Below are 72,089 nucleotides of genomic sequence, written 5' to 3'. Positions count from 1 at the left end.
TTTTGTCAGAAAATCCTCTTTATACCATTTTTTTTATAACACAAAAGGTTTTATCAGAGAAACGCAACTCAATACTTAATACCCAGATTCTGCAGTTTTGAGAAATATCCCACATGTGGCCCTAGTGCGGTAATGGACTGAAGCACCGGTCTCCGAAGCAAAGGAGCACCTAGTGGATTTTGAGGAATCTTTTTTATTAGGCACCATGTCCGGTTTGAAGAGGTCTTGTGGTGCCAAAACAGTGGAAACCCCCGAAAAGTGACCCCATTTTGGAAACTAGACCCCTTGAGGAATTCATTGTAGTTTTCTTGGGCTTTTTGATCAGTTTTTATTCTATTTTTAGGTGGCGTGGTGACTAAAAAACAGCAATTCTACTATTGTTCTTTTATTCAATTTTTTTTACAGCGTTCACCGTGAGCTATAAATGACATATTCACTTTATTCTGCGGGGCGATACGATTACGGCGATACCAGATGTTTATAGTTTTTTTTATGTCTTATAGCGTTTGCACAATAAAATACGTTTTGTAAAAAATCATTCACTTTTTGTGTTACCTTATTTTAAGAGCCAGAACTTTTTTATTTTTCCATCAATAAAGCCGTACGAGGACTTATTTTTTGCGTAACGAACTGTAGTTTCGATAAGTTACATTTTTAGGTACATGCGACTTTTTTCTCTCTTTTTATTCCATTATTTGGGAGGTGAAGTGACCAAACAATTGTGTTTCTGGTATGGTTTATTATTATTTTCTTTTACGGCGTTCACCGTGCGGCATAAATAATGAAATAATTTTGTAGTTCAGGCCGTTACGGACACGGCGATACCAATTATGTATAGTTTATTTATATATTTTTATTAATAATAAAGGACTGATAAGGTAAAAAGAGGGATTTTTACTTACTTTTATTTTCTTATTTTTACACATCTTTTTTTTACTTTTTTTTTTACTTTATTACTTTGTCCCACTAGGGGACTTGAGGGCAGGAGGCCCTGATCGCAATTCTAATACACTGCACTACATGCGTAGTGCAGTGTATTAGAGCTGTCAGCTACTCACTGATAGCAAGAAAAGTGGATCCTGACTTTGTCAGGACCCACTAGGCTTCCGTCGATGGCATAACCGGACTCCATTGTTTGGTGTCCGGTTGAAATAGTCACCATCGCCGGCCGCTATCGTGTAGCAGGCCGGCGATGGCAGCTTAACCCCTAAAAAGCCGCGATCTCTATTGAATGCGACTTTTAAGGAGTTAATCAGCGGGGACACAGCGATCGGTCCCCGCTGTAGGAGCTGTGACAGCTGCTGTACGAGACATCAGCTGTCACAGCTCCTGTGTCGGGTGGACGGCCGAAACGGCCGTTACTCCCGAGACGTACTATTAGGTCATGGAGCGCGAACGATACAGCTACCATGACCTAATAATACGTCCAGTAGCGGGAAGGGGTTAATGAAGCTGCCAGTTGAGGACCTGTGAGGCGTCTATTTCTCAAACTAGAGACTCTAATGTACTTGTCTTGTTGCTCAGTTGAGCAGCGGGGCCTCCCACTTCTCTTTCTACTCTGGTTAGAGCCTGTTTGTGCTGTCCTCTGAAGGGAGTAGTACACATCGTTGTAGGACATCTTCAGTTTCTTGGCAATTTCTCGCATGGAATAGCCTTAATTTCTAAGAACAAGAATAGACTGTCGAGTTTCGCATGAAAGCTCTCTTTTTCTAGCCATTTGCAGAGTTTAATCGAACCCACAAATGTAATGCTCCAGATTCTCAACTAGCTCAAAGGAAGGTCAGTTTTATAGCTCCTCTAAACAGCAAAACTGTTTACAGCGGTGCTAACATAATTGCACAAGGGTTTTCAAGTGTTTTCTAATCATCCATTAGCCTTCTAACACAGTTAGCAAACACAATGTACCATTAGAACACTGGAGTGATGGTTGCTGGAAATGGGCCTCTATACACCTATGTAGATATTGCATTAAAAACCAGACGTTTGCCGCTAGAATAGTCATTTACCACATTAACAATGTATAGAGTGTATTTCTGATTAATTTAATGTTATCTTCATTGAAAAAATCTGTGCTTTTCTTTCAAAAATAAGGAAATTTCTAAGTGACCCTAAACTTTTGAACGGTAGCGTATATGTGTGTATGTGTATATATATATACACATGTGTGTGTTATATATATATATATATATATATATATATATATATATATATATATAATGTGTGTGTGTATGTATATATATGTTTGTATATGTGTGTGTGCGTGTGCGTGTGTGTGTGTGTGATGTAGTGGAAAAAGGGAGGATCCCGTAAGGCGCTGCTGCGTGGCTGTTGAAGGAACTCAGCGATGGTAGACAAAATAATATAAATAAATATATGTTTATTGAAAACATTAATAATAATGGCTACGCGTTTCAACGCTGTACTAGCGTCTTCCTCAGGCCGTTAAAATTACATACAAAAGAGGTTGCTTATATATCAACGGAAATCTAAGCACACATAAAGGAAAAAAAAAAGGGGTCAAAAGGGGAAAGGTCAAAGAATGATTGTGACGTCATAAACAATTCTAAACAATTTTCCGATTTAGATGTTATTTATGACGTCACAATCATTCTTTGACCTTTCCCCTTTTGACCCCTTTTTTTTCCTTCCTGTGTGCTTAGATTTCCGTTGATATATAAGCAACCTCTTTTGTATGTAATTTTAACGGCCTGAGGAAGACGCTAGTACAGCGTTGAAACGCGTAGCCATTATTATTAATGTTTTTCAATAAACATATATTTATTTATATCATTTTGTCTACCATCGCTGAGTTCCTTCAACAGCCATGCAGCAGCGCCTCACGGGATCCTCCCTTTTTCCACTACCTCTTTACGTTCTAACTAGCGGTGACCACCTGGTTTACCGGTTTGGATCCTGGCAGCAGCACCTGTGGACTTTTTCATTGCCTTTTCCAAGCACTATCGTGGTGAGCATAATAGACCACGTTCAATATTCTATTTAAACCCCATTGACCTGCACTATGTGGCGCCGTGCTTTTTGCTTTTCTGGTCATTCATTAGATGAAGCGATAAAAGACAGGAGAAGGTAACCTATTTTCAGACGTAAACAAGGCGTATAATGCCTCATTTTACGTCTGAAAATAGGGCTACAATACGTCGGCAAACATCTGCCCATTCATTTGAATGGGTTTGCCGACGTGCTGTGCCGACGACCTGTCATTTACGCGTCGTCGTTTGACAGCTGTCAAACGACGACGCGTAAAATGACTGCCTCGTCAAAGAAGTGCAGGACACTTATTTGCAACGTAATTTGAGCCGTTCTTAATTGAAGTCAATGAAGAGCAGCTCAAGATTTACGAGCGTCACAGACGCCTCGCATAATGCGAGGAACTTTTACGTCTGAAACGACGCAGCTGTTTTCTCCTGAAAACAGTCTGTCTTTTCAGACGTAAAACGTAGCTAGCGTGTGCACATACCCTAAAGGTCTGAAATGCTGTAATTGCTGCAAATGGAGCATTCTTTGATGAAAGCAAAGTTTGAAGGAGAAAATTATTATTTCAAATAAAAATCATTATTTCTAACCTTGTCAATGTCTTGACTATATTTTCTAGTCATTTTGCAACTCATTTGATAAATATAAGCGTGAGTTTTCATGGAAAACACAAAATTGTCTGGGTGACCCCAAACTTTTGAACGGTCGTGTACGTACATTAGCGATGCTGAGTTTGTCAGCTGAGCAGAGCTGTAATGGCTACCATCACTAGTTGTCATCTGGAATCTATTTCCTGTGTTAGAGACCAAGATAATATAGGAATGGCAATAATTGTATAAATTAGTGATCATTTTTTTTATGAGTCTAATATAATGTCTAATTTATGTAGTATTTGTCTCAAAAGCAAACAGACTTCTTTAGGCGATACTTAAACAATGAAAGAAATAGTGCTTTACAGAGATCTTAGTAATTTGAAGCTTCTACTGTCCAAAAGGAAAAAATCTATTCCTGCTTGAGTTTATTTTGTAGTATATTATAATGTCACCAATGATAATATAATGCATTAAATTAGAAGAATATTTTTTTTGTTATACATGAACACCATGCAAATTCAGAAAGTTTAGTATGATAAATAACATGTACTACATACTAATAGCTACATTATGTAAATGCAGTACAAACTGAAACACAATTCATGCAAGCCTTCAGTTATAATAGTAGGCCCATAAATATATTTACATTAAATCAGAATCAGTCAAACACTTGAGGTTGACTTGGTAACAAAGTAGACCACATACAGTGACCATATTTTAACCAGGCAAGCATGCGGGTGGTACGATAGAACCTTTTCCTTTTAATTTTTTCAAAATGACATTAATGACATGTTATTATTTACTTAAATCACATAACTATTGTAGAGTGCCTGTGATTATTATTATGTTTATTTAATTTTTACTTAATAGAGAAAAGAGAAGAAATGAATAGAAATAGTGCAGATTTGTAATTTTATGTCTTCCATTAAAGGGGTTGCCTCTTGATAACAATCTCCTTCTGTATATCCTATTAGCGTGAATAGAGTCGGCCTTAGGATAGATGATGTCCCATGCGAAATTATCTTTCGGCGGTCCACCCCATCATAAATGCCCCATAAATAAGTATAATGCCACCACACAGTGTAATGCCCTATATAGTGCCCCCACATAGTATAATGCCCCTTTAGTGCCCCACACACAGTAGAATGCTCCTTTAGTGCCCCCATACAGTATAATAATATTTAATATATATTATTCAAGAACACAGTATTTTGTCCCCTAATGCTGCCCACACAGTATTATGCCCCCTAAGTGTCACACAGTATATTGCTCCCTGTAGTGCCCCTACACTGTATAATATGTCCGCCTAGTGGCCTCCATACAGTATAATGCCCACCTCCCCTGGCTGCCACACAGAGCCACCCCCCCTTGTAGATAGTGTCCCCCTGTAGATAGTGCCCCCGTACCTGTCCCTGTAGACAGTGCCATAATCCCCCACCTTCACCTTGTAGGCAGTGCCACACAGCCCCCTGTAGGTAGTGCCACACAGCCCCTGTAGGTAGTGCCACACAGCCCCCTTGTAGGTAGTGCCACACAGCCCCCTTGTAGGTAGTGCCCCACAGCCCCCTTGTAGGTAGTGCCCCACAGCCCCCTTGTAGGTAGTGCCACACAGCCCCCTTGTAGGTAGTGCCACACAGCCCCCTTGTAGGTAGCACCCCCCTTCTGTAGATAGCGGCACTATAGCTCCCTGAAGGAGCGGAATCCCCCTGTGGCTGAGGTTTCCGTTCCTGGATGGAGAGCTTGATGTCTCTGTCCAGTGACATCAGGGGCAACTCCTGAAGCGGAATCCCCATCCACAGCGTTGACGACACTGTGACCGGGGATTCCACTCCATGAGAAGCTCCTGACGTCTCTGTCCTTTTATTGACAGTGACGTCAGGGGCTTCGCCTGGAGCCAAATCACTGCGCCAGCAACCCTGTAGGCGGGGATTCCACTTCACGAGTTGCCCCTGATGTCACTGTCCATATAATCCCCGGCCACAGGGGGATTCCGCTCCTTCAGGGAGCTACAGTGGAGCTATGTACAGGAACGGGGGGGGGGGTGCTATATACAGGAAGGTGGGGTGGGGGGTGCCATCTACAGAGGCTGCAAAAAATCCCCTTCTCCTCCCATGCACTGCACGCTGTGAGGAGGAGGAGAGAAAGCATGGCCGTGGTTCAGAGGAATGTTGCGGTACCCTTGAAGTGTTCTCGCGGCACCCTGGTTGGGAACCACTGGCCTAGTAGATAGAAGAGCAGGGAGATAACATGGGGGTGCCGTCCAGGCGGGAGGCACCTGCACCCTCATGCCCGGTGTTGCCGCTAGTAGCCGCTTTGGCTGCTACAACGATAGTGACGCCACTGACCGAAGAAGCGACCGGACGGAAATGCAGCTGCTGATTCGCCAGGCCCGGGTGCTTCTGAAACACAAGCAGGGGAATGGAGACCTGTGCAATGGCACAGGTAGCACACCCATAAGGTCGGCCCTGAGCATGAATAGACCTAGAGGGGTTTCCTAGTTCCTGGTAACCCCCCTCTGAGAAGCTCATGAGAAAATAGAGCATAGAGACCTGACCTATATAAGTAATATAAGTATATTAAAAACCGCAGTTAAAAAAAAACTTGGTGTGAAAGAGGCCTAAAGGGCTTTTACACTCACATGCAGATCACTGGGAGAATATAGACATGTAGCCTTATCTTTTTTTGTATACACTACCGTTCAAAAGTTTGGGGTAACTCGCGCTTATATTTATCAAATGAGTTGCAAAATGACTAGAAAATATAGTCAAGACATTGAGAAAGGTTAGAAATAATGATTTTTATTTGAAATAATAATTTTCTCCTTCAAACTTTGCTTTTGCCAAAGAATGCTCCATTTGCAGCAATTACAGCATTGCAGACCTTTGGCATTCTAGCTGTTAATTTGCTGACGTAATTGGGAGAAATTTCACCCCATGCTTCTAGAAGTCCCTCCCACAAGTTGGATTGGCTTGATGGGCACTTCTTGCGTACCATACGGTCAAGCTGCTCCCACAACAGCTCTATGGGGTTGAGATCTGGTGACTGCGCTGGCCACTCCATTACAGATAGAATACCAGCTGCCTGCTTCTTCCCTAAATAGTTCTTGCATAATTTGGAGGTGTGCTTTGGGTCATTGTCCTGTTGTAGGATGAAATTGGCTCCAATCATGCGCTGTCCACAGGGTATGGCATGGCGTTGCAAAATGGAGTGATAGCCTTCCTTATTCAAAATCCCTTTTACCTTGTACAAATCTCCCACTTTACCAGCACCAAAGCAACCCCAGACAATCACATTACCTCCACCATGCTTGACAGATGGCATCAGGCACTCTTCCAGCATCTTTTCAGTTGTTCTGCGTGTCACAAATGTTCTTCTGTGTGATCCAAACACCTCAAACTTCGATTCGTCTGTCCATAACACTTTTTTCCAATCTTCCTTTGTCCAATGTCTGTGTGCTTTTGCCCATATTATTCTTTTCCTTTTATTAGCCAGTCTCAGATATGGCTTTTTCTTTGCCATTCTGCCCTGCAGGCCAGCATCCCGGAGTTGCCTCTTCACTGTAGACGTTGACACTGGCGTTTGTTTTGCGGGTACTATTTAATGAAGCTGCCAGTTGAGGACCTGTGAGGTGTCTATTTCTCAAACTAGAGACTCTAATGTACTTGTCTTGTTGCTCAGTTGTGCAGCGTGGCCTCCCACTTCTCTTTCTACTCTGGTTAGAGCCTGTGTGTGCTGTCCTCTGAAGGGAGTAGTACACACCGTTGTAGGAAATCTTCAGTTTCTTGGCAATTTCTCGCATGGAATAGCCTTCATTTCTAAGAACAAGAATAGACTGTCGAGTTTCACATGAAAGTTCTCTTTTTTTTACCATTTTGAGAGTTTAATCGAACCCACAAATGTAATGCTTCAGATTCTCAACTAGCACAAAGGAAGATCAGTTTTATATCTCCTCTAAACAGCAAAATTGTTTACAGCGGTACTAACATAATTGCACAAGGGTTTTCAAGTGTTTTCTAATCATCCATTAGCCTTCTAACACAGTTAGCAAACACAATGTACCATTAGAACACTGGAGTGATGGTTGCTGGAAATGGGTCTCTATACACCTATGTAGATATTGCATTAAAAACCAGACGTTTGCAGGTAGAATAGTCATTTACCACATTAACAATGTATAGAGTGTATTTCTGATTAATTTAATGTTATCTTCATTGAAAAAAACTGTGCTTTTCTTTCAAAAATAAGGAAATTTCTAAGTGACCCTAAACTTTCGAACGGTAGTGTATTTGTGTATATATATATATGTATGTGTGTATATATATATATACTTATATATGTATACTTATATATGTATATGTGTGTGTGTATATACTGTATATGTGTGTGTGTGTATGTAATATATATATATATATATATATATATATATACATATATATATAATGTGTGTGTATATATGTATATATATGTGTGTTTGTATATATATATATATATATGTGTGTACGTATAATGTGTGTGTGTGTATGTGTATGTGTATACACACACACACACAAACACTGCATATTACATTACACACACGGAGGCCTCGTTTCATTTGTCTTATCCATCATTCATCTCTCCTTGACTTATTCTCCGCTCACCCTCCGTCTGCGCCCAAGGTCAGTACAGTCCTGTCATTCATTAGATGAAGCGATAAAACACAGGGGAAGGTCACGGTCACAGGATCTTGGGCTGTGAATAGAAACTCCATCATTTAAAGGGCCCCATCCACCCTATAGATAAACCGCACAGCACCTGGGCAATGTAGTGCGCAGGACCTGTAGGCGATGTGATATAATTTGTAGATTGCTGTAGAGAGGAGTTCAGAGCCCCCAAATCTTGCCGCCAATGTAATTTGGACTTGCAGTGATCCCAGGCTGAGGAGTCCACTGTACTGGGCATGTGCAGCGGTTGTGAAACTACGACTCCCAGCATGCCAGGGCCTTGCCACCTGGTGAGGTTATTAAAGGGGAACTCCACTCAATTTATGGCTGTGCATAAAATGTGTCTTCTCCACACTGAGTGCTCACCCTGTGTCCGCTTCCTCCTCTCCTATCAATCTCCATGCCTCCCTCTGTATATTTCCTGTCCTCAAGGTTACGCCTGTCTCTACATATACACCCAGCATCTCCTAAGGCCCCATCTACACGAACGTGCTTTTGCGGCCGCAATTCTGCCGAAAATCCACGGGAGAATTGCGGCCCCATTCATTTTTCTGGGGCAATGCACACGACCGTAGTTTTTACGGTCTGTGCATGGCCCGGGAGCCCGCACCGCAGAAAGAACGGACCTGTCTTATTACGGCTGTCTTCTGCGATCCGGGCTCATTGAAAATAATGGCCGCGGCCATGTGCATGTCCCGCGATTTGCGGGCGGCTCGTGGCTGACAGTCCGCAGCCGGCCGACCCGAAATTCACGGCCGTGCATATGGCTACGGTCGTGTGCATGAGGCCTAAGTCTTCAGCTTCACTATGGTCCCTCTGCTGCTGCCGGCCCTCGTCGTCCTCTTCTTTCTATACTTAAGATGTTCCCACTCCAAATGTCGCCTGTCAGGACTCGACCAGAACCAGCGCCCTCCGCGTCCCGCACCACTGCCATTTATCGGGAATCTGATGGATCTGGGGCGCAGTGATCTTCCTCGACATTTCATGCGCCTGGCCCAGAAATACGGCCCCATCTATCGTCTCAGCTTCTGGGGTCAAGGTATGTGAGGGTCCGGGGTTTTTTTGTGGTATTTTATTACTAAAACTGCTTTACTTCAAAAACTAGAAATAATAAAAATGACACTGGCACTAAAAAAGTGACGACCAGTGCGCCAAGCATTAGATGTGGTCACTTCTTTAAGGCGACTTGCACCGAGACCAGCACCCATTCTGCTGGAACAATGTAAATTGACGATTCACATGGTCATTACGAAGGACTCCTATGGTCAGCCATACAGCAGGCAATAGGTGGCTCATGAGCCACTGGTTGGGAACCCCCGCTGTAGCCTGTGACTTACGGGTAAAATGGTTTACAGCGGGTCTAGAAAATCTTTATTGGCACAACAAGGCAATGTGTTATGCGGCCCGAAAAAATACCCAAAATAGGCCGTGTGAACATACCCTTATAGCTCTTTAATATGTAGCTGCCTCTTTTTCAAAGGACCAAAAGGTAATTGGACAATTATCTCAATAGGCTATTTAATGGGCTGCATGGGCTATTCCCTCGTTATTCCATCACCAATTAAGCAGGTAAAGGGTCTGGAGTTGATTCCAGGTGTGGGATTTGCATTTGGAAGCTGTTGCTGTGAACCCACAACATGAGGTGAAAGGAGCTCTCAATGCAAGTGAAACCGACCATCGCTAGGCTGAAAAAAAATGAAGAAATCCATCAGAGAGAAGCACAAATGTCAGGAGTGGCCAAATCAACAGTTTGGTATATTCTTAAAAAAAAAAAGAAAAAAAAAGAGCGCACTGGTGATCTCAGGAACTCCAAAAGGCCTGGACGTCCACGTAAAACAAGAGTGGTGGATGATCGCAGAATCCTTTCCATGGTGAAGAAAACCCCTTCACAACATCTACCCAAGTGACGAACACTCTCCTGGAAGTAGGTGGATCAGTATCTAAGTCCACCATAAAGAGAAGACTTCATGAGAGCAAATACAGAGGGTTCACAAGGTGAAAACCATTAATGAGCCTCAGAAAGGCCAGATTAGACTTTACTAAACAACAAGTAAAGAAGCCGCCCAGTTCTGGAACAGCATGAAACTAAGATCAACCTGCACCAGAATGATGGGAGGAAGAAAGTATGGAGAAGGCTCGGAACGGCTCATGATCCAAAGCACACCACATCCTGTGTAATACATGTATAGCATGTGTAGCAATGTGGTGGCATGGCGGGGGCAGTGTGGTGGCATGGGCATGCATGGCTGCCTGGCACTGGGTCACTAGTGTTTGTTGATGATGTGACTGAAGACAGAAGCGGCCGGATGAATTCTGAAGTGTTCAGGGATTTACTTTCTGCTCAGATTCAACCACATGCAGCAGGTGATTGGACGTTGCTTCACAGGACAGATGGACAATGACCCAAAACATTCTGCGAAAGCAACCCAGGAGTATATAAGGCAAAAAAGTGGAATATTCTGCAATGACTGAGTCACCAGATCTCAACGCGATCGAGCTGCATTTCTTTAGCTTAAAGGGAATGTGTCGCTAGAAAAATGTTTTTGTTTTTTTTTTAGTTAAACTGTTAGTATATAAATGATTAAACATTGTTCTAATTTTTTAACATTTTTTCACAAGTCAGGAAATATTATAAATTAGATTCTAATTTATAACATTTCCATGTGCTGGTCACTAGAGGGAGCGATTCCCAAAATTGCAGCATTGGCATGTGGTAAAGCAACCTCATTGCTTTATGCTGCAAAATTGGAGAAGACACACTCGCTTTAGCGTACTCAAACAATCCCCCCTCCTTTATCCTGGCTAGTGCCAGGAGAAAGGAGGGGGTTGAATGTTCAAACCTCCTACACTGTGTGTCGCCATTTTTTGAGCAAATGTACAGTGTAGGAGGATTAGATACAGTGGTAAATACACAGTATAACACGAACATACACAAACATAACTTACCTGCTCCTGCCGCCGCCGCTCCGTCCGCTCCTAGTCCTTGCTTCTGAACATATGGACGGAAGCCGCGACCGGAAGTAGTCATCTTACTGTCCGGCCGTGACTTCCGGTCCACATGAAAATGGCGCCGGATGTCGCTCGGCCGAAGACCTTCCTTTTGGACTGTGTGGGAGCGGCGCATGTGCCATTCCCACACAGACGGCGTACGCTATAGTGAATGGAACGGCTCCCGTTCGCATTCTCTATGGGGATGTATGTGCCGTATTCCATCTCTGTATGTGTCGTTAATCGACACATACAGAGATGAAAATAAAATGGCAGCCCACATAGTGAAGTGAAGTAAAAGTAATAGTAATAAAAAAGTACAACACAAAAACACAAATACATAAAATTTATTTTAATAACATACTAAAAGCAATAACATATAAAAAAAAAAAAATCTGCGCGACACCTTCCCTTTAACCCCTTAATGACCGGGCATGTTTGTACCTTAATGACCAAGCCAGATTTGTCAAATCTGGTATGTCTGACTTTATCAGAGAATAACTCTGTGAAAGTTTTGAATATCCAAGTAATTCTGACATTGTTTTTTCGTCACATGTTGTACTTTATTTTAGTGGTAAAAGTAGACTGATACGATTTGCGGAAATTAATTAAAAAATAGAAAAATGGAAGAAATTTTGTAAAAATTACCATTTTCCCCTATTTTTAACTGCAATATGTCACATATGTACATACATACTGTACAATTTTTTTAATTAAATATATATTTCTATCTCTTTACTCTATTTTGGCAGCACTTTTGAAAAAATAAAATAAATTTTCAGCAATTTAGAGGACTTACAAATTGAATAATAATTTTATACATTTTGAAGTACATTTTGTTTTCCTGCACCAAGCCAGGTTTTCAGAGGCTCATAGGTCTCAGAGTGATGGAAACCCCACAAATGACCCCATTTAGAAAACTAGACCCATTAAGGTATTTACCTAAGGGTATAGTAAGTATTTTGACCCCACAGTTTTTTGCTAAATTTAATACATAGCAGGTGAAAAAAAAAATAATTTCACTTTTTTTCATAAAAGTATCAGTTTGAAGACCAATTTCTTTGTAAAGCGACCATGAGAATGAAGAAACACACCACAAAATCTATCACCCTCTTTCTCCTGTTTTCAAAAATACCCACATTGTGGCCCTAATGCGCTGCCTGGACACACGGCAGGACCCAAAAGGAAGGGAACACCCGGAGGCTTTCAGGACTCATATTTTGCTTGAAAATGTTTTAGACCCCACTGTACATTTGGAGAGGCTTTGAGCTGCCAGAACGATAGAAACTCCCCATAAATGACCCCATTTAGAAAACTAGACCACATAAGGTATTTATTTAGGGGTATAGTAATTACTTTGACCCCACAGTTCTTTGCTAAATTTAATGCATATCAGGTGAAAAAAATAATAATTTCACTTTTTTCATAAAAGTATCAGTTTGAAGACCGATTTCTTTGTAAAGCGACCATGAAAATGAAGAAACACACCCCAAAATCTATCACCCTCTTTCTCCTGTTTTCAAAAATACCCACATTATGGCCCTAATGCGTTGTTTGGACACACGGCAGGGCCCCAAAGGAAGGGAACACCCGGAGGCTTTCAGGACTCATATTTTGCTTGAAAATGTTTTAGGCCCCAATGTACATTTGGAGAAGCTTTGAGCTGCCAGAATGATAGAAACTCCCCATAAACGACCCCATTTCGAAAACTAGACCCCTTAAGGTATTTATCTAGGGGTATAGTTAGCATTTTGACCACACAGGTTTTTCGCTAAATATATTGAAATTAGTCTCTAAGAATTAAAATGTACTTTTTTTCTGAAACAACATAGAAATTTTTATTATTTACAAGGAATAACGAAGTAAATGCACCCCAACATTTGTAAAGCAATGTCTCCCGATTACGACAATACCCCATATGTGGTAATAAACTGCTGTTTGGACCCACAGCAGGGCTCAGAAGGGAAGGAGCGCCATTTGGATTTATGATTTTGCTGGAATGGTTTTCGGTGCCATGTCGCATTTGCAATGCACTGGAGGGACCAAAACAGTGGAAACCCACCAAAAGTGACCCCATTTTGGAAAAACCTTCAAGGAATTTTTCTAGGGGTATAGTGAGCATTTAGACCCCACGGGTCGTTTGCAGAGTTTATTAGAATTAGGGCGCGAAAATTAATATCAACATTTTTTCCACTAAAATGTTGCATTTTCTCATTTTCACAAGGGATAAAGGAGGAAAAAAACAAACATTTTTTTTATAAAGCAATTTCTCCCGAGTACGGAAATACCCAACATGTTGTCATACGTTTTTTCATTAGAAATGAGTTAACCCTTTCAGGACTGATCTATTTTTTGCTTTCATATTTTAGATTTTCACTCACCGCTTTCCAAGAGCCATAACTTTTTTATTTTTCCATCAATAGAGTGGTGTGAAGGCTTATTTGTTGCGGGACAATCTGTAGTTTTCATTGGTACCATTTTGGGGTACATGCGATTTTTTTTGATCACTTTTTATTCAATTTTTTTGCAATCCTGAGCAAAAAACAGGAATTCTGACACCGTTTTTTAGGTTTTCTTTTTGCGGCGTTCACCGTACGCTATAAATGACATTTTTACTTTATTCTGCAGGTTGGTACGATTACGGCGATACCATATGTATATAGGTTTGGTCCTTTTTTTTAGCGTTTGCGCAATAAAATGACTTATTTATAAAAAAAAAAATTTCTGTGTCACCATATTCTGAGAGCCGTAATTTTTACATTTTTTAGTCAAAAAAGCTGTGTAAGGGCTTGTTTTTTGCGGGACGGATAGAAGTTTTTATTGGTACTATTTTCGGGTACATGCGACTTTTTGATCACTTTTTATTCTTTATTTAGGGAGCGGTGGTGACCCAAAAAATTGCGATTCTGTCGTAGTTTTTTATTGATTTTTTTTTGGGGTGTTCATCGTGCGGGAAAAACAACATTATAGTTTTATAGTCGGGGTCGTTACGAACGCGGTGATACCAGATATGTGTACTTTTTTAACGTGTTCATTTTTTTTTCTATAATAAAAGTTTTATTATAGGAAAAAAAGCATTTAGTGTTTATAGAACTTATAACTTTTATTTTTACACTTTTTTTAAAACATTTTTATTACTTTTTTTTCTTGTCCCACTAGGGGACACTTAGTCTTGCAGCTTTGATCGCTGCTAGAGTACATTACACTACACACGTAGTGTAATGTACTCTAACTGTCATTGTGACGTGACTGTCACACTGACAGGAAGCAGAGGAGGAACGGCCGGAGGCTGTTCCTCCGAGGCTTCCGTGCATGGCAACCCGGAGGTCATTATCTGACCTCCGATTGCCGTGACAAGCATCGGTAGCCCCCACGATCACTTCGTGGGGGCTGCTGATGAGCTTCAAACCACTTAAATGCGGCGACGGCATTCCGTCGCCGCACTTAAGGGGTTAACTGCCGAAATCAGCGGCGATGGTCCGCTGTCCGGCAAGACTGATGTCTCAGCTGTCGGGGACAACTGTCAGCGCGGGTCTGTCACTCTGTGTTTACACAGAGTGACAGTTTGAAATGCGGACGAAAATGAACGTCATGGTGCGGGAACTAGCAGCCGACCATGATGTTCATTTTCGTCCTTGGTCGTTAAGGGGTTAAAGATTAAAGGTTCTCTTTAATCTGTGTCAATATTGCAGGATGCGATCAGGTGGCCCTGTAAATATAGGAGGTGTCCATTTGCAATAGAAATGAATGGATGAGTATTTTTATCTGCAATTATGGTCCGTAATGGAGTGTGAGGTGTGTGCCAATATACAGAGCTTTACTAGCCTATTCTGCTGCCTTAAAGGGAATGTGTCGCGAATTAAACTTTTTTTTTTTTAAGTGTTGTTACTTATTGCTATTATATTTTTTAAGTTTTTTGCTGTATTTTTTTTTTTCTTCCATATGGTGGAAAGTATTAAAAATTAAATAATAATTTGACATGTTTTCCTATGTTGGCCACCAGGGGGAGAACTTCCCAGAATTACAGCAAGGTGAATAAGGCAAAGCAACCTGACTCACAGCTGCCGTAAATGTGGGAGGGAATCTCACCCCCCCCCCCCTCCCACAAGCCAGGAAAAGGTGTCTTCAAATTGCTAAGCAGTGTCCGGCAGCCATTTTGGGTGTGATTCTGCATCTGGCAGAAGTTATAGGAAACACCAAAAGGCTAAGTGTATGTTCACACGCTTACTAAACAAAGGGAAAACCGCTCCTGATTTTCAGCCATTTTTTAATCTAACTCACGTTTTTACGGCCGTTTTTGGAGCTGTTTTTCTATAAAGTCAATTAAAAACGGCTCCAAAAACGTCCCAAGAAGTGATGTACACTTCATTTTGGCGGGCATCTTTTTACGTGCCGGTTTTGGAAAACGACCACGTAAAAAACGCCCTGTCGGAACAGAACGCCGTATCTCCCATTGAAACCAATGGGCAGACGCTTGCAGGCGTCCTGCTTCCGATTTTTCAGCTGAAAACACTGCGTGTGAACATACCCTTAGAATGATGAAAGTGAAGAGAATGACTTTTCAGTTGACCGGTTCACACGCCGTGTATTTTTTGCACATTTTACGTGCCAAAAAGCACATTAAAAAAAATGCTTGATTACACTTGATTTTGCACAACTAGAGATTTATCGTTCGGGGGTCTGGGAAAGCTGGGTGACCACCATTACCCCCTCCTACTGGAGTGTGTTTGGGGATGTGACTAATGAACCTTTCACACTCCAGTAGGAGGGGTAATGGTGGTCACCCAGCTTTCCCAGACCCCTGAACGATAAATCTCTCTAGTTGTGCTGAGACTGAGAGGTTCATTAGTCACATTCCCAAACAGTCTCAGCACAACTAGAGAGATTTATCGTTCAGGGGTCTGGGAAAGCTGGGTGACCACCATTACCCTTCCTACTGGAGTGTGAGAGGTTCATTAGTCACATCCCCAAACAGTCTCAGCACAACTAGAGAGATTTATCGTTCAGGGCTTTCCCAGTACAGTTGCATCATGTGTCCTTCATACAAGGGGGGGGGGGCCCGTCGGGGGTCACGAAAGCGGGGGTCTGTGAGATAGAGAGTGGGACAGAAAGAGACACACACCTTACCTGCAGTGCAGCTGGTCTTCAGTATGGCGCCTGCTATCTCCCTGCAAACAGCTGCTCTGCTGTGTGACTCTGACCTGCGTCTGCGCAGTACAGAGACAGAGAGCAGAGTCAATGGAACGGCTCCCGTTCATTGACTCCTATGCCCTGTAACTGCCGTATTCCATCTCTGTATGCGTCGTTAATCGACACATACAGAGATAAAAAAAAAATGGCACCCCCATAGAGTAAAAGAAAGAAAAAAAAGAAAAAGAAAAAGTACAACACAAATAAATAAAATTTATTTTAATGACATACTAAAAGCAATATTATATAGAAAAAAATAATTTTGTGATCATCCTACCATATATCCAACTTTACAGGTGTTTAGAAAGGTGCGGAGTAGAGAGGGAATATCACAACTGTTATCACCCCTCACTCCGGTTTTGGGTAACCCGGAATTTGGCCCAGGTGTAAAGGATCTGCCAGGCACAGCTTCGGGGTTAACTTCCAGAGGTAATCAGTCTTCACCTGAGTCTATCTCTCTGAGACTGACTCCAGCTTCCACCACTCAGGCTGGCAGGCTTAGGAGTGGGAGAGCCTATTGCAGCCTGGCCAGACTCAGCTAGCTCCCGCCCTCTGTCTATTTATACCTGCCTTTCCTGTTCCTCCTTGCTTGTGATTCTTTCCGTGTAGTTTCCTGGCCCAGCTACAGCTCCGAACAATTTGATCCTGCTCCATTCTGACCCTGGCTTTCTGACGACTCTTCTGCTCTGCGTTTTGTACCTCGTGCTCTCCTGGTTTGACTTGGCTCGTTCACCACTCTGTTGCTCACGGTGTTGCCGTGGGCAACTGCCCCTTTCCCTTTGCTTTATATTCCCTTGTATGTTTGTATTGTGCACTTACTGAGCGTAGGAACCGCCGCTCAGTTGTACCCCGTCGCCTAGGGCGGGTCGTTGCAAGTAGGCAGGGACAGAGTGGCGGGTAGATTAGGGCTCGCTTGTCCGTTTCCCTACCCCTATCATTACATAATCACAAGCCCATATACCTAGTCTACCCTGGTCCCTGACACTACTATGGACCCCCTTGAGACCCTGGCTCAGCAAATGCAGGGTCTCTCCCTACAGGTCCAGGCCCTGGCTCAGAAGGTCAACCAGCCTGATGCTACCTTGGTAGTTCCCCTCACCTCAACTCCTGAACCCCACCTCAAGTTGCCCGACTGGTTCTCAGGGGACCGGAGGGCTTTTCTCTCCTTTCGGGGAAGTTGCAGGCTTTACTTTCGGTTAAAGCCCCAGTCCTCAGGTTCTGAGAGCCAGCGAGTGGGTATAATTATGTCCCGGCTCCAGGACGGCCCCAAGAATGGGCCTTCTCCTTGGCTCCTGACGCCCCTGAACTTTCCTCCGTTGATCTTTTCTTCTCTCGGACTCATTTATGACGAGACTGACAAGACTGCCTTTGCCGAGAGTCAGCTGGTGACCTTACGTCAGTGTAAGAGACCTGTTGAGGAGTATTGTTCTGACTTTAGGAAGTGGTGCGTAGCTTCTCGGTGGAATGACCCTGCCTTAAGGTGCCAGTTTAGGTTGAGTCTGTCGAATGCCCTGAAAGACCTGCTAGTTAGTTATCCCTCTTCTGACTCCCTAGACCAGGTTATGGCTTTAGCGGTACGACTTGACCGACGTCTCAGGGAACGACAACGCGAACGTTTATGTGTTTTCTCCTCCGACTCCCCCATGATGCCTCCCGAGGTTCTGTCGCTTCGTTCTTCCCCGGAAGACTCAGAGGTACCTATGCAACTCGGGGCCTTCGTGTCCCCCCAACAACGTAGAGATTTCCGCAGGAAGAATGGTCTCTGCTTCTACTGTGGGGATGACAAGCATCAAGTGAACAACTGTCCTAAGCGTAAGAATGCAGCCGGAGAACTTCCGCGCCTAAGTGATCATCGGGGAGGTCACTTGGGCGCACAGGTATTTCCCGTAAATATGAAAAGTAATAAGATCTTGCTTCCCTTTCAGGTCTCTTTTGGTGGTAGGTCTGCTACCGGCAGCGCCTTCGTGGATTCAGGGTCCTCTGCTAATATCATGTCTGTGGAGTTTGCTATGTCTCTTGCTATGCCTTTGATTGATTTGCCTAAACCTGTCCCGGTAGTGGGTATCGACTCCACTCCTCTTGCTAATGGTTATTTTACACAGCATACCCCTGTTTTTGAACTCCTTGTTGGCTCCATGCATTTGGAGCAGTGCTCTGTACTGTTGATGCAGGGATTATCGTCCGATTTGGTTTTAGGCCTTCCCTGGTTGCAGTTGCATAATCCCACGTTTGACTGGAATACTGGGGAGCTAACCAAATGGGGTAATGAATGTTGTACGTCATGTTTTTCTGTTAATTCTATTTCTCCCCCTGAGGAGGTGAACACGCTACCCGAGTTTGTTCAGGACTTTGCTGATGTTTTCTCTAAGGAGGCCTCCGAAGTGTTACCTCCTCATAGAGAATACGATTGCGCTATCGAATTGGTACCAGGAGCTAAGCTTCCTAAGGGTAGGATATTTAATCTTTCTTGTCCCGAACGTGAAGCCATGAGAGAGTATATCCAGGAATGCCTGGCCAAGGGTTACATTCGCCCCTCTACTTCTCCGGTAGGTGCTGGCTTCTTCTTCGTACGGAAGAAGGATGGTGGTCTTAGGCCATGCATTGACTACCGTAACCTGAATAAGGTCACTGTAAGGAACCAGTATCCCCTTCCTTTGATTCCTGATCTCTTTAATCAGGTTCAGGGGGCCCAATGGTTCTCTAAGTTTGATCTACGGGGGGCGTATAATCTTATCCGCATCAAAGAGGGGGATGAGTGGAAGACTGTGTTTAACACGCCCGAAGGTCATTTCGAATACCTCGTCATGCCCTTTGCGTTGTGTAATGCGCCGGCGGTCTTCCAGAATTTCATAAATGAGATTTTGAGAGATTACCTGGGGATATTTCTTGTAGTGTACCTTGATGACATACTGGTGTTTTCCAAGGACTGGCCCTCCCACATTGAGCATGTCAGGAAGGTGCTCCAGGTCCTTCGGGAAAACAAACTGTTTGCAAAAACCGAAAAATGTGTGTTTGGGGTACAGGAGATACCATTTTTGGGTCAAATCCTCACTCCTCATGAACTCCGCATGGACCCCGCTGTGGCGGAATGGGTCCAACTTGCCTCCCTGAAGGCGCTACAGTGTTTTTTGGGGTTCGCTAATTATTACAGGAGATTTATTGCTAACTTCTCGGTCATCGCTAAGCCTCTTACGGACCTCACTCGCAAAGGTGCTGATCTCCTCCACTGGTCTCCAGAGGCTGTCCAGGCTTTTGAGGTCCTTAAGAAGTGCTTTATCTCGGCCCCGGTGCTGGTTCAGCCCAACCAAATGGAGCCATTTATCGTGGAAGTTGATGCATCCGAGGTGGGAGTGGGTGCTGTCTTGTCCCAGGGTACCAGGTCCCTCACCCATCTCCGCCCCTGTGCCTACTTCTCCAGGAAGTTTTCGCCCACTGAGAGTAACTATGATATTGGCAACCGCGAACTCTTAGCCATTAAATGGGCATTTGAAGAGTGGCGCCACTTCCTGGAGGGGGCTAGGCACCAGGTAACGGTCCTTACCGACCACAAGAATCTGGTTTTCCTAGAATCTGCCCGGAGGCTAAACCCGAGACAAGCTCGATCGGCGCTATTTTTTACCAGATTCAACTTTTTGGTTACCTATAGGGCTGGGTCTAAAAATATTAAGGCCGATGCACTGTCGCGTAGCTTCATGGCCAGCCCTCCTTCAGAGGAAGATCCTGCTTGTATTTTGCCTCCCGGTATAAACATTTCTTCTATTGATTCTGATTTAGTCTCTGAAATTGCAGCTGATCAAGGTTCAGCTCCCGGGAACCTTCCTGAGGACAAGCTGTTTGTTCCCCTGCAATACCGGCTAAGGGTACTTAGGGAAAATCATGACTCCGCACTATCTGGTCATCCAGGCATCCTGGGCACCAAACACCTCATTGCCAGAAACTATTGGTGGCCTGGGTTGCCTAAAGACGTTAAGGCCTACGTCGCCGCTTGTGAGGTTTGTGCTAGGTCCAAGACTCCCAGGTCCCGACCAGCGGGCTTACTACGTTCGTTGCCCATTCCCCAGAAACCTTGGACACATATCTCCATGGATTTTATCACCGATTTGCCTCCATCCCAAGGCAAGTCGGTGGTGTGGGTGGTAGTAGACCGCTTCAGTAAGATGTGCCACTTTGTGCCCCTCAAGAAACTACCCAACGCCAAGTCGTTAGCTACCTTGTTTGTCAAACACATCCTGCGTCTCCATGGGGTCCCTGTAAATATTGTTTCGGACAGAGGGGTACAATTTGTTTCTTTGTTTTGGAGAGCCTTCTGTAAGAAGTTGGAGATTGATCTGTCCTTCTCCTCTGCTTTCCATCCTGAAACCAATGGCCAAACTGAGAGGACTAATCAATCTCTAGAACAATATTTAAGGTGTTTTATCTCTGACTGTCAATATGATTGGGTCTCATTCATTCCCCTCGCTGAATTTTCCCTTAATAACCGGGTCAGTAACTCGTCAGGGGTCTCCCCCTTTTTCTGTAATTTTGGGTTTAATCCACGGTTCTCCTCAGTTTCACCTGGTAGTTCCAACAATCCCGAGGTAGAGGTCGTTCATCGGGAACTGTGCACAGTCTGGGCCCAGGTTCAGAAGAACCTAGAGGCGTCCCAGAGCGTACAAAAAACTCAGGCTGATAGAAAACGTTCTGCTAACCCCTTGTTTATGGTCGGGGATCTGGTGTGGTTATCATCTAGGAACTTGCGTCTTAAGGTCCCGTCCAAGAAGTTTGCTCCCCGGTTTATTGGGCCGTATAACCTATAGCAGCTTGGCCAGACTCAGCTAGCTCCCGCCCTCTGTCTATTTATACCTGCCTTTCCTGTTCCTCCTTGCTTGTGATTCTTTCCGTGTGGTTTCCTGGCCCAGCTACAGCTCCAAACAATTTGATCCTGCTCCATTCTGACCCTGGCTTTCTGACGACTCATCTGCTCTGCGTTTTGTACCTCGTGCTCTCCTGGTTTGACTTGGCTCGTTCACCACTCTGTTGCTCACGGTGTTGCCGTGGGCAACTGCCCCTTTCCCGTTGCTTTATATTCCCTTGTATGTTTGTCTTGTGCACTTACTGAGCGTAGGGACCGCCGCCCAGTTGTACCCCGTCGCCTAGGGCGGGTCGTTGCAAGTAGGCAGGGACAGAGTGGCGGGTAGATTAGGGCTCACTTGTCCGTTTCCCTACCCCTATCATTACACCAGGTCTGTCAGATCAGACCTTTAAGATATGGGTACAGCAGGGGCATTTTAGAGTAAGTCATTTTTATAGGGGCAATGCATGGCTGCGTGCAGGGTCGCCATCAGGAATTTCAGGGCCCCCTACAGCTAAATTTTCTGGGCCCCCCTACCGTGGCACCGCCTGTTAAAGGTACTCCGTCCAGCACTATATCATGCTACCCAGGGCCGCCATCAGGGGGGGTATTATGGGTACTGATGGGAGAGGCCCGGCCAAACCTAATTGAAAGGGGGGCCCGGCAACTGCCGCGACTTGCCTTTGGTAGAAAAAAAACAGGTCCCTGCAATGGGGCCCGTTTTTTTCACCAAAAGAATGTCGTGAGCTGCGGGCCCCCCTTTCAATTAGGTTTGGCCGGGTCTCTCACATCAGTACCCATAATACCCCCCCCTGATGGCGGCCCTGGGTAGCATGGGGGTCGTCATGGGGTCCGGCAAACACTGCCGCCCGTGCGACCGATCGCGCGCACCCGCAAACTCCCGCGCATGCGCACCCGCGACCGCCTGGAACCGCGCACCGAATTTTGAGGCAGATTTTGACCTGCCCACACTATCTTGCCGCGTTTTTTGCCCGCGCCGATTGAGGACAGCAGACAAAAAACTTAGGGAAAAATGCATTTTCTGCCTCCCATTGATTTCGATGGGAGGTCAGAGGCGGAACCGCGGCAAGAAAGGACGTGCTGCTTTTTCTTTTTTCCGCGACTGGCTCCCATTGATTTCAGATTAAATCAATGGGAGGCGGTTTTGGAAGTTGTTTGGTGCTGATTCTGATGCAGTGTCAGAGTCAATATCAAGGCCCAAAAACTCTGAACTGGGCCTTATTGTTAGGGCTTATTCAGACGAACGTGTAATACATCCGTGCAACGTGCGTGATTTTCACGCGCCTCGCACGGACCTATCTAACTCTACGGGGCCGTGCAGACTGTCAGTGAGTTTCATGCAGCGTGTGTCCGTGTGTCCGCTGCGTAAAACTCATGACATGTCCTATATTTGTGCATTGTTCGCGCATCACGCACCCATTGAAGTCAATGGGTGCGTGAAAATCACGCCCAGCACTTCCGCAGCAGTATAAACTATGACTGAAAACAGAAAAGCACCACGTGCTACAAACATACAAACAGAGTGTCATGATGGCGGCTGCGCGAAAATCACGCAGCTACGCATCATACGCTGCTGCCACACGGAGCTGTTATGGACCTTTTGCATGCGCAAAATGCCACGTTTTTGCGCACGCAAAAAGCACACGCTCGTGTAAATCCGGCCTTAGGGTAGGAACACACTAGGCATGAACACTGCGGATTTTATGCAACACATTTTATTGTGGAAAATCCGCAGCGTATTACAGTCGCAGCAGAGTGGATGAGGTTTGAACAAATCTCATCCACACGCTGCAAAAATAATGGACCTGCAGTGCGGCTTTTGGCTTTTTAAGCCGCAGCATGTCAATTTATTCTGTAGAATCGCCGCTCCTCTGTTGCGGAAATGCTGCGGTTCTGCCGCAAAAATCACACATGAGAAAAAAAAAAGGCACTTTCTAAAATTATAAAAAAGTTTAGACTTGCCCCGGCCGTAGTCCTGGTGACGCGATCCTCTATTCTTAGCGCAGCCCGGCCTCCTGTCATGACGTTTCATCCCATGTGACTGCTGCAGCGGTCACATGGTCTACAGCGTCATCCCAGGAGGCGGGGCTACGTTCAGAAGAGAGATGCGTCAGCAGGACTACGGCCGGGGCAAGTCTAAACTTTTTTTTCCCTGCAGGATTCCCGCAGCGGACAAGCCTCACGAAACCTGCGCCACTATTTGGTGCGGTTTTGCTGTCGGAATTCCCTGCGGCTACCGAGAGTTTTACTCAGCATATCCGCCTAGTGTGTTCCTACCCTTATGATGTCGCTCCTGGAGCTGCTGCCGGTCTCTAAATAGTCAGTTGGTCCAGTAGAATTTGGAATTATTTTTTTTTGTGAACCAGCTTAAAAAAATACAAAACTTTTGTGTTAGGGCCTGTTCACATCACCGTTCGCTTCCGTTCCGGGGTTCCGTCTGAGGATTCCGTCGGGTGAACCCCGCAACGGAAAGTGAAAGTGACAGCACAGCTTCCGTCACCATTAGCGCAGTCGACTACGCTATTGATTCCGTCCGAAAACCTGCCGGAACGGTGACGAACGGAAACCATTAGCGACTTTTCCGTCACCATTGATCTCACTGGTGACGAAAACATCGCTAATGGTTTCCGTTCGTCACCATTCCGGCTTATCCGCCCCGGTAGCAGAAGGGAATTCTGCCCGCAAAACCGCACCAAATAGTGGCGCAGGTTTCGTGAGGCTTGTCCGCTGCGGGAATCCTGCAGGAAAAAAAAAGTTTAGACTTGCCCCGGCCGTAGTCCTGGTGACGCATCTCTCTCTTCTGAACGTAGCCCCGCCTCCTGGGATGACGCTGTAGACCATGTGACCGCTGCAGCAGTCACATGGGATGAAACGTCATGACAGGAGGCCGGGCTGCGCTAAGAATAGAGGATCGCGTCACCAGGACTACGGCCGGGGCAAGTCTAAACTTTTTTATAAATTTAAAAAAGTGCCTTTTTTTTTTTTCTCATGTGTGCTTTTTGCGGCAGAACCGCAGCATTTCCGCAACAGAGGAGCAGCGATTCCACAGAATACATTGACATGCTGCGGCTTAAAAAGCCAAAAGCCACACGGCAGGTCCATTTTTTTTGCAGCGTGTGAATGAGATTTGTTCAAACCTCATCCACTCTGCTGCGACTGTAATACGCTGCAGATTTTCCACAATAAAATGTGTTGCATAAAATCCGCAGTGTTCATGCCTAGTGTGTTCCTACCCTAAGGCCGGATTCACACAAGCGTGTGCTTTTTGCACGCGCAAAAAACGTGGCATTTTGCGCATGCAAAAGGTCCATAACAGCGCCGTGTGTCAGCAGCGTATGATGCGCGGCTGCGTGAGTTTTGCGCAGCCGCCATCATTATGACACTCTCTTTGTATGTTTGTAGCACGTGGTGCTTTTCTGTTTTCATTCATAGTTTATACTGCTGCGGAAGTGCTGGGCGTGATTTTCATGCTCCCATTGACTTCAATGGGTGCGTGATGCGCAAACCACGCACAAATATAGGACATGTCGTGAGTTTTACGCAGCGGACACACGCTGCGTGAAAATCACTGACGGTCTGCACGGCCCCATAGACTAACATAGGTCCGTGCGAGGCGCGTGAAAATCACGCACGTTGCACGGACGTATTACACGTTCGTCTGAATAAGCCCTAACAATAAGGCCCAGTTCACAGAGTTTTTGGGCCTTGATATTGACTCGGACACTGCGTCAGAATCAGCACCAAAAAACTTCCAAAACCGCCTCCAATTGATTTAATCTGAAATCAATGGCAGCCAGTCGCGGAAAAAAGAAAAAGCAGCAAGTCCTTTCTTGCCGCGGTTCCGCCTCTGACCTCCCATCGAAATCAATGGGAGGCAGAAAATTCATTTTTCGCTGCGTTTTTTGTCTGCTGTCCTCAATCGGCGCGGGCAAAAAACGCGGCAAGATAGTGTGGGCAAGTCAAAATCTGCCTCAAAATTCTTTAAGGAATTTTGAGGCAGATTTTTTTTTGCCTGCAAAATACTGTGTGAACAGGGCCATACATAAACAGCACTTTGAGATAATTTACTCACCGTGTCAGAAGAGCTGCTCCCACTCCAGTCCTCTTCCGGCGATGTCTTCCAGGCAAGGTCTTCGGTCCAGACGTCCAGTCCTTCACCTCCAGCCAGGCTCCAGGTAAGTTTTGTCCATGTGTGACCGCGGCTGCGCGTGCTTCGTTCGCTAGTGCGCGCGCGGGCGATCGTGGGTGCGCGCGCGGACGATCGCGGGTGCGCGCTTCCGGGCTTTCGCGGGTGCGTGCGGTCTCGAGTGCGGGCGTTAGTGGGTGCGCGCTCGCGACTGCGCACGTGCGGGAGTTTCCTTGTGCGCGCGATCGGTCGCGCGAGGGCGGTTTGACGGCCCCCCATGGGGAGGGGGCCCGCAGCAGCTCACGACATTCTTTTGGTGAAAAAAACGGGCATTGCAAGGGCCCGTTTTTTCCTACCAAAAGAATGTCGCGGCAGTTGCCGGGCCCCCTTTCAGTTAGCTTTGGCCGGGCCCCTCACACCAGTACCCCTAATACCCCCTGATGGCGGGCCTGGCTGCGTGGAGAAGAGCTTTCCCAGCCAGAGGGTTATCCCGGACCCGTCCCAATGGCAGGCGTTACAATTGACTCATTACTTGTCAAGACTACCTACACCGGCTTCCTATGACCGAGCTCTATCTTCCTTTGAAACTTTGTGTTCTCAAACGGGGCATGTGAGACGGGCCCTGTCCAGTCTTTACTGCGTGCTGCTCACTCCTGCTGAGGATTTCATCCCACCATATATTACGAAATGGGAAAGAGATCTTCAGATTACTCTAAGGGTATGTTCACACGAGGGTGTCCGTTACGGCTGAAATTACGGGTATGTTTCAGCCTGAAAACATCCCCGTAATTTCAGCCGTACCGGCATGTGCAGGCGCTTGTACGCCGCGTCCATTACAGCCGTAATTAGCACTGCTATTCATTGGAGTCAATGAATAACGGCTCCAATTACGGCCAAAGAAGTGACAGGTCACTTCTTTGACGCGGGCGTCTATTTACGCGCCGTCATTTGACAGCGGCGCGTAAATATACGCCTCGTGTGAACAGACAAACGTCTGCCCATTGCTTTCAATGGGCAGATGTTTGTCAGCGCTATTGAGGCGCTATTTTCAGACGTAATTCGGGGCAAAAACGCCCGAATTACGTCCGTAAATAGGCCGTGTGAACATACCCAAACACAAGAGCAAAGGGAAAAGATCATGCTCCTCACACATAAGGCGTCTATTAGTAACGCCTATCAGGAAACCAGTTTTAAAATACTATCCCGTTGGTACAGAGTCCCACATGTGCTACATAAAATGTTCCCGGATGTTTCTCCTTTATGTTGGAGATGCGGCAGAGAAGAGGGAACGCTTTTACATATATTCTGGAGCTGTGAGAACCTTCGCACCTATTGGTCAGAGGTTCAAGATATCATTCTGGAGATCACAGGAATCTCGCTGGGAGATGATCCGGCATGGATTTTGCTGCACCACCACGATATACCTGTGGGGCGCTACAGGAAGATGTTAGTGAGACATTTGCTGAACGCAGCTAAGGCTTGTATTCTCGGGGGGGTTGGAGATCCTCTGAGCCTCCTGTGACTAGACAATGGCTGGAGCGCATTCACGAAATTCGGAGAATGGAGGAGTTGCTCCATTCCGCACCCGAACGAGCAACACAGTTTCAGAAAACCTGCTTCTATTGGTTTGACTTCTGCAAGTCGGGCAGATACAAGAGGGCCATGGGTGAACTGATTAGTGGAGAACCAGGGAGCTCTTGAGTTCTCTCTGGTCTGTGATGTGCTGTGGGGGGGGGGGGGGGGAGAGAGTGAGGGGAGAACATCTCCCCTTCTCCCTCTTAAGATTTTCCCTATACCCCCCCCCCCCTTCCTTTTGTCCTTCTACCCTTCGTTTACTTCCCTATTTGAATCAATCGTTACTAAGAATTGACTGAGATGTGGGTGATGGAGGGGCGGATGAGGGTGTAATGCTGGTATTCCTGTCTTGCTATACTAATGCTTGTAGTGTATTGATGGTACTATGTTGGGAGGACTTTGATTGCATATTTACTTATAGTTGTTGAAATATAGGTTGAAATGATCGGCCCTCATGGGCTTTTTCTGTACCCATGTCACCCCCTTTTCTTTTTCTGTATCCCCATTTCTTTTCTTGAAAATAAAAAATTTGAAATATAAAAAACAAAAAAAACAAAAGGAGGAAACCCAGCGTCTGGTGATGTCCATGGGTTCCAGACTTCAGGCCATCATTGCCTGCAAAGGATTCTCTACAAAGTATTAAAAAAAACATTTATGGTAATGTTAATTTGTCCAATCACTTTTGATCACCTGAAATGAGGAGGTTGTGTAGAAAAATGGTGGCAATTCCTAAACTTTTCACAGGAGATTTTTGTTTAACCCCTTGAAATAAACCTGAAAGCTTCAACTTCAATTGCATCTCAGTTGTTTCATTTCAAATCCAATGTGGTGGCAGCAAAACCCAAATCATGAAGATTGTGTCACTGCCCAAATAATTCTGGACCCAACCCACACACCCACCCACACAGCAAACACTCTGAACAAGCATAGCTGCAGTGTAAAGAATGGGGGTGGGACAGAGCAAGAGTATTGAACTACAGCGAAGCTGGAGTCATTGATCATATCCAAGCCCTTATGAAGATTAGTCTAAAATGATGAAGATCAAAGTTATAATATACATTTTTTTTTTATTTGAAAAAATTAACAAATCTTCACAGAATAAAAACAGGAAGCGGATCATAAACTCAGCAGAACAATTAGAAGGTCGGCCAGATCAGGTTTCATTAGCGGTTGTGTCCAGCGTCTTTGTTAGCGGTTTTGTCCAGCAGTGCCGCCTTGTGGTCATTTTCTGTGCTACATCCTGGACCCCTATAACCCATTACATAGCTGGACAGAAAAACTACTGCAATACCACCCTGCAAACTGCAGCGGCAGCCATATTGGTTGTAACAACTTTCCCATGAACAGATAAAACAAAGAAAAAGCCTCCACTGTAACCAGTGTCAGGAGGGGGCGCTAAAGCCGGTTTACTCTTCCAAACTGGATCTTTTATGCAATGGTAAAACTTGTATTTCCCAATAGATTTTCTCCATTAATATAAAACTATTTACACGTGATCATTCTTCATCAAATCTTGAGAGATAAAACGGCAGCGTTATCACAGTTCATACGGGATGCCTCGGATTCTCCGTGCGAGCTGCATGTCCTTCACAAAGAGAGTGCCCCTATTGGCCTGGTGACTGAAGAGGTAAGAATCTTCAAAGAGACTCACGAGGAAGTCCTCAGCTGACTGTGGATACAGAAGAGCATTAGTCCCTCTTAAAGTGACAGCACTCCCGGTATAATTTACTACACAGCTCGAAGGACTGATCAGATTTCACTTTTATGAGCTGTTAGCTAGAGTGATGGTGGGGGGGGGGGGGGGGGGTCTGGCCTCTGGAACTCCCACAATGCATCACAACCCCTCTGCAAATGTCCCGCTAGGGCATATGGATGTGTTAGAGGGGGCGGGGGCTGAGTAGTGAACCACTGCAAGGAGCAGCTCCCTCTCTGGTTGACCCATGCGTTACATGGACAGTGCATTGTATGAGATACTGACCTCTTGTAGCGCCATAAGTGCGGTGCTTTGCCAGTAGTAAAACACGCCGCGGGAATACTTCAGGCAGATCTCTCTCACCTGCAAGAATAAAAGGGGAATATCACTGACAATAAAGAGGAGCAGCCGCAGAGGACACATCCACTCACCAGGCGGAAAAACGGGGTTTTCTGAATGAGCAGATTGGTTGATTTTTGGTACTTTCTTATTTCCATCAGCGCACGGGCTCCTGGGCGGTAGCGTCTTCTTCGTTGCGTGCTCGGTCTGTGACTTGTTTCCCCTCTACCTGTAAGAAAGAAATCCATAATAACAGCTGAAAATGAATCTCCCGCTACATGGAAATTCACTGTCTGGCCGGGTTCACACGTAGCGTAAACACGGCGGATTTTCTGCAACGGATTTCATTGCGGAAACTCCACAGCGTAATACAGAAGCAGAAGAGTGGAGGAGATTCAAACAAATCTCATCCAGACGCAGCGGAAAAAAACCGCCAAACTTACCCAGATCTCTCTGCTCCTGCGTTCAACCCGGCCTCCAGGGATGATGTCTCATCCCATATGACTGCTGCAGAACATCAGAGGGACACGTCACCATGGCTACGGGTAAGTATGGGTTTTTTTTCTACCTTCTATGGACATTCCAGCCGAAAAACTGCAGTTTTTCAGCCAGAATTACCTCCGGTGCCCAGGGCCAATACGCTGTGTACTTTTACGCCGCGTATCTGCCCTGTGTGAACATGGCCTATTACCTTAATGTCCCCCAAGGAACATCAGGTAAACAGATTTAAAACATAACATGCTACCTGCAGCCACCACTAGAGGGAGCTCATTGTATATGGTTGTACATTGAACTTGGTAACAAAACAGTATGCAGTGAGCTCCCTCTAGTGGTGGCTGCAGGGAGACAAAATTATACCATGTAACTGTCTACGCAGGAGATTTAGAGCTCCGTTTCAGAAAACTGTGCTCACACTGCTGTACAACGACATTAAGAAATTAATCAGCACAGAATGTTGGACCTAAAAAGATATAAATGTGGACGTTCAAATTTTAGATACTTTTCTATGACTGATAATTTGGGGTCCATCAAGTCCCATTGATACCTGATTAAAGGGGTTGTACCACGAAAATAATTTTTCACCTATCGACAAGATAGGTGATAAATGCCGGATCGCTGCGGGTTGTTAACAAGAGTGCGGGTCCCAGAGGGTGGTCACAAGTCATTCTCTATGGCAGTGGTCCCCAACCTATTTTGCACCGAGGACCGGTTTGATGCAAGAACATTTTTGCGGGGACTGGCGGGGGGGTGGGTGGAGGGGTTAGAGTCAGTTCACACATTGCGTAAATACGGCGTATACCTGTATTATAATGCGGAAAAATCGGCAGCATAATACAGTAGCAGCAAAGTGGATGAGATAAAACACGTCTCATCCACACGCTGCATAAATGGAGTAGAAAAAAGGCTCAGAAATTGACGTCACAACATCGCGCCTGCCTGCGCGGAGCCGCTCACGGCAGAGTGCATAATTGGGCAAGGAGCAGTCAAACTTGACTATTTCCGTCGATCCCATAGGGAATGAATAGAGCGGTCGGACTGCAGGTTGGAAATTCTTAGATCCCTCATTTCATAATATATCTTCATGGGTGTGAGCTGTGTTCTCAGATTCCCTTCCCAGAGCCATATAGTAACGTGCTTCCTGCAACCACCACTAGGGGGAGACGATTGTGCACATGCATACAGCTCCTGTTGTGCCTATATAAATCAGTCCTCAGTTTGCTCCCCCTAGTGGCGGCCTTGTGCTACAGAAATTTCGGTAAGTAACAGATTTTTACCTGCATAGAAACGAACCCTCTAAGATATAAAGCTGAGAAACGGATTACAATCTAGTATTACACGACCCGAGGTTATCTGGGATTCATTTTTAAAATAAAATATATAATAAGAGTGATAAGATGATCAAACTGCAACTTTCTCTTACTTGGCGGAGATTGAGGAGGAGCTGCAGGTTTCTTCTGCGGCTGCGCCGACTTCCTGCGGGACGAGCTTTTCTGGGGTGGTTTCATGATGATGTAAAACGCTGCTGAGAGTCATACAATCAGTTAAGCAGATAAGAGACGGTGACAATTCAGCAGAATCACAGGTGACGTAGGATAAACTGAGCGGTTTTATACTGACTGATGCCACCAATGCAAGTGACAAGAAAGTGATGACATTGACGGTGAAGATATGAGATTGCCGGATGTCAGTAATTAACGCACGCTGCATCAATGCATACAATAGATCCTCGCGGCATCAATTACCAGAACAGCGACATCAATGATCTATTTAATAATGCGGCAACAGAAGAGCTACCCGCAGCAGATCCCGCAAGCAATGGGCAGATGTTTGCAGACGTAATGGAGCCGTCTTTTCAGGCGTGATTCGAGGCGTAAAACGCCTGAAAATAGGTCGTGTGCACAGAACCTTACAGAGAATCCGTAATCCAAACAAAGGTGGGAAATTTAAAACTGGAGCAAAGGAAAAGTGGAGCAGTCGTCATGGAAATGAAAGGCCGCAGCTGGAGGACGATGAGCTGCAACAACGCAGTACAAATATACAGAAATAAAACATCTAATAATCCATATGATCTCTAGACACGCAGCAGCGAAAATGTATAAAATCAACACACACGATAGAAGAGGAGAAGAAACATTCAGTCGAGTGCGCAACTTTTCTTAGGACTCTCTGCTTTGTGCCGTTTCTCTGTTATTCCTCCTGGAAATGTAAGAATTGACAGCTGTGTGTTACCAGTTGGGGGTGTGTCCCTACACAAACTGACAACGTCCAATCAGTGCTGACAGAGAGACTGTAGGGACACGACCTTTGATGAGGAGAATGGCAACACCAGGTTATCTATTAATACATACATTTCTAGGAGGAACCACAGAGGAATGGCACAAGCCAGAGATCTGAGAAAATACGCTCCAGAATAGTTATTTCATGGGGAATACAGGTATTTACTATAAGGGTATGTTCACACGCAGTGGTTTCAGACCTAATTCTGGCATTTTACGCCTCGAATTACGGCTGAAAAAACGCCCCTAATACGCCTACAAACATCTGCCCATTGCTTTCAATGGGAATTACGATGTTCTGTTCGCACGAGCCTTAAATTTACGTGTCGCTGTCAAAATACGGCGCGCAAAATCACGGCTCGTCAAAAGAAGTGCAGGACACTTTTTGGGACGTTTTTGGAGCCGTTTTCTCATAAACTCGTGAAAACAGCTCCAAAAACGGCTGTAAAAAACGCAGCGAAAAACGCGAGTGGTTAAAAAAACATCTGAAAATCAGGAGCTGTTTTCGCCTGAAAACAGCTCCGTATTTTCAGACGTTTTTGCTCACTGCGTGTGAACAGAGCCTTACAGACACGTCAGGAGAAGTGACGGCTCCTCTTTAATAATATTGTCTGTATCCTGTATAATTCATGAGGACGCACGTGCTGCCCGGCGTGATCTCAGCGTCACCGTATCTATCAATGATTATACACTGAACTCTAGAAAACTGCCAGATACACCAGGACGACTGTATACATCAGAGTTTCCCAACCTTTTCAGGCTCGAGGCACCCCAGGGAAAAAAAATAATTCTCAGGGCACCCCTACCAAAAATTGTTTGCAAAACGACAAAAAATGGCGAAAAACAAGCAGTACACTCTTAGGTTATGTTCACACAACGTTTTTTTGTAAGGCAGAAACTAAAAGTCTGCCTCGAAATTCATTTACGAATTTTGATGCAGATTTTGAATTGACAGCGCTGTTTGACTTTTTTTTATTCATTTTTTTCCCACATTTTTTTTAAGCCGTTGAAGCGAATGCAAAAACCGCAGACAAAAAAGCACCAAACGAGCGCCGCAGTTTTTTTCTGCCTCCCATTAATTTCAATGGGAGGTGAGAGGCGGAAACCACTTGAAGACCGTCAGCCCCCCACTCACAGTAATGACCGTCAGCCCCCCACTCCCAGTAATGACCGTCAGCCCCCCCACTCCCAGTAATGACGTCAGCCCCCCACTCCCAGTAATGACCGTCAGCCCCCCCACTCCCAGTAATGACCGTCAGCCCCCGCACACACAGTAATGACCGTCAGCCCCCCACTCCCAGTAATGACCGTCAGCCCCCCACTCACAGTAATGACCGTCAGCCCCCCACTCACAGTAATGACCGTCAGCCCCCCCACTCCCAGTAATGACCGTCAGCCCCCCCACTCCCAGTAATGACGTCAGCCCCCCCACTCCCAGTAATGACGTCAGCCCCCCACTCCCAGTAATGACCGTCAGCCCCCCACTCCCAGTAATGACCGTCAGCCCCCCACTCCCAGTAATGACCGTCAGCCCCCCCACTCCCAGTAATGACCGTCAGCCCCCCACTCACAGTAATGACCGTCAGCCCCCCACTCACGGTAATGACCGTCAGCCCCCCACTCCCAGTAATGACCGTCAGCCCCCCACTCACAGTAATTACCGTCAGCCCCCCACTCACAGTAATGACCGTCAGCCCCCCACTCACATTATAATGACCCCTCAGTAAAGCCACCATCAGCCTCCGTCCCCCCAGTAAAATGACCATCAGCCCCCTCCAGTAAAGCCACCATCAGCCTCAGTCCCCCCGCCCCCCGATAAAATAACCATCTGCCCCTCTAGTAAAGGGACCATCACAGACAGAAAGTGTGATTACCCCTGGGGAAGGAATAAATAAGGAGGTATAAGAACAACAACTCCCAGCATGTCCAGGATGTTATGTGATATCAGAGAAAGTTTACAGGAGGAGGTATAAGAGGAGAGGACTACAACTCCCAGCATGTCCAGACTTAGTATGGGATATCAGAGGACATTATAGGGAGGAGGTATAAGAGAAGAGGACTACAACTCCCAGCATGTCCAGACTGTTATTATGGGATATCAGAGGACATTACAGGGAGGAGGTATAAGAGAAGAGAACTACAACTCCTAGCATGTCCAGGCTGTTATTATGGTATATCAGAGGACATTACAGGGAGGAGGTATAAGAGAAGAGGACTACAACTCCCAGCATGTCCAGACTGTTATTATGGTATATCAGAGGACATTACAGGGAGGAGGTATAAGAGGAGAGAACTACAACTCCCAGCATGTCCAGACTGTTATTATGGGATATCAGAGGACATTACAGGGAGGAGGTATAAGAGGAGAGGACTACAACTCCCAGCATGTCCAGACTGTTATTATGGGATATCAGAGGACATTACAGGGAGGAGGTATAAGAGGAGAGGACTACAACTCCTAGCATGTCCAGACTTAGTATGGGATATCAGAGGACATTACAGGGAGGAGGTATAAGAGGAGAGAACTACAACTCCTAGCATGTCCAGGCTGTTATTATGGGATATCAGAGGACATTACAGGGAGGAGGTATAAGAGGAGAGGACTACAACTCCCAGCATGTCCAGGACGTTATTATGGGATATCAGAGGACATTACAGGGAGGAGGTAGAAGAGGAGAGGACTACAACTCCCAGCATGTCCAGGACGTTATTATGGGATATCAGAGGACATTACAGGGAGGAGGTAGAAGAGGAGAGGACTACAACTCCCAGCATGTCCAGGACGTTATTATGGGATATCAGAGGACATTACAGGGAGGAGGTATAAGAGGAGAGAACTACAACTCCTAGCATGTCCAGGCTGTTATTATGGGATATCAGAGGACATTACAGGGAGGAGGTATAAGAGGAGAGAACTACAACTACCCACATTCCCCTGGCTCCATTTCTCACACAACTGCTAAGAAAGTAAAGAAAACCGCACTTACCCTTCCCAGTGTTAATGGCTCCTCTCCCTCCGTCAGGCTTCTAGTGGGAAGCTGTGGGCGGTGCTTGTAACAGACGTCCGCGCGTCACGTCTGCTACAACGTCGGGGGCGGAGCTTGTAGCAAAAAAAAAAAAAAAAAAAACATGTAAACAAAAATTTTTTTTTTTATTTTTTTTTTCCGTGGATGAGCCGCGGCACCCCGGTTGGGAACCACTGGTATAGATTATATAATAGCCCCACAATATAAAAGCCAAGAAAAACCAAAAGGCTCCCGCACTGCGTTCTTCCAAGTTATGTATCGCCCCCTTGTGGCTAATAGAAGTACACCAAATGTTCAAACCATCGCTAAAGCCAACAAAACTATATCCTGATGTTTGATCTCCCACAATCTATAATAATTATAATACACGATCACCGCGCGGTCTCAATGACGTCATCAAGACCTCGGGCTGTAAAGAAAAGCCTGTTTATACCCCTGGGTTCCAGGATGGGTCTATTTTAGGCTCGATGGGTTTCTATCAAGTTCTATAGAAAATGCTTAGAAACGTTGTGATATAAAAAAAAAACCTTTTATTGACATTAAGACCCCTTTACCAATGCCGATAATCATACGAGCGCTTGTTTTCGATCACAGGCAGCGACGATCAAACGATAAACTACACTCATTGGTCAGCTGATCACATTTTTTATGCGTCCCAAAAAATCGTCGTTGTCCACAGCGTACAAACAGGGGATGTGCTGCCGACAATACGTAAACTGTACGAGCACGGACCATCGTATTAACCATCGCTCATCCCCGTACAGCGTGCGTCGGCTCGTGTAAATGAGCGCCGACTCACTGGATACATCGTTGATCGTGCAAGTTCCATCTAGTGAAAAACTGTAAACAGGGAGGAGGGGGATGCAGCTGCAGTTTCTTATGCCCCACGCACGCGACCATATTTTTCATCAGTAATTACAGCAGGGACTCTCCCATAGAAGTCTATGGGCGCTTCCGTAAATATGGGCGGCTATGGATACGCATCCGTACTCTGACCGTATTTATGGAAGCGTTGCTATGCAACATGCTGATGACATCATTTGCATCCTCCCTCTTTTTTTTTACGGATCCGTATATACCGATGCAATATGGACAGTTTTTCGGGATAGATGAAAATACGGTCGTGCGCATGGGGCCTTACTTGGTGTTGCAATGAGGGGGGAGGGGTAGCGGCTGGTACTTGCTAGTTATACTATTACTGATATACTCATTAAAGGGGTCTTCCCATCAGACACATTTATGACGTATCCATAGGATGTCATATAGATGAGGGTCCCACCTCCGGCTTTGTCTGATCTGTTTCCGTAACTCCCATAGTAGTGAATGCGGAGGTGGAACCCCAATCTACCTGACATTTATGACATATCTGCTCGTTTGCTCCGGTCACACGGAGCTATGGATAACACGGAGCTATGGATGACACGGAGCTATGGATGACACGGAGCTATGGATAACACGGAGCTATGGATGACACGGAGCTATGGATGACACGGAGCTATGGATGACACTGAGCTATGGATGACACGGAGCTATGGATAACACGGAGCTATGGATAACACGGAGCTATTGATAACACGGAGCTATGGATGACACGGAGCTATGGATAACACGGAGCTATGGATAACACGGAGCTATGGATAACACGGAGCTATGGATAACACGGAGCTATGGATGACACGGAGCTATGGATGACACGGAGCTATGGATGACACGGAGCTATGGATGACACGGAGCTATGGATAACACGGAGCTATGGATAACACGGAGCTATGGATAACACGGAGCTATGGATAACACGGAGCTATGGATGACACGGAGCTATGGATGACACGGAGGTATGGATAACACGGAGCTATGGATAACACGGAGCTATGGATAACACGGAGATATGGATAACACGGAGCTATGGATGACACGGAGCTATAGATAACACGGAGCTATAGATAACACGGAGCTATGGATAACACGGAGCTATGGATAACACGGAGCTATGGATAACACGGAGCTATGGATAACACGGAGCTATGGATAACACGGAGCTATGGATAACACGGAGCTATAGATAACACGGAGCTATGGATGACACGGAGCTATGGATGACACGGAGCTATGGATAACACGGAGCTATGGATAACACGGAGCTATGGATGACACGGAGCTATGGATAACACGGAGCTATGGATAACACGGAGCTATGGATAACACGGAGCTATGGATAACACGGAGCTATGGATAACACGGAGCTATGGATGACACGGAGCTATGGATAACACGGAGCTATGGATAACACGGAGCTATGGATAACACGGAGCTATGGATGACACGGAGCTATGGATGACACGGAGCTATGGATGACACGGAGCTATGGATGACACGGAGCTATGGATAACACGGAGCTATGGATGACACGGAGCTATGGATAACACGGAGCTATGGATAACACAGAGCTATGGATAACACGGAGCTATGGATAACACGGAGCTATGGATAACACGGAGCTATGGATGACACGGAGCTATGGATGACACGGAGCTATGGATGACACGGAGCTATGGATGACACGGAGCTATGGATAACACGGAGCTATGGATAACACGGAGCTATGGATGACACGGAGCTATGGATGACACGGAGCTATGGATGACACGGAGCTATGGATGACACGGAGCTATGGATGACACGGAGCTATGGATAACACGGAGCTATGGATGACACGGAGCTATGGATAACACGGAGCTATGGATAACACAGAGCTATGGATAACACGGAGCTATGGATAACACGGAGCTATGGATAACACGGAGCTATGGATGACACGGAGCTATGGATGACACGGAGCTATGGATGACACGGAGCTATGGATGACACGGAGCTATGGATAACACGGAGCTATGGATAACACGGAGCTATGGATGACACGGAGCTATGGATGACACGGAGCTATGGATGACACGGAGCTATGGATGACACGGAGCTATGGATAACACGGAGCTATGGATAACACGGAGCTATGGATGACACGGAGCTATGGATGACACGGAGCTATGGATGACACGGAGCTATGGATGACACGGAGCTATGGATAACACGGAGCTATGGATAACACGGAGCTATGGATAACACGGAGCTATGGATAACACGGAGCTATGGATGACACGGAGCTATGGATGACACGGAGGTATGGATAACACGGAGCTATGGATAACACGGAGCTATGGATAACACGGAGATATGGATAACACGGAGCTATGGATGACACGGAGCTATAGATAACACGGAGCTATAGATAACACGGAGCTATGGATAACACGGAGCTATGGATAACACGGAGCTATGGATAACACGGAGCTATGGATAACACGGAGCTATGGATAACACGGAGCTATGGATAACACGGAGCTATAGATAACACGGAGCTATGGATGACACGGAGCTATGGATGACACGGAGCTATGGATAACACGGAGCTATGGATAACACGGAGCTATGGATGACACGGAGCTATGGATAACACGGAGCTATGGATAACACGGAGCTATGGATAACACGGAGCTATGGATAACACGGAGCTATGGATAACACGGAGCTATGGATAACACGGAGCTATGGATGACACGGAGCTATGGATAACACGGAGCTATGGATAACACGGAGCTATGGATAACACGGAGCTATGGATGACACGGAGCTATGGATGACACGGAGCTATGGATGACACGGAGCTATGGATGACACGGAGCTATGGATAACACGGAGCTATGGATGACACGGAGCTATGGATAACACGGAGCTATGGATAACACAGAGCTATGGATAACACGGAGCTATGGATAACACGGAGCTATGGATAACACGGAGCTATGGATGACACGGAGCTATGGATGACACGGAGCTATGGATGACACGGAGCTATGGATGACACGGAGCTATGGATAACACGGAGCTATGGATAACACGGAGCTATGGATGACACGGAGCTATGGATGACACGGAGCTATGGATGACACGGAGCTATGGATGACACGGAGCTATGGATGACACGGAGCTATGGATAACACGGAGCTATGGATGACACGGAGCTATGGATAACACGGAGCTATGGATGACACGGAGCTATGGATAACACGGAGCTATGGATGACACGGAGCTATGGATGACACGGAGCTATGGATGACACGGAGCTATGGATAACACGGAGCTATGGATAACACGGAGCTATGGATAACACGGAGCTATGGATGACACGGAGCTATGGATAACACGGAGCTATGGATGACACGGAGCTATGGATGACACGGAGCTATGGATGACACGGAGCTATGGATGACACGGAGCTATGGATGACACGGAGCTATGGATAACACGGAGCTATGCATAAAACACGGAGCTATGGATAACACGGAGCTATGGATAACACGGAGCTATGGATAACACGGAGCTATGGATAACACGGAGCTATGGATAACACGGAGCTATGAATGAGGGCGAGCGGTCGTTACTCCGATCGCTCGTCCCCAAACATTATTATCATGTCGGCAGCGCGTTTTTCTGTTTACACAGGGAGATGTGCTGCCGACAACAATAATATTTCACTTTTTTAAAACGATACGACCAGCAGATGATTGGGTGTTTGCTCGTTCATCTGCGGATCGCTGCCCTTTTTACAAAGCGCAATTATCAGCAACGAGCGTTATATGAACACTTGTCTGCCCGATAATCGTCCTGTGTAAAGAACATTTTAGGCTAAGTTCACACTGAGTTTTTTTGACGAGTTTTTTTTACGCGGAAACCGCGCCGCAAAACTCGTCAAAAACTGCCCTATAATGCCTCCCATTGATTTCAATGGGAGGCGTCGGCGTCTTTTTCCCGCGAGCAGTAAAACTGCCTCGCGAGAAAAAGAAGCGACATGCCCTATCTTTGGGCGTTTACGCCTCTGACCTCCCATTGACTTCAATGGGAGGCAGAGAAAGCGTATTTCGCTGTGTATTATGCCCGCGGCGCTCAATGGCCGCGGGCGAAAAACGCAGCAAAAATCGACGTGCAGGGAGAGGAAAATGTGCCTCAAACTTCCAAACGGAATTTTGAGGCAGATATTACTCCTGCAAAAACTCTGTGTGAACATAGCCTTAGGCCTCATTTACACGAGCGTGTGCGTTTTGCGCAGGCTAAAAAACGCAGCGTTTTGCGTGCCAAAAGGCACTTGACAGCTCCGTGTGTCATCAGTGTATGATGCGCGGCTGCGTGATTTTCGCGCAGCCGCCATCATAGAGATGAGGCTAGTCGACATCAGTCACTGTCCAGGGTGCTAAAAGAGTTAACTGATCGGCAGTAACTCTTTCAGCACCCTCGACAGTGAATTCCAATCACAATATACAGCAAACTGTGAATAAAAAAAAGACGTTCATACTTACCAAGAACTTCCTACTTCCTCCAGTCCGGTCTCCCGGCCGTTGCCTTGGTGACGCGTCCCTCTCTTGTCATCCGGCCCCACCTCCCTGGATGACGCGGCAGTCCATGTGACCGCTGCAGCCTGTGATTGGCTGCAGCCTGTGCTTGGCCTGTGATTGGCTGCAGCTGTCACTTGGACTGAATTGTCATCCCGGGAGGTCAGACTGGAGGAAGAAGCCGGGAGTTATCGGTAAGTCAGAACTTCTTTTTTTTTTTACACGTTCATGTATATTGTGATCGGAAGTCACTGTCCAGGGTGCTGAACCAGTTTAACTCTTTCAGCACCATGGACAGTGACTGTCTCCTGACGTCGCGTACCGGAAATTTTTTTGCCGGGTTCGGTCAAAACTAGTTCGGCCGAACCCGGTGAAGTTCGGTGCGCTCATCTCTAATTTGACACTCCGTTTGGATGTTTGTAAACAGGTGCTTTTCTGTTTACATTCATCCTTTTGACAGCTCTTGCGCGAATCACGCAGTTCGCACGGAAGTGCTTCCGTGCGGCATGCGTGGTTTTCACGCACCCATTGACTTCAATGGGTGCGTGATGCGCGAAAAACGCACGATTATAGAACATGTCGTGAGTTTTACGCAACGCACTCGCGCTGCGCAAAATTCACGCATTGTCTGCACTGCCCCATAGACTAATATAGGTGCGTACGACACGCATGAAAAGCATGCGTGTCGCACGCGCGTATATTCCGCTCGTATAAATGAGGCCTTAGACTCATGTCCTGGTTACTACACTTCAGTGGAAAGCTACCAGCAGTCGCCACTAGGGGGAGCTACTGTAAATGTATTTATATTGTGCTAACTGACGTTAACCCCTTAGTCACCATCCCATTTTAGGCCCTAATGACCGAGCTATTTTATTCGTTTTTCTATAGTCGCATTCAAAGAGCTCTAACTTTTGTATTTTTTCAGCACCCCACAGGTGTCTCATATATTTTATTATAAATGGGCAGTGAAAATGAAAAATGACATTATTTTCCAATAAGACACAGCATTAGTTAAAAAATTTTCATTTTCTCAACAAATAAAGGAGAAAAAGCACCGTAACATTTGTAAAGCAACTTCTTCAGAGTAGGGAAATACCCCACACGTGGTCATAAACTGCTATTTGGACACACAGCAAGGCTCTAAAGGGAAGGAGCGCCATTTAGTATTTGGAGTGGAGATTTTATAAGATTCGTTTTTTGACACCATGTTGCATTGAGCTATAGTACCAGTACAGTGGTACCCCCGAAAAATTACCCCATTTTGGAAACTAGATCCCTCAAAGAATTGATCTAGGGGTGTAGTGAGCATTTTGACCGCACAAGTGTTTTGCAAAAATGAGTAAACAATAGATGTTGCAGATTGAAAATGGCTTTTTTCCACAAATATGCCATTTCAGTGCCCAATGTGTTGTGCCCAGCTTGTACCACCGTAGACACACATCCCATAAATTGTTAAGCGGGTTCTCCAGAATACACCATATGTGGTCATAAATTGCCGTTTGGGTACACTGCCAGGCTCAGTTGGACCACCATTTGGCTTTTGAAGCGCAGATTTTGCTTGGTGTATTAGTGGTATTTCAGCTTATAATGTGGGGGCATATGTGAACTGGGCGGAGTACATCAGGGTATATGTAAGCTGTGCGGAGTACATCAGGGTACATGTAAGCTGGGCGGAGTACATCAGGGTATATGTAAGCTGTGCGGAGTACATCAGGGCATATGTAATATGTGAGGAGTACATCAGGGTATATGTAAGCTGTGCGTAGTACATCATTATATATGTAAGCTGTGCGGAGTACATCGGTATATGTAAGCTGTGCGGAGTACATCAGGGTATATGTGAACTGGGCGGAGTACATCAGGGTATATGTAAGCTGTGCGGAGTACATCAGGGTATATGTAAGCTGGGCGGAGTACATCAGGGTATATGTAAGCTGGGCGGAGTACATCAGGGTATATGTAAGCTGTGCGGAGTACATCAGGGTATATGTAAGCTGTGCGGAGTACATCATTGTATATGTAAGCTGTGCGGAGTACATCAGGGTATATGTAAGCTGGGCGGAGTACATCAGGGTATATGTAATATGCGCAGGGTACATCAGGATATATGTAAACTGGGCGGAGTACATCAGGGTATATGTAAGCTGTGCGGAGTACATCAGGGTATATGTAAGCTGGGCGGAGTAAATCAGGGTATATGTAATATGCGCAGAGTACATCAGGATATATGTAAACTCGGGAGTACATCAGGGTATATGTAAGCTGTGCGGAGTACATCAGGGTATATGTTAGCTGGGTGGAGTGCATCAGGATATATGTAAACTGGGCGGAGTACATCAGGGTATATGTAATATGCGCGGAGTACATCAGGATATATGTAAACTGTGGAGTACATCAGGGTATATGTAATATGTGCGGGTACATCAGGATATATGTAAACTGTGGAGTACATCAGGGTATATGTAATATGCGCGGAGTACATCAGGATATATGTAAACTGTGGAGTACATCAGTGTATATGCAAGCTGTGAGGAGTACATCAGTGTATATGTAAGCTGTGAGGAGTACATCAGGGTATATGTAAGCCGTGCGGAGTACATCAGGGTATATGTAAGCTGGGCGGAGTACATCAGGGTATATGTAAGCTGTGCGGAGTACATCAGGATATATGTAAGCTGTGCGGAGTACATCAGGGTATATGTAAGCTGGGCGGAGTACATCAGGATATATGTAAGCTGTGCGTAGCATAAATACGGTCAGAGTACGGATGCGTATCCATAGCCGCCCATATTTACGGAAGCGCCCATAGACTTCTATGGGAGAGTCCCTGCTGTAATTACTGATGAAAAATACGGTCGCGTGCGTGGGGCATAAGAAACTGCAGCTGCATCCCCCTCCTCTCTGTTTACAGTTTTTCACTAGATGGAACTTGCACGATCAACGATATATCCAGTGAGTCGGCGCTCATTTACACGAGCCGACGCACGCTGTACAGGGATAAGCGATGGTTAATACGATGGTCCGTGCTCGTACAGTTTACGTATTGTCGGCAGCACATCCCCTGTTTGTACGCTGTGGACAACGAGAATTTTTTGGGACGCATAAAAGATGTGATCAGCTGACCAATGAGTGCAGTTTATCGTCTGATCGTCGCTGCCCGTGATCAAAAACAAGCGCTCGTATGATTATCGGCATTGGTAAAGGGGTCTTAATGTCAATAAAAGTTTTTTTTTTTATATCACAACGTTTCTAAGCATTTTCTATAGAACTTGATAGAAACCCATCGAGCCTAAAATAGACCCATCCTGGAACCCAGGGGTATAAACAGGCTTTTCTTTACAGCCGAGGTCTTGATGACGTCATTGAGGCCGCGCGGTGATCGTGTATTATAATTATTATAGATTGTGGGAGATCAAACATCAGGATATAGTTTTGTTGGCTTTAGCGATGGTTTGAACATTTGGTGTACTTCTTCTATTAGCCACAAGGGGGCGATACATAACATGGAAGAACGCAGTGCGGGAGCCTTTTGGTTTTTCTTGGCTTTTATATTTTGGGGCTATTATATAATCTATACCAGTGGTTCCCAACCGGGGTGCCGAGAGCTGTTCAGGGGTGCCGCGGCTCAACCACGGCAAAAAAAAAAAAACACAATTTTTTTTTACATTTTTTTTATTTTTTTTGCTACAAGCTCCGCCCCCGACGTTGTAGCAGACGTGACGCGCGGACGTCTGTTACAAGCACCGCCCACAGCTTCCCACTAGAAGCCTGACGGAGGGAGAGGAGCCATTAACACTGGGCAGGGTAAGTGGGTTTTCTTTACTTTCTTAGCAGTTGTGTGAGAAATGGAGCCAGGGGAATGTGGGTAGTTGTAGTTCTCTCCTCTTATACCTCCTCCCTGTAATGTCCTCTGATATCCCATAATAACAGCCTGGACATGCTGGGAGTTGTAGTCCTCTCCTCTTCTACCTCCTCCCTGTAATGTCCTCTGATATCCCATAATAACGTCCTGGACATGCTGGGAGTTGTAGTCCTCTCCTCTTCTACCTCCTCCCTGTAATGTCCTCTGATATCCCATAATAACGTCCTGGACATGCTGGGAGTTGTAGTCCTCTTCTACCTTCTCCCTGTAATGTCCTCTGATATCCCATAATAACGTCCTGGACATGCTGGGAGTTGTAGTCCTCTCCTCTTATACCTCCTCCCTGTAATGTCCTCTGATATCCCATACTAAGTCTGGACATGCTGGGAGTTGTAGTCCTCTTCTCTTATACCTCCTCCCTGTAATGTCCTCTGATATCCCATACTAAGTCTGGACATGCTGGGAGTTGTAGTCCTCTCCTCTTATACCTCCTCCTGTAAACTTTCTCTGATATCACATAACATCCTGGACATGCTGGGAGTTGTTGTTCTTATACATCCTTATTTATTCCTTCCCCAGGGGTAATCACACTTTCTGTCTGTGATGGTCCCTTTACTAGAGGGGCAGATGGTTATTTTATCGGGGGGCGGGGGGACTGAGGCTGATGGTGGCTTTACTGGAGGGGGCTGATGGTCATTTTACTGGGGGGACGGAGGCTGATGGTGGCTTTACTGAGGGGTCATTATAATGTGAGTGGGGGGCTGACGGTCATTACTGTGAGTGGGGGGCTGACGGTCATTACTGGGAGTGGGGGGCTGACGGTCATTACTGGGAGTGGGGGGCTGACGGTCATTACTGGGAGTGGGGGGGCTGACGGTCATTACTGGGAGTGGGGGGCTGACGGTCATTACTGGGAGTGGGGGGGCTGACGGTCATTACTGGGAGTGGGGGGGCTGACGGTCATTACTGGGAGTGGGGGGGCTGACGGTCATTACTTGGAGTGGGGGGGCTGACGGTCATTACTGTGAGTGGGGGGCTGACGGTCATTACTGGGAGTGGGGGGCTGACGGTCATTACTGGGAGTGGGGGGCTGACGGTCATTACTGGGAGTGGGGGGCTGACGGTCATTACTGGGAGTGGGGGGCTGACGGTCATTACTGGGAGTGGGGGGCTGACGTCATTACTGGGAGTGGGGGGCTGACGGTCATTACTGGGAGTGGGGGGCTGACGGTCATTACTGGGAGTGGGGGGCTGACGTCATTACTGGGAGTGGGGGGCTGACGGTCATTACTGTGAGTGGGGGGCTGACGGTACATTTTCGCTGCTGCGTGTCTAGAGATCATATGGATTATTAGATGTTTTATTTCTGTATATTTGTACTGCATTGTTGCAGCTCATCGTCCTCCAGCTGCGGCCTTTCATTTCCATGACGACTGCTCCACTTTTCCTTTGCTCCAGTTTTAAATTTCCCACCTTTGTCTGGATTACGGATTCTCTGTAAGGTTCTGTGCACACGACCTATTTTCAGGCGTTTTACGCCTCGAATCACGCCTGAAAAGACGGCTCCATTACGTCTGCAAACATCTGCCCATTGCTTGCGGGATCTGCTGCGGGTAGCTCTTCTGTTGCCGCATTATTAAATAGATCATTGATGTCGCTGTTCTGGTAATTGATGCCACGAGGATCTATTGTATTCATTGATGCAGCGTGCGTTAATTACTGACATCCGGCAATCTCATATCTTCACCGTCAATGTCATCACTTTCTTGTCACTTGCATTGGTGGCATCAGTCAGTATAAAACCGCTCCGTTTATCCTACGTCACCTGTGATTCTGCTGAATTGTCACCGTCTCTTATCTGCTTAACTGATTGTATGTCTCTCAGCAGCGTTTTACATCATCATGAAACCACCCCAGAAAAGCTCGTCCCGCAGGAAGTCGGCGCAGCCGCAGAAGAAACCTGCAGCTCCTCCTCAATCTCCGCCAAGTAAGAGAAAGTTGCACCTTGATCATCTTATCACTCTCATTATATATTTTATTTTAAAAATGAATTCCAGATAACCTCGGGTCGTGTAATACTAGATTGTAATCCGTTTCTCAGCTTTATATCTTAGAGGGTTCGTTTCTATGCAGGTAAAAATCTGTTACATACAGAAATTTCTGTAGCACAAGGCCGCCACTAGGGGGAGCAAACTGAGGACTGATTTGTATAGGCACAACAGGAGCTGTATGCATGTGCACAATTGTCTCCCCCTAGTGGTGGTTGCAGGAAGCACGTTACTATATGGCCCTGGGAAGGGAATCTGAGAACACAGCTCACACCCATGAAGATATATTATGAAATGAGGGATCTAAGAATTTCCAACCTGCAGTCCGACCGCTCTATTCATTCCCTATGTGATCGACGGAAATAGTCAAGTTTGACTGCTCTTTGCCCAATTATGCACTCTGCCGTGAGCGGCTCCGCGCAGGCAGGCGCGATGTTGTGACGTCAATTTCTGAGCCTTTTTTCTACTCCGTTTATGCAGCGTGTGGATGAGACGTGTTTTATCTCATCCACTTTGCTGCTACTGTATTATGCTGCCGATTTTTCCGCATTATAATACAGGTATACGCCGTATTTACGCAATGTGTGAACTGACCCTAACCTCTCCACCCACCCCCCCCCCCCCCCCCCCGCCAGTCCCCGCAAAAATGTTCTTGCATCAAACCGGTCCTCGGTGCAAAATAGGTTGGGGACCACTGCCATAGAGAATGACTTGAGTGACCACCACTCTGGGACCCGCACTCTTGTTAACAACCCGCAGCGATCCGGCATTTATCACCTATCTTGTGGATAGGTGAAAAATTATTTTCGTGGTACAACCCCTTTAATCAGGTATCAATGGGACTTGATGGACCCCAAATTATCAGTCATAGAAAAGTATCTAAAATTTGAACGTCCACATTTATATCCTTTTTAGGTCCAACATTCTGTGCTGATTAATTTCTTAATGTAGTTTTACAGCAGTGTGAGCACAGTTTTCTGAAACGGAGCTCTAAATCTCCTGCGTAGACAGTTACATGGTATAATTTTGTCTCCCTGCAGCCACCACTAGAGGGAGCTCACTGCATACTGTTTTGTTACCAAGTTCAATGTACAACCATATACAATGAGCTCCCTCTAGTGGTGGCTGCAGGTAGCATGTTCTGTTTTAAATCTGTTTACCTGATGTTCCTTGGGGGACATTAAGGTAATAGGCCATGTTCACACAGGGCAGATACGCGGCGTAAAAGTACACAGCGTATTGGCCCTGGGCTCCGGAGGTAATTCTGGCTGAAAAACTGCAGTTTTTCGGCTGGAATGTCCATAGAAGGTAGAAAAAAACCAAAAAAAACCCATACTTACCCGTAGCCATGGTGACGTGTCCCTCTGATGTTCTGCAGCAGTCATATGGGATGAGACATCATCCCTGGAGGCCGGGTTGAACGCAGGAGCAGAGAGATCTGGGTAAGTTTGGCGGTTTTTTTCCGCTGCGTCTGGATGAGATTTGTTTGAATCTCCTCCACTCTTCTGCTTCTGTATTACGCTGTGGAGTTTCCGCAATGAAATCCGTTGCAGAAAATCCGCCGTGTTTACCCTACGTGTGACCCCGGCCAGACAGTGAATTTCCATGTAGCGGGAGATTCATTTTCAGCTGTGATTATGGATTTCTTTCTTACAGGTAGAGGGGAAACAAGTCACAGACCGAGCACGCAACGAAGAAGACGCTACCGCCCAGGAGCCCGTGCGCTGATGGAAATAAGAAAGTACCAAAAATCAACCAATCTGCTCATTCAGAAAACCCCGTTTTTCCGCCTGGTGAGTGGATGTGTCCTCTGCGGCTGCTCCTCTTTATTGTCGGTGATATTCCCCTTTTATTCTTGCAGGTGAGAGAGATCTGCCTGAAGTATTCCCGCGGCGTGTTTTACTACTGGCAAAGCACCGCACTTATGGCGCTACAAGAGGTCAGTATCTCATACAATGCACTGTCCATGTAACGCATGGGTCAACCAGAGAGGGAGCTGCTCTTTGCAGTGGTTCACTACTCAGCCCCCGCCCCCTCTAACACATCCATATGCCCTAGCGGGACATTTGCATAGGGGTTGTGATGCATTGTGGGAGTTCCAGAGGCCAGACCCCCCCCCCCCCACCATCACTCTAGCTAACAGCTCATAAAAGTGAAATCTGATCAGTCCTTCGAGCTGTGTAGTAAATTATACCGGGAGTGCTGTCACTTTAAGAGGGACTAATGCTCTTCTGTATCCACAGTCAGCTGAGGACTTCCTCGTGAGTCTCTTTGAAGATTCTTACCTCTTCAGTCACCAGGCCAATAGGGGCACTCTCTTTGTGAAGGACATGCAGCTCGCACGGAGAATCCGAGGCATCCCGTATGAACTGTGATAACGCTGCCGTTTTATCTCTCAAGATTTGATGAAGAATGATCACGTGTAAATAGTTTTATATTAATGGAGAAAATCTATTGGGAAATACAAGTTTTACCATTGCATAAAAGATCCAGTTTGGAAGAGTAAACCGGCTTTAGCGCCCCCTCCTGACACTGGTTACAGTGGAGGTTTTTTCTTTGTTTTATCTGTTCATGGGAAAGTTGTTACAACCAATATGGCTGCCACTGCAGTTTGCAGGGTGGTAGTGCAGTCGTTTTTCTGTCCAGCTATGTAATGGGTTATAGGGGTCCAGGATGTAGCACAGAAAATGACCACAAGGCGGCACTGCTGGACAAAACCGCTAACAAAGACGCTGGACACAACCGCTAATGAAACCTGATCTGGCCGACCTTCTAATTGTTCTGCTGAGTTTATGATCCGCTTCCTGTTTTTATTCTGTGAAGATTTGTTAATTTTTTCAAATAAAAAAAAAATGTATATTATAACTTTGATCTTCATCATTTTAGACTAATCTTCATAAGGGCTTGGATATGATCAATGACTCCAGCTTCGCTGTAGTTCAATACTCTTGCTCTGTCCCACCCCCATTCTTTACACTGCAGCTATGCTTGTTCAGAGTGTTTGCTGTGTGGGTGGGTGTGTGGGTTGGGTCCAGAATTATTTGGGCAGTGACACAATCTTCATGATTTGGGTTTTGCTGCCACCACATTGGATTTGAAATGAAACAACTGAGATGCAATTGAAGTTGAAACTTTCAGGTTTATTTCAAGGGGTTAAACAAAAATCTCCTGTGAAAAGTTTAGGAATTGCCACCATTTTTCTACACAACCTCCTCATTTCAGGTGATCAAAAGTGATTGGACAAATTAACATTACCATAAATGTTTTTTTTAATACTTTGTAGAGAATCCTTTGCAGGCAATGATGGCCTGAAGTCTGGAACCCATGGACATCACCAGACGCTGGGTTTCCTCCTTTTGTTTTTTTTGTTTTTTATATTTCAAATTTTTTATTTTCAAGAAAAGAAATGGGGATACAGAAAAAGAAAAGGGGGTGACATGGGTACAGAAAAAGCCCATGAGGGCCGATCATTTCAACCTATATTTCAACAACAATAAGTAAATATGCAATCAAAGTCCTCCCAACATAGTACCATCAATACACTACAAGCATTAGTATAGCAAGACAGGAATACCAGCATTACACCCTCATCCGCCCCTCCATCACCCACATCCCAGTCAATTCTTAGTAACGATTGATTCAAATAGGGAAGTAAACGAAGGGTAGAAGGACAAAAGGAAGGGGGGGGGGTATAGGGAAAATCTTAAGAGGGAGAAGGGGAGATGTTCTCCCCTCACTCTCCCCCCCCCCCCACAGCACATCACAGACCAGAGAGAACTCAAGAGCTCCCTGGTTCTCCACTAATCAGTTCACCCATGGCCCTCTTGTATCTGCCCGACTTGCAGAAGTCAAACCAATAGAAGCAGGTTTTCTGAAACTGTGTTGCTCGTTCGGGTGCGGAATGGAGCAACTCCTCCATTCTCCGAATTTCGTGATTGCGCTCCAGCCATTGTCTAGTCACAGGAGGCTCAGAGGATCTCCAACCCCCCGAGAATACAAGCCTTAGCTGCGTTCAGCAAATGTCTCACTAACATCTTCCTGTAGCGCCCCACAGGTATATCGTGGTGGTGCAGCAAAATCCATGCCGGATCATCTCCCAGCGAGATTCCTGTGATCTCCAGAATGATATCTTGAACCTCTGACCAATAGGTGCGAAGGTTCTCACAGCTCCAGAATATATGTAAAAGCGTTCCCTCTTCTCTGCCGCATCGCCAACATAAAGGAGAAACATCCGGGAACATTTTATGTAGCACATGTGGGACTCTGTACCAACGGAATAGTATTTTAAAACTGGTTTCCTGATAGGCGTTACTAATAGACGCCTTATGTGTGAGGAGCATGATCTTTTCTTTTTGCTCTTGTGTTAGAGTAATCTGAAGATCTCTTTCCCATTTCGTAATATATGGTGGGATGAAATCCTCAGCAGGAGTGAGCAGCACGCAGTAAAGACTGGACAGGGCCCGTCTCACATGCCCCGTTTGAGAACACATAGTTTCAAAGGAAGATAGAGCTCGGTCATAGGAAGCCGGTGTAGGTAGTCTTGACAAGTAATGAGTCAATTGTAACGCCTGCCATTGGGACGCGTCCGGGAGACCCTCTGGCTGGGAACGCTCTTCTCCACGCAGCCAGGGCCGCCATCAGGGGGGTATTAGGGGTACTGGTGTGAGGGGCCCGGCCAAACCTAACTGAAAGGGTGGCCGGGCAACTGCCGCGACATTCTTTTGGTAGGAAAAAACGGGCCCTTGCAATGGGGCCCGTTTTTTTCACCAAAAGAATGTCGTGAGCTGCTGCGGGCCCCCTCCCCATGGGGGGGCCGTCAAACCGCCCGCGCGCGACCGATCGCGCGCACAAGGAAACTCCCGCGCATGCGCAGTCACGAGCGCGCACCCACGAACGGCCGCACTCGAGACCGCCGGTGCGCGCACCCGCGAACGAAGTTCGCGCAGCCACGGTCACACATGGACAAAACTTACCTGGAGCCTGGCTGGAGGTGAAGGACTGGACGTCTGGACCGAAGACCTCGCCTGGAAGACATCGCCGGAAGAGGACTGGAGTGGGAGCAGCTCTTCTGACACGGTGAGTAAATTATCTCAAAGTGCTGTTTATGTATGGCCCTGTTCACACAGTATTTTGCAGGCAAAAAAAAATCTGCCTCAAAATTCCTTAAAGAATTTTGAGGCAGATTTTGACTTGCCCACACTATCTTGCCGCGTTTTTTGCCCGCGGCGATTGAGGACAGCAAACAAAAAACGCAGCGAAAAATGAATTTTCTGCCTCCCATTGATTTCGATGGGAGGTCAGAGGCGGAACCACGGCAAGAAAGGACTTGCTGCTTTTTCTTTTTTCCGCGACTGGCTCCCATTGATTTCAGATTAAATCAATGGGAGGCGGTTTTGGAAGTTTTTTGGTGCTGATTCTGACGCAGTGTCCGAGTCAATATCAAGGCCCAAAAACTCTGTGAACTGGGCCTTATTGTTAGGGCTTATTCAGACGAACGTGTAATACGTCTGTGCAACGTGCGTGATTTTCACGCGCCTCGCACGGACCTATGTTAGTCTATGGGGCCGTGCAGACCGTCAGTGATTTTCACGCAGCGTGTGTCCGCTGCGTAAAACTCACGACATGTCCTATATTTGTGCGTGGTTGGCGCATCACGCACCCATTGAAGTCAATGGGAGCATGAAAATCACACCCAGCACTTCCACAGCAGTATAAACTATGAATGAAAACAGAAAAGCACCACGTGCTACAAACATACAAACAGAGTGTCATAATGATGGCGGCTGCGCAAAACTCACGCAGCCGCGCATCATACGCTGCTGACACACGGAGCTGTTATGGACCTTTTGCATTCGCAAAATGCCACGTTTTTTGCGCGTGCAAAAAGCACACGCTTGTGTGAATCCGGCCTTAGGGTAGGAACACACTAGGCATGAACACTGCGGATTTTATGCAACACATTTTATTGTGGAAACATTGAGATCAATGGTGACGGAAACATCGCTAATGGTTTCCGTTCGTCACCGTTCCGGCAGGTTTTCGGACGGAATCAATAGCGTAGTCGACTGCGCTAAGGGTGACGGAAGCTGTGCTGTCACTTTCACTTTCCGTTGCGGGGTTCACACGACGGAAACCTCAGACGGAACCCCGGAACGGAAGCGAACGGTGATGTGAACAGGCCCTAACACAAAAGTTTTGTATTTTTTTAAGCTGGTTCACAAAAAAAAAGAATTACAAATTCTACTGGACCAACTGCCTATTTAGAGACCGGCAGCAGCTCCAGGAGCGACATCATAAGGGTAGGAACACACTAGGCGGATATGCTGAGTAAAACTACACATGTTATCCGCCCCGGTAGCCGCAGGGAATTCCGACAGCAAAACCGCACCAAATAGTGGCGCAGGTTTCGTGAGGCTTGTCCGCTGCGGGAATCCTGCAGGGAAAAAAAAGTTTAGACTAGTCCTGGTGACGCATCTCTCTCTTCTGAACGTAGCCCCGCCTCCTGGGATGACGCTGTAGACCATGTGACCGCTGCAGCAGTCACATGGGATGAAACGTCATGACAGGAGGCCGGGCTGCGCTAAGAATAGAGGATCGTGTCACCAGGACTACGGCCGGGGCAAGTCTAAACTTTTTTATAAATTTAAAAAAGTGCCTTTTTTTTTCTCATGTGTGATTTTTGCGGCAGAACCGCAGCATTTCCGCAACAGAGGAGCGGCGATTCCACAGAATAAATTGACATGCTGCGGCTTAAAAAGCCAAAAGCCGCACTGCAGGTCCATTATTTTTGCAGCGTGTGGATGAGATTTGTTCAAACCTCATCCACTCTGCTGCGACTGTAATACGCTGCGGATTTTCCACAATAAAATGTGTTGCATAAAATCCGCATTGTTCATGCCTAGTGTGTTCCTACCCTAAGGCCGGATTTACACGAGCGTCTGCTTTTTCGTGCGCAAAAACGTGGCATTTTGCGCATGCAAAAGGTCCATAACAGCTCCGTGTGGCAGCAGCGTATGATGCGTGGCTGCGTGATTTTCGCGCAGCCGCCATCATTATGACACTCTGTTTGTATGTTTGTAGCACGTGGTTCTTTTCTGTTTTCAGTCATAGTTTATACTGCTGCGGAAGTGCTGGGCGTGATTTTCACGCACCCATTGACTTCAATGGGTGCGTGATGCGCGAACAATGCACAAATATAGGACATGTCGTGAGTTTTACGCAGCGGACACACGGACACACGCTGCATGAAACTCACTGACAGTCTGCACGGCCCCGTAGAGTTAGATAGGTCCGTGCGAGGCGCGTGAAAATCACGCACGTTGCACGGATGTATTACACGTTCGTCTGAATAAGCCCTAACAATAAGGCACAGTTCAGAGTTTTTGGGCCTAGATATTGACTCGGACACTGCGTCAGAATCAGCACCAAACAACTTCCAAAACCGCCTCCCATTGATTTAATCTGAAATCAATGGGAGCCAGTCGCGGAAAAAAGAAAAAGCAGCACGTCCTTTATTGCCGCGGTTCCGCCTCTGACCTCCCATCGAAATCAATGGGAGGCAGAAAATGCATTTTTCCCTACGTTTTTTGTCTGCTGTCCTCAATCGCCACGGGCAAAAAACGCGGCAAGATAGTGTGGGCAGGTAAAAATCTGCCTCAAAATTCGGTGCGCGGTTCCAGGCGGTTGCAGGTGCGCATGCGCGGGAGTTTGCGTGTGCGCGCGATCGTTCGCATGGGCGGCAGTGTTTGACGGCCCCCATGACGACCCCCATGCTACCCAGGGCCGCCATCAGGGAGGGGTATTATGGGTACTGATGTGAGAGACCCGGCCAAACCTAATTGAAAGGGGGGCCCGCAGCTCACGACATTCTTTTGGTGAAAAAAACGGGCCCCATTGCAGGGGCCTGTTTTTTTTCTACCAAAGGCAAGTCGCGGCAGTTGCCGGGCCCCCCTTTCAATTAGGTTTGGCCGGACCTCTCACATCAGTACCCATAATACCCCCCCTGAAGGCGGCCCTGGGTAGCATGATATAGTGCTGGACGGAGTACCGTTAACAGGCGGTGCCACGGTAGGGGGGCCCAGAAAACTTAGCTGTAGGGGGCCCTGAAATTCCTGATGGCGACCCTGCACGCAGCCATGCATTGCCCCTATAAAAATGACTTAATCTAAAATGCCCCTGCTGTACCCATATCTTAAAGGTCTGATCTGACAGACCTGGTGTAATGATAGGGGTAGGGAAACGGACAAGTGAGCCCTAATCTACCCGCCACTCTGTCCCTGCCTACTTGCAACGACCCGCCCTAGGCGACGGGGTACAACTGGGCGGCGGTCCCTACGCTCAGTAAGTGCACAAGACAAACATACAAGGGAATATAAAGCAAAGGGAAAGGGGCAGTTGCCCACGGCAACACCGTGAGCAACAGAGTGGTGAACGAGCCAAGTCAAACCAGGAGAGCACGAGGTACAAAACGCAGAGCAGATGAGTCGTCAGAAAGCCAGGGTCAGAATGGAGCAGGATCAAATTGTTTGGAGCTGTAGCTGGGCCAGGAAACCACACGGAAAGAATCACAAGCAAGGAGGAACAGGAAAGGCAGGTATAAATAGACAGAGGGCGGGAGCTAGCTGAGTCTGGCCAGGCTGCGATAGGCTCTCCCACTCCTAAGCCTGCCAGCCTGAGTGGTGGAAGCTGGAGTCAGTCTCAGAGAGATAGACTCAGGAGAAGACTGATTACCTCTGGAAGTTAACCCCGAAGCTGTGCCTGGCAGATCCTTTACAGTACCCCCCACCCCCTTTTATGAGGGGCCACCGGACCCTTTCTAAGTGGACCTGGTTTACTGGGGAAACGAAGGTGGAACTTCCTGACCAATACCCCAGCGTGAACATCCCGGGCGGGTACCCAAGTCCTCTCCTCAGGCCCGTATCCTCTCCAATGGACCAGGTACTGGAGGGAGCCTTGGACCATCTTGCTGTCCACAATCTTGGCCACCTCGAATTCCACCCCCTCAGGGGTGAGAACGGGAACAGGAGGTTTCCTCGAGGGAGCTAAGGACGGGGAGCAGCGTTTAAGGAGGGAGGCATGAAACACGTCGTGTATACGAAAAGATGGGGGTAACTCCAGCCGGAAGGAGACAGGATTGAGGACTTCAATGACCTTATACGGCCCAATAAACCGGGGAGCAAACTTCTTGGACGGGACCTTAAGACGCAAGTTCCTAGATGATAACCACACCAGATCCCCGACCATAAACAAGGGGTTAGCAGAACGTTTTCTATCAGCCTGAGTTTTTTGTACGCTCTGGGACGCCTCTAGGTTCTTCTGAACCTGGGCCCAGACTGTGCACAGTTCCCGATGAACGACCTCTACCTCGGGATTGTTGGAACTACCAGGTGAAACTGAGGAGAACCGTGGATTAAACCCAAAATTACAGAAAAAGGGGGAGACCCCTGACGAGTTACTGACCCGGTTATTAAGGGAAAATTCAGCGAGGGGAATGAATGAGACCCAATCATATTGACAGTCAGAGATAAAACACCTTAAATATTGTTCTAGAGATTGATTAGTCCTCTCAGTTTGGCCATTGGTTTCAGGATGGAAAGCAGAGGAGAAGGACAGATCAATCTCCAACTTCTTACAGAAGGCTCTCCAAAACAAAGAAACAAATTGTACCCCTCTGTCCGAAACAATATTTACAGGGACCCCATGGAGACGCAGGATGTGTTTGACAAACAAGGTAGCTAACGACTTGGCGTTGGGTAGTTTCTTGAGGGGCACAAAGTGGCACATCTTACTGAAGCGGTCTACTACCACCCACACCACCGACTTGCCTTGGGATGGAGGCAAATCGGTGATAAAATCCATGGAGATATGTGTCCAAGGTATCTGGGGAATGGGCAACGAACGTAGTAAGCCCGCTGGTCGGGACCTGGGAGTCTTGGACCTAGCACAAACCTCACAAGCGGCGATGTAGGCCTTAACGTCTTTAGGCAACCCAGGCCACCAATAGTTTCTGGCAATGAGGTGTTTGGTGCCCAGGATGCCTGGATGACCAGATAGTGCGGAGTCATGATTTTCCCTAAGTACCCTTAGGCGGTATTGCAGGGGAACAAACAGCTTGTCCTCAGGAAGGTTCCCGGGAGCTGAACCTTGATCAGCTGCAATTTCAGAGACTAAATCAGAATCAATAGAAGAAATGATTATACCGGGAGGCAAAATACAAGCAGGATCTTCCTCCGAAGGAGGGCTGGCCATGAAGCTACGCGACAGTGCATCGGCCTTAATATTTTTAGACCCAGCCCTATAGGTAACCAAAAAGTTGAATCTGGTAAAAAATAGCGCCCATCGAGCTTGTCTCGGGTTTAGCCTCCGGGCAGATTCTAGGAAAACCAGATTCTTGTGGTCGGTAAGGACCGTTACCTGGTGCCTAGCCCCCTCCAGGAAGTGGCGCCACTCTTCAAATGCCCATTTAATGGCTAAGAGTTCGCGGTTGCCAATATCATAGTTACTCTCAGTGGGCGAAAACTTCCTGGAGAAGTAGGCACAGGGGCGGAGATGGGTGAGGGACCTGGTACCCTGGGACAAGACAGCACCCACTCCCACCTCGGATGCGTCAACTTCCACGATAAATGGCTCCATTTGGTTGGGCTGAACCAGCACCGGGGCCGAGATAAAGCACTTCTTAAGGACCTCAAAAGCCTGGACAGCCTCTGGAGACCAGTGGAGGAGATCAGCACCTTTGCGAGTGAGGTCCGTAAGAGGCTTAGCGATGACCGAGAAGTTAGCAATGAATCTCCTGTAATAATTAGCGAACCCCAAAAAACACTGTAACGCCTTCAGGGAGGCAGGTTGGACCCATTGCGCCACAGCCTGAACCTTGGCGGGGTCCATGCGGAATTCATGAGGAGTGAGGATTTGACCCAAAAATGGTATCTCCTGTACCCCAAACACACATTTTTCGGTTTTTGCAAACAGTTTGTTTTCCCGAAGGACCTGGAGCACCTTCCTGACATGCTCAATGTGGGAGGGCCAGTCCTTGGAAAACACCAGTATGTCAACAAGGTACACTACAAGAAATATCCCCAGGTAATCTCTCAAAATCTCATTTATGAAATTCTGGAAGACCGCCGGCGCATTACACAACCCAAAGGGCATGACGAGGTATTCGAAATGACCTTCGGGCGTGTTAAACGCAGTCTTCCACTCATCCCCCTCTTTGATGCGGATAAGGTTATACGCCCCCCGTAGATAAAACTTAGAGAACCATTGGGCCCCCTGAACCCACTCCCACTCCCACTCCTAAGCCTGCCAGCCTGAGTGGTGGAAGCTGGAGTCAGTCTCAGAGAGATAGACTCAGGTGAAGACTGATTACCTCTGGAAGTTAACCCCGAAGCTGTGCCTGGCAGATCCTTTACACCTGGGCCAAATTCCGGGTTACCCAAAACCGGAGTGAGGGGTGATAACTGTTGTGATATTCCTTCTCTACTCCGCACCTTTCTAAACACCTGTAAAGTTGGATATATGGTAGGATGATCACAAAATTATTTTTTTCTATATAATATTGCTTTTAGTATGTCATTAAAATAAATTTTATTTATTTGTGTTGTACTTTTTCTTTTTTTTCTTTCTTTTACTCTATTGGGGCTGCCATTTTTTTTTTATCTCTGTATGTGTCGATTAACGACGCATACAGAGATGGAATACGGCAGCTACAGGGCATAGGAGTCAATGAACGGGAGCCGTTCCATTGACTCTGCTCTCTGTCTCTGTACTGCGCAGACGCATGTCAGAGTCACACAGCAGAGCAGCTGTTTGCAGGGAGTTAGCAGGCGCCATACTGAAGACCAGCTGTACTGCAGGTAAGGTGTGTGTCTCTGTCTGTCCCACTCTCTATCTCACAGACCCCCGCTCTCGTGACCCCCGACGGGCCCCCCCCCCCCCTTGTATGAAGCACACATGATGCAACTGTACTGGGAAAGCCCTGAACGATAAATCTCTCTAGTTGTGCTGAGACTGTTTGGGGATGTGACTAATGAACCTCTCACACTCCAGTAGGAGGGGTAATGGTGGTCACCCAGCTTTCCCAGACCCCTGAACGATAAATCTCTCTAGTTGTGCTGAGACTGTTTGGGAATGTGACTAATGAACCTCTCAGTCTCAGCACAACTAGAGAGATTTATCGTTCAGGGGTCTGGGAAAGCTGGGTGACCACCATTACCCCTCCTACTGGAGTGTGAAAGGTTCATTAGTCACATCCCCAAACACACTCCAGTAGGAGGGGGTAATGGTGGTCACCCAGCTTTCCCAGACCCCCGAACGATAAATCTCTAGTTGTGCAAAATCAAGTGTAATCAAGCATTTTTTTTAATGTGCTTTTTGGCACGTAAAATGTGCAAAAAATACACGGCGTGTGAACCGGTCAACTGAAAAGTCATTCTCTTCACTTTCATCATTCTAAGGGTATGTTCACACGCAGTGTTTTCAGCTGAAAAATCGGAAGCAGGACGCCTGCAAGCGTCTGCCCATTGATTTCAATGGGAGATACGGCGTTCTGTTCCGACAGGGCGTTTTTTACGTGGTCGTTTTCCAAAACCGGCACGTAAAAAGACGCCCGCCAAAATGAAGTGTACATCACTTCTTGGGACGTTTTTGGAGCCGTTTTTAATTGACTTTATAGAAAAACAGCTCCAAAAACGGCCGTAAAAACGTGAGTTAGATAAAAAAATGGCTGAAAATCAGGAGCGGTTTTCCCTTTGTTTAGTAAGCGTGTGAACATACACTTAGCCTTTTGGTGTTTCCTATAACTTCTGCCAGATGCAGAATCACACCCAAAATGGCTGCCGGACACTGCTTAGCAATTTGAAGACACCTTTTCCTGGCTTGTGGGAGGGGGGGTGAGATTCCCTCCCACATTTACGGCAGCTGTGAGTCAGGTTACTTTGCCTTATTCACCTTGCTGTAATTCTGGGAAGTTCTCCCCCTGGTGGCCAACATAGGAAAACATGTCAAATTATTATTTAATTCTTAATACTTTCCACCATATGGAAGAAAAAAAAAATAAAGCAAAAAACTTAAAAAATATAATAGCAATAAGTAAAAACACTTAAAAAAAAAAAGGTTTAATTCGCGACACATTCCCTTTAAGGCAGCAGAATAGGCTAGTAAAGCTCTGTATATTGGCACACACCTCACACTCCTTTACGGACCATAATTGCAGATAAAAATACTCATCCATTCATTTCTATTGCAAATGGACACCTCCTATATTTACAGGGCCACCTGATCGCATCCTGCAATATTGACACAGATTAAAGAGAACCTTTAATCTTTAAAGGGAAGGTGTCGCGCAAATTGTATTTTTTTTATATGTTATTGCTTTTAGTATGTTATTAAAATAAATTTTATTTATTTGTGTTTTTGTGTTGTACTTTTTTATTACTATTACTTTTACTTCACTTCACTATGTGGACTGCCATTTTATTTTCATCTCTGTATGTGTCGATTAACGACACATACAGAGATGGAATACGGCACATACATCCCCATAGAGAATGCGAACGGGAGCCGTTCCATTCACTATAGCGTACGCCGTCTGTGTGGGAACGGCACATGCGCCGCTCCCACACAGTCCAAAAGGAAGGTCTTCGGCCGAGCGACATCCGGCGCCATTTTCATGTGGACCGGAAGTCGCGGCCGGACAGTAAGATGACTACTTCCGGTCGCGGCTTCCGTCCATATGTTCAGAAGCAAGGACTAGGAGCGGATGGAGCGGCGGCGGCAGGAGCAGGTAAGTTATGTTTGTGTATGTTCGGGTTATACTGTATTTACCACTGTATCTAATCCTCCTACACTGTACATTCGCTCAAAAAATGGCGACACACAGTGTAGGAGGTTTGAACATTCAACCCCCTCCTTTCTCCTGGCACTAGCCAGGATAAAGGAGGGGGGATTGTTTGAGGACGCTAAAGCGAGTGTGTCTTCTCCAATTTTGCAGCATAAAGCAATGAGGTTGCTTTACCACATGCCAATGCTGCAATTTTGGGAATTGCTCCCTCTAGTGACCAGCACATGGAAATGTTATAAATTAGAATCTAATTTATAATATTTCCTGACTTGTGAAAAAATTTTAAAAAATTAGAACAATGTTTAATCATTTATATACTAACAGTTTAACTAAAAAAAAACATTTTTCTAGCGACACATTCCCTTTAAGCTAAAGAAATGCAGCTCGAGCGCGTTGAGATCTGGTGACTCGGTCATTGCAGAATATTCCACTTTTTTGCCTTATATACTCCTGGGTTGCTTTCGCAGAATGTTTTGGGTCATTGTCCATCTGTCCTGTGAAGCAACGTCCAATCACCTGCTGCATGTGGTTGAATCTGAGCAGAAAGTAAATCCCTGAACACTTCAGAATTCATCCAGCCGCTTCTGTCTTCAGTCACATCATCAACAAACACTAGTGACCCAGTGCCAGGCAGCCATGCATGCCCATGCCACCACACTGCCCCCGCCATGCCACCACATTGCTACACATGCTATACATGTGTTACACAGGATGTGGTGTGCTTTGGATCATGAGCCGTTCCGAGCCTTCTCCATACTTTCTTCCTCCCATCATTCTGGTGCAGGTTGATCTTAGTTTCATGCTGTTCCAGAACTGGGCGGCTTCTTTACTTGTTGTTTGGTAAAGTCTAATCTGGCCTTTCTGAGGCTGATTAATGGTTTTCACCTTGTGAACCCTCTGTATTTGCTCTCATGAAGTCTTCTCTTTATGGTGGACTTAGATACTGATCCACCTACTTCCAGGAGAGGGTTCGTCACTTGGGTAGATGTTGTGAAGGGGTTTTCTTCACCATGGAAAGGATTCTGCGATCATCCACCACTCTTGTTTTACGTGGACGTCCAGGCCTTTTGGAGTTCCTGAGATGACCAGTGCGCTCTTTTTTTTTCTTTTTTTTTTTAACAATATACCAAACTGTTGATTTGGCCACTCCTGACATTTGTGCTTCTCTCTGATGGATTTCTTCATTTTTTTTCAGCCTAGCGATGGTCGGTTTCACTTGCATTGAGAGCTCCTTTCACCTCATGTTGTGGGTTCACAGCAACAGCTTCCAAATGCAAATCCCACACCTGGAATCAACTCCAGACCCTTTACCTGCTTAATTGGTGATGGAATAACGAGGGAATAGCCCATGCAGCCCATTAAATAGCCTATTGAGATAATTGTCCAATTACCTTTTGGTCCTTTGAAAAAGAGGCAGCTACATATTAAAGAGCTATAAGGGTATGTTCACACGGCCTATTTTGGGTATTTTTTCGGGCCGCATAACACATTGCCTTGTTGTGCCAATAAAGATTTTCTAGACCCGCTGTAAACCATTTTACCCGTAAGTCACAGGCTACAGCGGGGGTTCCCAACCAGTGGCTCATGAGCCACCTATTGCCTGCTGTATGGCTGACCATAGGAGTCCTTCGTAATGACCATGTGAATCGTCAATTTACATTGTTCCAGCAGAATGGGTGCTGGTCTCGGTGCAAGTCGCCTTAAAGAAGTGACCACATCTAATGCTTGGCGGACTGGTCGTCACTTTTTAGTGCCAGTGTCATTTTTATTATTTCTAGTTTTGGAAGTAAAGCAGTTTTAGTAATAAAATACCACAAAAAAACCCCGGACCCTCACATACCTTGACCCCAGAAGCTGAGACGATAGATGGGGCCGTATTTCTGGGCCAGGCGCATGAAATGTCGAGGAAGATCACTGCGCCCCAGATCCATCAGATTCCCGATGAAGGGCAGTGGTGCGGGACGCGGAGGGCGCTGGTTCTGGTCGAGTCCTGACAGGCGACACTTGGAGTGGGAACATCTTAAGTATAGAAAGAAGAGGACGACGAGGGCCGGCAGCAGCAGAGGGACCATAGTGAAGCTGAAGACTTAGGCCTCATGCACACGACCGTAGCCATGTGCACGGCCGTGAATTTCGGGTCGGCCGGCTGCGGACTGTCAGCCACGAGCCGCCCGCAAATTGCGGGACATGCACATGGCCGCGGCCATTATTTTCAATGAGCCCGGATCGCAGAAGACAGCCGTAATAAGACAGGTCCGTTCTTTCTGCGGTGCGGGCTCCCGGGCCATGCACAGACCGTAAAAACTACGGTCGTGTGCATTGCCCCAGAAAAATGAATGGGGCCGCAATTCTCCCGTGGATTTTCGGGGGAATTGCGGCCGCAAAAGCACGTTCGTGTAGATGGGGCCTTAGGAGATGCTGGGTGTATATGTAGAGACAGGCGTAACCTTGAGGACAAGAAATATACAGAGGGAGGCATGGAGATTGATAGGAGAGGAGGCAGCGGACACAGGGTGAGCACTCAGTGTGGAGAAGACACATTTTATGCACAGCCATAAATGATTGACAGGACTGTACTGACCTTGGGCGCAGACGGAGGGTGAGCGGAGAATAAGTCAAGGAGAGATGAATGATGGATAAGACAAGTGAAACGAGGCCTCCGTGTGTGTGTAATGTAATATGCAGTGTTTGTGTGTGTGTGTGTGTGTGTGTGTGTATACACATACACATACACACACACACATTATACATACACATATATATATATATATATATATATTACATACACACACACATATACAGTATATACACACATATACATATATAAGTATATATATATATATATATATATATATATATACACACACATACATATATATATACACAAATACACTACCGTTCGAAAGTTTAGGGTCACTTAGAAATTTCCTTATTTTTGAAAGAAAAGCACAGTTTTTTTCAATGAAGATAACATTAAATTAATCAGAAATACACTCTGTACATTGTTAATGTGGTAAATGACTATTCTAGCTGCAAACGTCTGGTTTTTAATGCAATATCTACATAGGTGTATAGAGGCCCATTTCCAGCAACCATCACTCCAGTGTTCTAATGGTACATTGTGTTTGCTAACTGTGTTAGAAGGCTAATGGATGTTTAGAAAACACTTGAAAACCCTTGTGCAATTATGTTAGCACCGCTGTAAACAGTTTTTCTGTTTAGAGGAGCTATAAAACTGACCTTCCTTTGAGCTAGTTGAGAATCTGGAGCATTACATTTGTGGGTTTGATTAAACTCTGCAAATGGCTAGAAAAAGAGAGCTTTCATGCGAAACTCGACAGTATATTCTTGTTCTTAGAAATGAAGGCTATTCCATGCGAGAAATTGCCAAGAAACTGAAGATGTCCTACAACGATGTGTACTACTCCCTTCAGAGGACAGCACAAACAGGCTCTAACCAGAGTAGAAAGAGAAGTGGGAGGCCCTGCTGCTCAACTGAGCAACAAGACAAGTACATTAGAGTCTCTAGTTTGAGAAATAGACGCCTCACAGGTCCTCAACTGGCAGCTTCATTAACCCCTTCCCGCTCCTGGACGTATTATTAGGTCATGGTAGCTGTATCGTTCGCGCTCCATGACCTAATAGTACGTCTCGGGAGTAACGGCCGTTTCGGCCGTCCACCCGACACATACAGGAGCTGTGACAGCTGATGTCTCGTACAGCAGCTGTCACAGCTCCTACAGCGGGAACCGATCGCTGTGTCCCCGCTGATTAACCCCTTAAAAGCCGCATTCAATAGAGATCGCGGCTTTTTAGGGGTTAAGCTGCCATCGCCGGCCTGCTACACGATAGCGGCCGGCGATGGTGACTATTTCAACCGGACACCAAACAATGGAGTCCGGTTATGCCATCGACGGAAGCCTAGTGGGTCCTGACAAAGTCAGGATCCACTTTGCTTGCTATCAGTGAGTAGCTGACAGCTCTAATACACTGCACTTCGCATGTAGTGCAGTGTATTAGAATTGCGATCAGGGCCTCCTGCCCTCAAGTCCCCTAGTGGGACAAAGTAATACAGTAAAAAAAAAAGTAAAAAAAAGATGTGTAAAAATAAGAAAATAGAAGTAAGTAAAAATCCCTCTTTTTACCTTATCAGTCCTTTATTATTAATAAAAATATATAAATAAACTATACATAATTGGTATCGCCGTGTCCGTAACGGCCTGAACTACAAAATTATTTCATTATTTATCCCGCACGGTGAACGCCGTAAAAGAAAATAATAATAAACCATACCAGAAACACAATTGTTTGGTCACTTCACCTCCCAAAAAATGGAATAAAAAGAGAGAAAAAAGTTGCATGTACCTAAAAATGTAACTTATCGAAACTACAGTTCGTTACGCAAAAAATAAGTCCTCGTACGGCTTTATTGATGGAAAAATAAAAAATTTCTGGCTCTTAGAATAAGGTAACACAAAAAGTGAATGATTTTTTACAAAACGTATTTTATTGTGCAAACGCTATAAGACATAAAAAAAACTATAAACATATGGTATCGCCATAATCGTATCGCCCCGCAGAATAAAGTGAATATGTCATTTATAGCTCACGGTGAACGCTGTAAAAAAAATAGAATAAAAGAACAATAGTAGAATTGCTGTTTTTTAGTCACCACGCCACCTAAAAATAGAATAAAAAATGATCAAAATGCCCAAGAAAACTACAATGAATTCCTCAAGGGGTCTAGTTTCCAAAATGGGGTCACTTTTGGGGGGTTTCCACTGTTTTGGCACCACAAGACCTCTTCAAACCGGACATGGTGCCTAATAAAAAAGATTCCACAAAATCCACTAGGTGCTCCTTTGCTTCGGAGGCCGGTGCTTCAGTCCATTACCGCACTAGGGCCATTTGTGGGATATTTCTCAAAACTGCAGAATCTGGGTATTAAGTATTGAGTTGCGTTTCTCTGATAAAACCTTTTGTGTTATAAAAAAAATGGTATAAAGAGGATTTTCTGACAAAAAAAAAATGTAAATTTCACCTCTACTTTGCTCTAAATTTCTGTGAAACACATAAAGGGTTCATAAACTTTCTAAATGCTGTTCTGAATACTTTGAGGGGTCTAGTTTCTAAAATGGGGTGTTTGATAGGGGTTTCTAATATATGGGCCCCTCAATGCAACTTCAAAACTGAACTGTAAACTAAAAAATAAATAAATTAGGCAATACTTCTCTTCTTATATTATACTGATAATGAGCCGTGCCCACCCCGAGATTACCCCAGTTTTGACTGTTTGTATAAACGGAGACCCCTATTAGACCGTTTCAGTGCCCGGTTTTCCCAAGCATACACCCCCAAGAACTGTATTTCTATTGATGAGTCCTTGGTACATTTTAAAGGGAGGGTTCAATTCCGCGAGTACCTGCCGGGTAAGAGGGCAAGGTATGGCGTGAAGATGTATAAGCTGTGCGAAAGTGCATCAGGGTATACCTACAGGTTTAGGATATATGAAGGGAAGGACACCAGTAGTCAGCCCCCAGAATGCTTACTGGGAGTTAATGCAAAAATTGTGTGGGATTTGGTGCACCCACTGCTGGACCAGGGTTACCACCTGTCCCTGGATTATTTTTATACCAGCGTCCCACTCTTCAACTGCCTCGCTTCCAGTCATGTGGCACTGCTAGAAGAAATCTGAGAGGCCTCCCTAAGACTCTGCTTGGGCAAACACTCAGAAGGGGTGAGAGCAGGGAACATTCTAGCAGCAACATATTGTGTGTCAAGTACAAGGACAAGAGAGATGTCCTTGTATTGACAACAATACATGGCCACACCAGTACCCATGTACCAGTACGAGGTACCAGTACAGAGACCCCCAAACCAGACTGCATCCTGGATTACAATAGGTACATGGGAGGGTTGGACTTGTCAGATCAAGTCCTGAAGCCCTACAGCGCCATGCTATATGTAAAAGAAGTTGGCCGTGCACATCATACCGATGGATTTGTACTGTGGATAGGCCATCAATGTTTAGGGGCTGCACAACCCCTTTAAGCCTACGATTTAGCAGGCTTAGAGGGCCCATGAGACAGGATCACAGATTGTGTGATCCTGTCTGCTGGGCCCTGTATGGAAGCCAATCACATGGTAGGCTTAGATACATGGCCCATGTGTGATCCTGTCTGCTGGGCCCTGTATCTAAGCCAATCACATGGTAGGCTTAGATACATGGCCCATGCGTGATCCTGTCTGCTGGGCCCTGTATCTAAGCCAATCACATGGTAGGCTTAGATACATGGCCCATGTGTGATCCTGTCTGATGGGCCCTGTATATAAGCCTACCACACTGTAGGTTTAGATACATGGCCCATGCGTGATCCTGTCTGCTGGGCCCTGTATCTAAGCCAATCACATGGTAGGCTTAGATACATGGCCCATGTGTGATCCTGTCTGATGGGCCCTGTATATAAGCCTACCACACTGTAGGTTTAGATACAGGGTCCAGCAGACAGTAATCTTATACTGTATAAGATTACTGTCTGCTGGACCCTGTATCTAAGCCTACCTTGTGGTAGGCTTAGATACAGGGTCCCACAGACAGTATCACACATGGGCCCTGTATCTAAGCCTAACACATGTGTTACTAATCGTGTTTTTTTGTGTGTTTTCTTACAGGTTTGGTCATTGGACTACGTCGGATTCCAGGACTACTTCGATGACGGCTTTTTTTTTTATTATCAATAAAATGGTTAATGAGGGTTGTGTGTGTTTTTTTTTTTAATTTCAATAAAATATTTTTTCTATGTCTTTGATTTTTTTTAAACTATATTACTACCGCCTTAGTAATGGCCGCCGGCTGATTGACAGCATCCATTGCTAAGGCGGGGCTTAGTGTTAGCCGGTGCAAAGGCTAACATTAAGCCCCATTATTACCCCGGTACCCACCGCCACCAGGGGTGCTGGGAAGAGCCGGGTACGATCCAGTACCTGACCATCTGTAGTGATGGTCGGTTACTGGGGCGGCCGCAGGCTGGTAGTATCAGGAGGGGAAAGCCCAAAAACAGTGGCCCTTCACACCCTGGTAATGCTAGCCTGCTGCTGCTTTATTGTATCTGGCTGGTTATGAAAAATGGGGGGGACCCCACGTCATTTAAAAAAATAAAATAAAAAATAATTGGAAAGACTGATGTCGGGTCCCCCCCCAATTTTCATAACCAGCCAGATACAACACAGCAGCAGCAGGCAGCATTACCAGGGTGGTAGGTGGCACTGTTTTTGGCCTTCCCCAGCCTAAGGCTGGGTTCACACGACCATGTTACGTCCGTAATGTACGGAACGTATTTCGGCCGGAAGACCCGGACCGAACACACTGCAGGGGGCCGGGCTCCTAGCATCATAGTGATGTACGACGCTAGGAATCCCTGCCGCTGCGTGGAACTACTGTCCCGTACTGTAATCATGATTAAAGTACGAGACAGTTGTCCTGCAGCGAGGCAGGGACTCCTAGCGTCGTACATCACTATGATGCTAGGAGCCCGGCCCCCTGCAGTGTGTTCAGTCCGGGTCTTCCGGCCGAAATACGTTCCTTACATTACAGACGTAACATGGTCGTGTGAACCCAGCCTAATACTACCAGCCTGCGGCCGGCCCGGTGCCTGACCGTCACTGCAGATGGTCGGGTACTGGTTCGTACCCGACTCTTCCGAGTACCGCTGGTGGCGGTGAGTACCGGGGTAATAATGGGGGGTTAGTTTTGGCCTCTGCACCTGCTAACATTAAGCCCCGCCTTAGTAATGGAGGTTGTCAATCAGCCAGCGGCCGTTACTAAGGCGGTGACAATAAAGTTTAAAAAGATACAAGCACATAGAAAAAATATTTTATTGAAATAAAAAAACACAACCCTCATTAACCATTTTATTGAGAATAAAAAAACGCCGTCATTGAAGTCCTCGTATCCGAAGTCCAACAACCGAACCTGTAAAAAAACACAAACGCACAAAAATAATCAGTAACACATAAAGAAGCAAAATTATTATTCTTACCTTTCCTGGGTCCAACGCTGGAGCCGCAATGTCAGCGAGCTGAGCCCTGTATCTAATCCTATCATGTGTGATACTGTCTGCTGAGCCGCTGTATCTAATCCTATCATGTGTGATACTGCCTTCCGAGCCACTGTATCTAATCCGATCATGTGTGATACTGTCTGCTGGGCCCTATATCTAATCCGATCATGTGTGATACTGTCTGCTGGGCCCTATATCTAATCTAATCATGTGTGATACTGTCTGCTCAGCCACTGTATCTAATCCTATCATGTGTGATACTGTCTGCTGAGCCACTGTATCTAATCCTATCATGTGTGGTACTGTCTGCTGAGCCACTGTATCTAATCCTATCATGTGTGATACTGTCTGCTGAGTCATTGTATCTAATCCTATCATGTGTGATACTGTCTGCTCAGCCACTGTATCTAATCCTATCATGTGTGATACTGTCTGCTCAGCCACTGTATCTAATCCTATCATGTGTGATACTGTCTGCTCAGCCAATGTATCTAATCCTATCCATAGTTTATAGGGTCGTAGTGCTATAGATATGCTGTCTCCTATACACACATTTTTTGGGGGGCGGACACATATGTATTGGGGCTATTTCCCCTGACATTTTAAGCCCTGAGGGTATGTTCATACGGCAGCGTCCGTTACGGCTGAAATTACGGTGCTGTTTTCAGGAGAAAACAGCACCGTAATTTCAGCCGTAATAGCATGTGCAGGCGTCTTTCGCTGCGTCCATTACGGACGTAATTGGAGCTGTTTTTCCATGGAGTCCATGGAAAACGGCTCCATTTACGTCTGAAGAAGTGACAGGCACTTCTTTGATGCGGGCGTCTTTTTTACGCGCCGCCTTTTGACAGCGGCGCGTAAAAAAAATGACCGTTGGCACAGAACATCGTAAGACCCATTCAAATGAATGGGCAGATGTTTGCCAACGCTTTTGAGCATCATTTTCAGACGTAATTCAATGCTAAAACGCCCGAATTACGTCCGTAAATAGGGTGTGTGAACCCAGCCTTAGTGATGCCCCGGCTGCTAGTGCTGCATTGTTGGGTCACTTAGGAGAGTTTGCGGGGGGGGGGCTCAATAAGAACTTTTGCATCGGGGCCCATGAGCCTTTAGCTACGCCCCTGCACAGAAGAACATTTGTGAGACGCAGAACAACTGAAAAGATGCTGGAAGAGTGCCTGACGCCATCTGTCAAGCATGGTGGAGGTAATGTGATGGTCTGGGGTCTGATGGTCAAACCCGACATGGAGGAGAGAGCGTAATAACTTCATGTAGGTAGCCATATATTCCTCATAAGACGTGAAGTACAGTGAAAGTGAAGCCCCTCATGGAGCCCCTCTAAGTAGTTTATAGGGGAAATATATTGTAAGCTTGTCCCTAATATATATCCAGAACTCAAATCACCGCCAGCATCGTCCGCAGGATCCAGGCCGTGAATGGAGGGAAGTGAAAACTGCTGTGATGGCCGGTCACACTTTATGGCAGCCCCTATGCTCTCTCCATTCACAGAATACAGGGGGCCATAAATTTGGGCATCAATGTGAAATGTAATATCCCTGCAGCTGCGGAGCCCAAAAAAGCCGCCCTCTTCTATCAAGATGTTATCCTTCTTTTCTGTCATTTCTTAGTGACAACTAATATGGCCACCAGGAACTGCCGCCCAGCTTTCCCAGGCTCCTGAATGGCAACATTACCTCATTATCCGTCATGTCACTGTATAACGGGGTGATTTGGCCATACACCACAGATTATACAACAATAGTGGCTGCTGTTGGTCATCTGCGGCACTTTCATACCTGCCAAATAATGAGCTCAATTCATTTTTAGTAGATCATTATTGCGCAAAGGAGGGGGTTTGCCTGAAATATTGATCAAGTGGCCTTATAGGTCGATTCACACAATGCAGTCAAATTGTGGTTTATTGCTTTGTGGCAGTGAGCTGCGATATGACGCACTGTGTGAATAGACTCATATACTGTGAATAGACTCATTCACTATGCAGACAGTAAGATTTAATTTGACTCCCACATTCTCTCAGCTGGAGGACGCTAAGCAACTAGTCACGGACTCCATAACGGCGGGCATCATCTGTGACCTTGGCTCCGGCAGTGGTGTGGATCTTTGTGTCATTACACGTGGAGGGGCACAGGTATTAAGGGGTTACACCGAAATGGAGGCCAAGGGAAAAAGGTAAAATAATATAAGAGGCCATATACATATATAGGGTACCCCGATATCAATGCTACCTCGCTGACAATGTAATGTTGATGGCGGCAGTGTCCCCTGAAATCTCTTGTGGGGGAGAACAAGGATCGTCCATAATGGAGGGTTTATGTTTTAATCACTGTATAATGAAAAGTTCTGCAACTTTCTAATATACTATCAGCTCTAACTCCTCACCCAGTTCAAGATTTCTGCTTGCTTGCAGTGAATGGAAATATTAATTGTTTACATCCAGAAAATGAAAATCCGTTCTGACCTAACTCTGCTAGGGTCTATTCACATGGTGCAGTCAAATCGCGGTTTATATTTGTGATTACCATAACAATTTCATGGCAATGCACCACAACTTGATCACACCGTCTGACTGTGACAAGCAACGCACATTTTCAGCTTGACATAATGGGTTGCAACTATGCATGCTCCATTCACTGATAGCAAGCAGATATCTTGGAAATGATGAGAATTGAAGTACAAAGCACATTAGAAAGCTGCAGAACTTACATAAAACCCTGCAGTGCGTACATAGAATCAGCCCCTACGGCTGCTATGGTGCCCATGGGTCGGGGGCTCAGGTTAGCTCTACACTTATGATTGGTGTGGTGTCAGCTCCCAATGGGGGGGTCTTCTGCTGGATCTTCAGGGCCAACCGCAGGATCTTCTGGTGGGCCAGTACGACCCTGGGTGTGAATATACTCTGAGCCATAATGTGAACATGTCCTGCCCCGTCCCCTATACATGCCCCCGCTGCGGACACTCCATCAGATGGTACCAATGTCGCACGGTCTACGTATAATCCTTCTCCCTACTCTCATCCCAGGTTCGCTTCTTATCGTTACCTGCGGGGCACCACCGCCGTCCTGAGCGAAACCGTAACTCGCTGCGATCTGGTGGAAGAAACCGTTCAACGAATGGACACGGAATAACCGGATCTGAGAGGGGAGGGGGCACGATGTACCAATATGATCCGCTTCATTATTACTAATAGTCGTGGGTTCAACCCGTACACGACAAAACCTGATTCTGTCGCCAAATCGCTTCACAATAGAGACAAGACGATACTGCGCTGCCTGCTGGACTGTTCTCTATCCATACGCCTATAATCAATATATTACATAATCTTGTTCTCTGCGGGGCCGGCCTCATATATGGGATTCGGATTCCCATCATTCACACAAGGATTTAATATGTGGGAACTTTCATATAATAAAAAATAAAACTACAACAACCAGGTCATGTGACGTCTGTATAAAAATAAAGATGAGTCAGGTCGCGCGGCGCACGTGATGTAAATACACTGAAATTCCCTTAATCCGGCTTCCGATCATCCAGAAAATCTGATAATTCAGCACTTGTTTCCAGAACAGTCTTGTATATTCACAAGACGCCTCAGGGACGCAGCAATGTTACATGACTCTGTAGTGCACAACGTACGGAAAATTCCTTTAATCTGGCATCAATGGGACTTTATAGGTGCTCGATTATCAGACGACACACAAAGGTATATGAAACTGACTTGTAAGCAGTCATAACTTGAAGCTCCCAATGTAAATCTGTATCAGGGACCCCCAATTATCATGTCCATGTATAGTACTGGAGTCCTCTAATGCGACATGTCGGCCCCCCACTCCTCAGGGCCCAGCTTCACCCTTTCCATTATTTCAGAACAACATTTCCTTAGAGGAATTTCTTCATTGGTTCCACATTATACAGATTTGTGCTGGAAACAAGAGCCAGATCATCAGACTTTCTGGATTATCAAATGCCG

The 72,089-nt window shown here is 46.2% G+C and overlaps 2 protein-coding genes across 3 annotated transcripts; one reads left to right on the top strand and one right to left on the bottom strand.

Moving 5' to 3' along the window:
* Window positions 1–28,062: 28,062 nt before the first annotated feature.
* Window positions 28,063–34,883, bottom strand: LOC142722913 (histone H3-like centromeric protein A). 2 transcript variants are annotated; one of them, XM_075848904.1, is made up of 5 exons: window positions 34,812–34,883; window positions 30,969–31,067; window positions 29,140–29,276; window positions 28,994–29,071; window positions 28,063–28,684 (listed from the first exon to the last, which is right to left on the bottom strand). In XM_075848904.1, the coding sequence occupies exons 2-5, from the start codon at window positions 31,051–31,053 to the stop codon at window positions 28,553–28,555; spliced, it is 432 nt and encodes a 143-aa protein (XP_075705019.1). In that variant the 5' UTR covers window positions 31,054–31,067; window positions 34,812–34,883; the 3' UTR covers window positions 28,063–28,552. The 2 variants fall into 2 exon arrangements, with proteins under 2 accessions (XP_075705019.1, XP_075705018.1); XM_075848903.1 differs by having other exon boundaries at window positions 30,969–31,070; window positions 34,812–34,863.
* Window positions 34,884–46,480: 11,597 nt separating this feature from the next.
* On the top strand, window positions 46,481–49,069 carry LOC142722915 (histone H3-like centromeric protein A). Its single transcript, XM_075848905.1, has 4 exons — window positions 46,481–46,553; window positions 47,861–47,997; window positions 48,066–48,143; window positions 48,448–49,069. Exons 1-4 carry the CDS (start codon window positions 46,481–46,483, stop codon window positions 48,577–48,579), a joined length of 420 nt encoding a protein of 139 aa, XP_075705020.1. The 3' UTR covers window positions 48,580–49,069.
* Window positions 49,070–72,089: the final 23,020 nt, after the last annotated feature.

This window comes from Rhinoderma darwinii, unplaced genomic scaffold (genome assembly GCF_050947455.1).
Source record: "Rhinoderma darwinii isolate aRhiDar2 unplaced genomic scaffold, aRhiDar2.hap1 Scaffold_538, whole genome shotgun sequence".
Taxonomy (NCBI): domain Eukaryota; kingdom Metazoa; phylum Chordata; class Amphibia; order Anura; family Rhinodermatidae; genus Rhinoderma; species Rhinoderma darwinii.
This window is presented reverse-complemented; position numbering and strand designations above follow the sequence as displayed.

What these genes read in the sequence shown, in the direction of transcription:
- LOC142722913 (XM_075848904.1), bottom strand. Translation starts at nt 31,053, where the DNA reads ATGAAACCACCCCAGAAAAGCTCGTCCCGCAGGAAGTCGGCGCAGCCG. An exon ending in TCCTCCTCAATCTCCGCCAA is followed by an intron (nt 29,277 to 30,968) that starts GTAAGAGAAAGT and finishes TCTTTCTTACAG; the next exon opens with GTAGAGGGGAAACAAGTCAC. An exon ending in CACTTATGGCGCTACAAGAG is followed by an intron (nt 28,685 to 28,993) that starts GTCAGTATCTCA and finishes CTGTATCCACAG; the next exon opens with TCAGCTGAGGACTTCCTCGT.
- LOC142722915 (XM_075848905.1), top strand. Translation starts at nt 46,481, where the DNA reads ATGAAGATATATTATGAAATGAGGGATCTAAGAATTTCCAACCTGCAG. An exon ending in CCGCTCTATTCATTCCCTAT is followed by an intron (nt 46,554 to 47,860) that starts GTGATCGACGGA and finishes TCTTTCTTACAG; the next exon opens with GTAGAGGGGAAACAAGTCAC. An exon ending in AAACCCCGTTTTTCCGCCTG is followed by an intron (nt 47,998 to 48,065) that starts GTGAGTGGATGT and finishes TTATTCTTGCAG; the next exon opens with GTGAGAGAGATCTGCCTGAA.